This window comes from Phyllobates terribilis, unplaced genomic scaffold (assembly GCF_046119375.1).
Source record: "Phyllobates terribilis strain yellow unplaced genomic scaffold, ASM4611937v1 Scaffold_1__5_contigs__length_1240528914, whole genome shotgun sequence".
NCBI lineage: Eukaryota > Metazoa > Chordata > Amphibia > Anura > Dendrobatidae > Phyllobates > Phyllobates terribilis.
The window spans coordinates 1,029,412,781-1,029,484,869 of record NW_027362761.1 but is presented as its reverse complement, the minus strand read 5'-3'; positions in this window follow the sequence as shown (position 1 = coordinate 1,029,484,869).

The window sequence follows — 72,089 nt, the reverse complement described above, 5'->3', positions numbered from 1 at the left end:
AGAGCGGGTTTTTAGTGCCGCTGGTGGAATTATAACTGATAAGCGCATCCGCCTGTCAACTGAAAATGCTGACAGGCTGACTCTTATAAAAATGAGCAAGGGTTGGATTGGGCCAGACTTCTTAACACCACTGAATGATAGCAGCATAACATAAACTCAAATCTAGTGTCTTTTCTTGGGTGGTGTATTCCCATGCACCTTTTCATACCCAGACATGGGTATACGCTTCCTGATTTTGGCTATTTGCTCTTGTCCTCCTCCTTCTCCTCATCCTCCACCACCATATCACCAGGGTGACCGTGGTCTGTGATGCAACACCCGCATAATTTTTTTATTTCATATGTGTTTATGATGCCCGTAATTTTTTTTTTTTATACAGTATGTTCATGTATACCCCCCAGGGGTAAATGTTTGTCAGCCCATACATTTAGTGCTTGGGCATTTCAAGTATAGGAGGCCCGCTCCTTTCTAATGGGAACATTTTTTATGAGGCCCTCCTCCATGTGTCTTCCAAGGGGCATTGGAGTGCCTCCAAATTTTTGGCAACCCTTGCATTCACTGCATAGGCTAGCACTATGGGAGACCCACTTCCTAATAATGGGAACATTATTTTTAGGAGGCCCTCTGACCTCCATGTCTCCTCCAAGGGGCATTGGAGTGTCTCCAAATTTTTGGCAACCCTTGCATTCACTGCATAGGCTAGCACTATGGGAGACCCACTTCCTAATAATGGGAACATTGTTTTGAGGAGGCCCTCTGACCTCCATGTCTCTTCGAAGGGGCATTTTAGTGCCTCCAAATTTTTGGCAACCCTTGCATTCACTACATAGGTCAACACAATGGGAGGCCCACTTCCTAATAATGGGAACATTGTTTTTAGGAGGCCCTCTGACCTCCATGTCTCCTCCAAGGGGCATTGAAGTGCCTCCAAATTTTTGGCAACCCCTGTATTCACTGCATAGGCCAGCACTATGGGAGACCCACTTCCTAATAATGGGAACATTGTTTTGAGGAGGCCCTCTGACCGCCATATCTCTTCCAAGGGGCATTGAAGTGCCTCCAAATTTTTGGCAACCCTTGCATTCACTGCATAGGCAAACACAATGGGAGACCTACTTCCTAATAATGGGAACATTGTTTTGAGGATGCCCTCCTCTAAGTCTCTTCAAAGGGGTATTGGGGTGCATCCAAATTTTCAAAGTGGTATTGGGGTGCGTCCAAATTTTGGGCAGCCCTGGCACTCACTGCATACGCAATAACAGTATAGGACACCCACTCTTTAGTAATGGGGACAATAAAACATAGCCGGCTGATGGCTCTCTAAGAATAGTGAGGGCCGACTTCTGTCCTTTAAGAATAGTAAAGGCCGCCTGATGGCCCTATTAAAATAGGCTTTGTGACTTTCAGAGTCCCTCCTTCATAAATGAAACACGATGTGTCCGATGATATCTCACACACCACATGGCCAGATAAGGTTGTAAAATGTTAAAATGACATTTCCTGGTGAATGCATTTGTCACGGTTGAAAGCAATGCAAAAAGTGAAACAACGTATTAAAAACGTTACGTGTTGAACATAGCCCAAGGTGTGGAGGAGCATTTTTGTTTTTGGTTATTTATTTTGCTTTATATACAAGTCATTACTGTGAAAAGGTTGTTCCTGAACATATTTCCCAGGAAAATCCATTTTTGTTCTGTTTTGGTATGTTTTATTGTGAGTCTGTAAAGTGGCGTAATACCTCTGACAGCGTTGTTGACAGAAGTGACCTGGGAGTCAGAAATGCTTCCAGGGGTCTTCCCCATGCTGTCCCCATGTCATTTGGGCACTGTTCCCATCGATTTTAATTTTTAGGCCCTCCGTAGACCACCGGGGGGAGCCACCTGAAAAATGCTTGAGTTTCCCATAGACTTACATTGGACTCATTGCTCTGGTCGAGCACCCGAGTATTCCAATGTGCTCGACCCGAGCATCGAGCACCCGAGCATTTTAGTGCTTGCTCATCACTACTTTTGTGTCTTCATTGGCTGTAAGCCATAATCATCAACATTAACAGAAATAAACACTTGAAATAGATCACTCTGTTTGTAATGACTCTATATAATATATGAGTTTCACTTTTTGTATTGAAGAACTGAAATAAATTAATTTTTTGATGATATTCTAATTTAGTGAGAAACAAGTGTATTTGTCTGGTTGCTACACTTATGCCTCCACACTATACCAGTCACTGCACTGGTTGTCTATCGATTACAGAATAGAACATAAACTTATCACATTCACTAATAATCTTCACAGTGCTGCACTGCCCTGTATCTTTTCCCTGATGCCTACTACTATACCCATGCTATTCATTATGATCTGAGACTAACATCCTCCATAATCAGAATCTTCCAGTCCCATTTTCCAGACTTAAGCTGCACCAGTTATGAAGAAAGCTTCCACACACTCAGTAGCAGCTTGTACCAGTGTAGACAGATACTTGATGATGGCTGGACCATACAACACAAGCATGTTTTACTTTTTTATCATCCTTACTTCCTTATAGCTCTTACTCCTCTTGTTTGAATTGAACTACTGTATGTATTACTATGTATTGTGTGCAAATATTTGTACACACAGCCTTTTTTAAAGTAGAATATGTTGATGCTATAGAAATAAAATTATTATTATTATAGGGGTTATCCAGGGCTATTTTATTTTTTGTACTATGGGTCTAAAAACTAACAGGTAGGTAGTTGCTAACAGAGGCAACTACCCACCTGTTCTACTTGGTGCTGGCTCAGAGTGGTCACTGACCACGCCTGCTGGTGACTCAGTTGTTCCAAGTCAATAGGGCAACTCTTCTTCCGGGCTGCACTGTCGACAAGACATGACTGCTGATTGACAGCTGGCTCCCCGCAGTTAGGCAGTGGGGAGCCGGCTGTCAATCAGTATGATGTCAGCAGTCATGCCCTGTCAATAGAGTAGAGCAGATGAGAAGCTGCTGCTCTGTTGATGTGATGTCAGCAAAATCCACAGAATCGCTGGCAGGAGCGGTCTGTGACCCTTCTCTGCTGGCAGAGATTGGTGACGGGTACAACAGTCAAGTAGTTAGCAAATACCAGCCTGTTAGCTCTTAGCCCTATAGTAAAAGTTAAATAGTTCTCGATAACCCCTTTAAGACATCACATGGAAATTGAGGAACACACCAATTGTACTCAACTATGCTAGATTATCTCTGGCCTAATTAACTGCTGCTTGCTTTCATGACAGTGTTGCAGAATTTTTCTAAAACTAATGCACACAGTACAACTTAAAGGGAATCTGTCAGTAGGTTTTTGCTACCTCATCTGAAAACAGCATGATGTAGGCAAAGAGATCCTGAATCCAAGGATATATCACTTAGTTTACTGGGTGTGGTTTTGACACAGAGTTTTTAGATGTAGCTGACTCGCCCCCAGAGCCGTGGGGTACTCGGCAGCCGCGCCTGTGGATGCTGGTGGGGGATATCACGGTGGCTGGCCCGGTCCGTGGCCCAGGGCGGTCAACAAAAAGGGGAATTATTTATATGGGGTTTTGGAATAGTTCGTGATGCCACCTGTGGAATGCGGCCAAAGGGAGCCGCCGCTGTGGAGCAGTCCTCTGGAGCTGATGTTACTGCAGCAGGGATGGTGTGCCTTTCCACAGGAAGAGCTAGCTCCAGGGCAGTGTAGGTGTTGGTTGCGCTGGGCGTTGTAGTGCAGGGGGAAGATGGTGCAGCTAAAATAATGGACGGAGGCAGTGCAGTGCAGTCATCCGAGTCTTTACTCACAGTTGTTAAGATCCTCAGGTTGTACTGTCCAGCTTACAGCCTCCCACGTCACGCTGCATTCACCAGACTGAGGGTTCAGCTCTTCCTCAGGTAATTTAGGCGCACCTGACGGAACCCCGCTTTCTTGTGTTCCTCTCTCTAGACCGTCTTCACGCTGGGTCTTCTCCCTCCTGCCCTTCGCTTCCCCACTCTCAGTCCCGCTCGGGTGCTCCTCCTGTCTAACTGGAGTTCCTGGACTTGCTTGACCCTCACGGTGATTAGAATGAGGCTTTGGCAACTGGACTATGTAAGCCAGAAGCCTCCGGTTTTTCCAGCTGAGACCTGGAGTAACACGGCTGGTCCAGGGGCCGGTCCCCTTCTTGCGGCCTACGATCCCCCTGGTAAAACACAGCACGTCCGCGGGCTGCAACTGAGCAAGACACGGTAAATTTTTAAGAATGCATTCGCATATAACATAATAAAACTTTCTTCCCTTTATGGGAGGCACATTACTTTAACGTTACAGGTTATATTTATCAAACATTATAAAACACTTTTCATAACGTTCTTGTAACAGGGTGTCCTTTTTACTGGTAAACGAGTGCGAATGTAGCAGCATGAGGGACCCGTCCGCAAACCATCAAAGGAGGCCCTGGGCGTGGCTGCAGGGCATAGGTGATCCTGGTGCTGGACCACGTCTTCCGCCACGCCAAACGGGTTTTTCTTCTGAGGTCATTTGGTTGCACTTATAAAACCAATAGGAAGCACTTTAAGAAGTGCAGAACTATGTACACAATCAGTTTTTGGCTGTTCACAGTCCCCAGCATGGAGTCTGTATACCCTGATGGGTAATTATGCAAACACTAAAACAAACATTATTTCGAACTTCAAGTTACTTTACCCTTACGGGTGACTATATACATTTTAGTCCCATCTACTATACTAGTAGTGGGGTCCCCGCCTGGGGTATTTCTGACTTTTGCTGGACCCAGCCGGGTCATCAGCTATGTCCTGCGGGGGTGTGTCCTCGATCACACGGTACACTTGGAGGGCGTACCACCCGAGTTCCTCGTGGTGCCGAGTGTAAGTGACACGGTCACTGGGGTACAGATTCCGGTCGGGATGGCCCTGTTTCAGCTCGGGCTCCACATCCCGCTGGTTCACAAAAATGTCCCTTGCGAAGTTGGGATCTCGAATGAAGCCCCACCCAGCCTTCAGGTCAAACTTCACCACGAGTCCTACTTCACGGGGGCTAGGGTGGGCAGACTCCGCCTGACGGGCTTGAGCCTTTGCGGCCTTGTTCCAGGCCTCCAGTCACTCACAACGCACCCGCCGAGCACGCCGCTCCTTTTCCAGCTGCCGGAGCTCCCGCCTGCAGAACTCCTTCCTCTGCAGGGCTTCGGCCTGGGTCTCCTGCGGGAACCCCATCAGGTCCCCCCCGGTTGTCCCAACTAAATTCTTCTCTGCTGGGGCAAGCAACCGGGGGCGCAGGTGTCGGGAGTAGCGGGCATGGCTGGTGGTCCTCGAACCGGGCGGACCAATCGAAGTCCGGCACGCCATACACCCACTCGGGTGCCGGAGGTGGAGGCTCCAGAAGGGAACCGAGCAGAAGATTCCTGGCTTCAGTGCCCGGGAGTGGAGGTTCCGGGAGGGCACCAAGAAGAAGGTCCTCAGGATCAGCGCCCGGGGATAGAGGTTCCGGTCTGAGCAGCTGCTCCAGGGAGGGCATGGCGGGGTACAGGGAGTGCTGGTGTAGGAGGCCCAGGAGCAGGTCAGCGCTTGCAGCGCCCGGGACAGGGGATTTCTTCCTATGTGCTCCTGTGCTGCACACGGCCTCCTGGTATTCAGCGGGCTCCGCCGGGGCTGGGGTGCCGCTGCTGGCATCCGGTGCTGTTCTCCGCCGTGCTGCCAATTTCTCTAGCAGCTTGCTCCTCCACTTGGTGACCGCTGCTTGCTGGGCCCGTTCTACTTGCTGGCTCAGCTCAAGAATCTCACTCTGGAGGAATTCCGCATCCTCCTGGGACAATTTACTGGATTCCCCCTCCAGGGTGAGGGGGGGTCGCTTGATGCTGCAGGCCAGAGGTGGAGGCTGGATCCTTGCTTCCATCCATGCTGGCTGCCGGGTGCGGTCTGTCTAGACTGGTTAAGACCACACCCTGTCTCTATTCTTTCCCTCCCCCCCCCCTTTTCGGGGGCGGTCCCATGGCAGCTTGCTGTCGATCACTCCTTGTGACGTCCTCCCTGCGTCCACATCTACGCGGACAGTCACTGTTGCACGGGGCAGGGTGTGCTTTTGGCGCCATTCTGGCACCCGGCCCACGATGGGGGGTTCCATATCGTTGTCCTTGATCACACACATAATGGCGCCCGTTCTTCTGGGGCGGGCGCCACATTCAATGCAGAAAAACAGTTACTTAGGCACACAATACCCGCCGATAATGGGTTGGTCACGTATCCTGTTTGTGACGCCAAAGATTGACTCGCCCCCCAGAGCCGTGGGGTACTTGGCAGCCGGGCCTGTGGATGCTGGTGGGGGACGCTTTCTTGTGTTCCTCTCTCTAGACCGTCTTCACGCTGGGTCTTCTCCCTCCTGCCCTGCGCTTACCCACTCTCAGTCCCGCTCGGGTGCTCTGAAGTCTCTCCTGTCTAACTGGAGTTCCCGGACCTGCTTGACCCTCACGGAGATTAGAATGAGGCTTTGGCAACAGGACTATGTAAGCCAGAAGCCTCCGGTTTTTCCAGCCAAGACCTGGAGTTACACGGCTGGTCCAGGGGCCGGTCCTCTTCTTGCGACCTACGATCCCTCTGTCTTCTGACAGATTCGGGGCGTACGGGTGCTGTCCTGCACTCGTCGTACCCCCTTGGATCCCTTTAATAGAATGGAGCCTACTCCTCTGCTCCGCTCCTGGGCCTCTAGGACTGTGCCCTACTTGTGGAGCAGAGCTCCTAAAGAGACTCTGCTCCCAGACTGTCTTCACTCTCTCCTCTCACTGACTGATCTGCCACCCTAAGATGGCCTCCCTTTAAATACCTCCTTCAATGGTGCTCCCTTATTCTGCTTCCTCCACCCACACCCACTACTGGTTCCCCCTACCTTTGGGTTCCCCCCACTCCAGCCAGGGACAGGGCTCAGCACTGCGCATACATCTTGCCCTTCCAGCCGGCCTGGAGCAGTGTAGTGTTGAATGTGGGTGTTGGGGTTCCGGGCAGCACTCCCTCCTTACCCAAGAGAAGGAGATACCACACCTCTGGGTGAGGTGCAGTACCTCTGTGGCAACTGAACCCTCAGGGGCGCCACATAGCAAAGCATCAGAGCTGAGAAAGCTATCCACCTACACCACAGCTGACCCCACTCACACCAGACTCTCTGTATTCATAGTCTATAGACAGTAGCTGCTTATCAGAGGAGAGAGCCGAGTTGAGAGCCCTTGCACCAGCTAGTCACAGCAATGATAATCACCAGGTGATAAAACCTTCAGTGTAAGCAAACAACAGCACACAGCCTGACATGTGACACATTATTGAATTCTGCTTTTTAAACCCTACCTCGTGCTGTCCTCAAATTACGTGGCAAAAAGCTGCTGACAGATTCCTTTTAAAGGGAACCTGACAGCTGATACATTCTGCCTGATCCATAGAAGGCAAGTAACAGGCACTGGCTGCATGATCTCAGTCACATACTGTATGTTTGACTCTGAAACAAGGCTGCCTTTCAGAGAAAAACAGTTTAATAGCTTGGGCCAAAGCCTCACGGTTGACTAGTTGGACAGGCAGGTCACCGGCGGCTTCTCCCCACCAGGATTGACAAGTCTCTCTCTGAGTATGGGTATAAGAAAGACCTATCACTGAAGGGGAGCAGGCAGGGAGAAGTTGCCGGTTACCTACCTGTCCGACTAATATCTCATGCGTTATTCTCTGAAGCACTGCAGAATTTCAGAGTAAGGCTATGTCCCCACGATGCAGAAATGCTCCTGATGTTTCCTGAGCGTTTCTGCATCTCCCTGGCAGAAAAAACGCAGGCAGATTGTACCTGCATTTTTCCTGCCAGGGACATGCGGATGTGAATTCCCCCAGAAGTAACCCCATTTTTGGAAACTTACTTTAAAGGCATTTATTAATGGTTGCAGTGACTCCAAGAATGTCTTCAAGAAAATGATGTGCTGAAGCTGGCAAAATTGGAACATTAAGGCTAAGTGCCCACGATGCAGAAATGCTGCAGATTTTTTCCGCATCTCCCTGGCAGGAAAAACGCATGCGGATTTTACATGCGTTTTTCCTGCCAGGTAGAAGCGTTTGTCAAGCGTTTTTGCATGCATTTCCGCATGCAGGTTGACAAGCGCTTTCCAAGCGATTTTAGCATCACTTGGAAAGTTCTTCTCAACTTGGTCACACTATATAAATCCATGCAAACAGCATGGATTTATATAGTGTGACCCCAAAGATTGGTTAAAAATAAAAAAATAAATCTGTACTTACCTTCCGATGGCCCCCGGAGTCTTGCTTCGCTCCGTCCTCCCTTGCCGGCAGATCACGGTACACTACACTGAAGGACCTGCCGTCACATAACTATGACGTCAGCGCAGGTCCTTCAGTCCACCGTGATCTGCCGGCATGGGAGGACGAGCGCAGCGGGGGCCATCAGAAGGTAAACATTTATTTTTTATTTTATTCTTTTTTTCACAGGTTCTATGGTACCCGAGTCCGGAGGAGAGTCTCCTGTCATCCACACCCGGGTACCATCCGCACATTGAAACGCATGGAATGCGCATCTACATATGCAGTGATGAATAATCCGTGCGTTCCAATGCAAGTCAATGGCGGCAAAAACGCAGTGCTTCCGCAAAATAATTGGTAGTGCTGCATTTTTTTCTGCAATGATAATCCGCAGCGGAAATTTCCGTAGCATGTGCACAGCACATGTGGATTATCATTGGTGAACATGGCAGGCCTTCTACCATGCATTTTTTAAGTGTTTCTGCAGCGTTTTTGCAGTTGCGGAAACGCTTAAAAAGCACATCGTGGGCACACAGCCTTAAATATATGGCTGAAATCATGCAGCCAGCGTCTGATACATGATCAGAAAGCATGTATCGGTTGTCAGGTTCCCTTTAATTTTGATGCCCTATTTTTCCAATGAATACAACATATTATAAGCTTTCAGCTGTGTAAATGTAGTAAGCTGCAGTAAAAATAAACATTTTCTAATCAACATACTTTATAAGAATGCATCTATGACAGATATGTATGCCTATACTAACTTCTTACAACGACCTGCTATGCACATTCATTCTTCACATGACCTAAAAAATAGCAAATAAATATTTCATTATACTTTGCTGCTGCTTTTTAACTATCCTTCACCAGCAAAACATTGTCAAAGACTTCATAAATGACCTCTTTATCTGCTCATGCCTCCCATCCATAATACCAATCTGCTCATGATACTGCCACAGAAACAGCTTAAAAAATATTATAGCAAGCAAAAAGGAATTATTCATATGCTGCTTGGCAGCAGCAGTATTAATGATCTTTTAGCACTAAAATGAGCAGTTGTGGAACAGAAAAGGAGCCGAAATTAAAATAATTCATATTTCCTAAAGGCTTCACGCATTTCTCATATTTCTGATCACTGGTAAATAACAACATTTTGTTTTTTTTTCCTGTGAGAATAGTAAGTCATTGCAACTTTAATGATAAAATATTAAAATCAGGAAAAAAGTATGCAGTAATACTTAACAGATAAGAACATCAAAAGGAGTGTAGCTCTAGGGTCTCTAGAGGTAGCGGTTACACCCAAACTTTGGAGCCCAATGGGTACAAAAGCACCTCTGCACCTGGTAGATAAGTGTCTGTTACAGATTTTGCATTGGGACCAAGAGACTTCATGTCAGTTCTCTGATTTAAAGGTAGTTCATCATCAGTAATGACTGCAGCATCTCAGTGGTTAGAAGGAATGGGACTCCTCTGTCACAGCACAAAATAGAAGTATTGCAGTATATTGTTCCTCAAGTAATCACAGGTTCAAGTCTCTGAGGGAAAAAGTAAGAAACTAAAATAAAAAAACCTGTTGAAAAATGTTTAAAAGTATGTAAACAAAAACGCTAAAACTTTTGAGACTTTTGAAGTTTTCACACTAGCATCATATAGTTCTGCAAAAAATGGATGAAGTTGTGAAGGAGCAAGAGTGGCCTTACAAATTCATAAAAAGTAGTGGCATTACTTGCACCAAAAATGTTACTCTGGTCTCTGGCATTTCTGGCAAAGTGCTGGGAGGCACACACCACTGATAAGATGAGCCTAATTCATTAAGTGGCATGTGCCTCTTAATGAATTAGGCATTTCTTATTCCTTCATGCCTCTCGCTAAGACTGTAATATGAAATGCCAGTCTTAATGAATCGAGGCCTCAATGTGAGCTGGAAGTTTCGCGTTCTGGTGCTCCATAGCCTTAAATTATAAAAGCGACTTCTAGGTCACACATAGACCCCAGTGTGATCCAGAAAGTCGGAATAGAAATCATGTGAGTGAGAAGAGAACCAGAGTGGAGCTGTAAATCGGGGAAGATGGTGGCTGGTGAGTTAACTACCGTACTTACACTACATTAAATTTACATTTAGACAAGTTTAGGCAGTAAAAAGTTTGGTGAGTGTGCTTCTATGCATCTTTTCTATTACTTTCTTGTGCCTGTGGGGAGCTGACCTGTTACAATCACTTACTGAAGAATATAATAATCTATAACATTTCTCATTTGACTCCAAATCTAAATCTTTCTGCTACTAAAAAGGAAATGCCCTGCTATCCTGTATACAAACAATACAGGAAGAAAGTGGTTGTCTCCAATAAGGAAGCCTCTTATAAAGTTTTAGGAAAACTTTTATAAAAAAGAAGTAAACATTTAAGAAAAAATATTTTTCTTTACACCCAGCGAATTAATCATATTAAAGTGAAATACATTCCCATTCCCCATGAGAAACTCCCTGTAACAAATTTTGTCAATTAAAAGTAATCTACATACAATTTTTGGCAATATTTTTATAATCCCCCTTTAGGGAGTTTCTTTGTGATGACTTTAATGGAGACATAAAGAATTTATAACTCTATATATTAGAAAAAAAAGGCAACAGAGGGAAACTACAATTACCAAAACACAATTTTTCTTAATCTGCAGAAGACTGAAATGGTGTTTCACAGAAAAATTAAATGTTTTGAAGCCTATGCCAAATTCTGCAGCTGTTGGCAACTCAGAATGGAGCCTAGGTTTAATTCAATAAAAACACACCTTTAGAAATCCAAGTCTCTGTTTTTTTCATCAGTGAGGGTTACAAAATAAACTTCAGTGCATTTACCAGAACCATCTATTCTAATCAAACAAAAAGCAATAGAAAAGAAAGTATGAGCATATCGTGCTGCAAACTGAAGATAATAATTAGCTTCATTTGTTCCTTTTTGAATGTATGAAAAATCCACCAGTAATAGGTTCCGAGCTATCTAAACTGAAAAACCCACCCTAATGATTAGTTATTGCATTAGTACTTTCCTTTGAGAAAGTATAAAAGCATATGAGGCAGTTGCAAATAAGTAAATTAAAACTTCTGCCACAAAGTGCAGGTAATTTTGTATGCCCTCAGCTTTGAGTTATTAAATAGAAATGTTGTTTGTACTTTATTATGCATTATTTTTGGAGTGGTAAAACTTTTATTTTCAATAATATTATTTCAGTGTAATTCTGTTTTGCAGGAGAAAGTAAAGATATTTTATTACTAGCTTAATAATACAGTCATGGCCGGAAGTGTTGACACCCAGAAAATGAAGTATTTCTGCCAGAGAATTATTGCAATTCTACATTTTTTGCTATACACATCTTTATTTCCTTTGTGTATATTGGAACAACACAAATAAACTTATTTCTAATTTCTCAGAAAACTCCAAAAATGGGCTGGACAAAATTGTTGGCACTTTTCCAAAATTGTGGGTAAACAACTTTGTTTCAAGCACGTGATTCTCGTTCAAAGTCACCTGTGGCAAGTAACAAGTGTGGACAATATGAAAATCCAACCTGAAACCAGATAAAAAGGGGAGAAGTTGACTCAATCTTTGCATTATGTGTCTGTGTGTGCCACACTAAGCATTGAGAACAGAAAGAGAAGAGAACTGTCTGAGGACTTGAGAACCAAAATTGTTGATAAATATCAACAATCTTAAAGTTAGAAGTCCATCTCCAGAGATCTTGATGTTCCTTTGTCTTTTTTGCTCTGTTTTTTTGTGTTGGTCCCAATACACAAAAAGGAAATAAATATATGTATAACAAAACATGTGTAATTGCAATAATTTTCTGGGAGAAATACTTCATTTTCTTGAACAATTTCAATGGTGCCAACACTATCAGCCATGACTGTAAGTGTCTAATAATGCATATTTGTGGCTGGTTGACTCCAGACCTTATGTTTTCAACCACCTGATGACCACACATCGTAAATGTTCATTACATTAATTTTAATTGTGCGGTATGGGCTTAAATAATACAAGTAAATTATTAAACTAACCCGTCCGACTCCATAACTAGGCTGCAAGTGTAGGGCTTTTGATACATCATTCTATGGATATCTGTATTGAACCCATGCTTTTAAAGTATGTTTTTTTCTGAAACGTCACATCATTTCATAGTCAAACATACCTGTTTGAGATAATACGGCCAGTGTCTGATAATACTGCTTGTGGATTGGGCAGCATGTATCAGATGTAAAGTTCCCTTTAACCTCTTTATTGTACTCAGCACTGATAATCATATAAAGACAGAGGTTTGCCTTTTTTTATTGTCTCTGGTCTTGTTTGTCAGAATGTGGGTGTCCCCAATGTGCCCCTAAATAAAGTTTCCTGCTTAAGGATAATTCAGTTATGATCACAGCAGGGTCAACCTGGATTTGGATTATTCAGAATGATACAAGCAGATTTAGCAAGTACTGATTCTTAGCAGTTACACTATAGTAGGAACAGTCATTTAGCTTGGCAGTAAGAATTCAAGATTGAGGCACAGAGTTTATTGATTGTAAGATTTATAGGCACAGTCTCTTTAACCCCCTTAAAGCCTGGGGCGTAATAGTACGCACCAGGTTATCACCCCCGATTCAGTGAGGGCTCCGGCGCTGACATGTGCCCGCAACAGTCGCGGGTGGAATCGCCATCCACCCGCGGCTGTTAACCAGTTAAATGCCGCTGTCAATCTCTGACAGCAGCATTTAACAGCGCCGCGCCGGAAGCAAATCACTTACCCCGCCCATCGGTGACCCTGTCACGTGAACGCGATTCACTGATGGGTGGGCTTGACAACCCTGGGTCTGCAGCAGACCCCAGTGGTTGTCATGTACTGATCGCTATGAGCGCCACCTAGTGGTCAGCGCTCATAGCACAAGAGCATTCTGCTACATAGAGGTGATCTGTTCATCACCTCTATGTAGCAGAGACGATCAGACAGTTGCTGCTTCTAGTCTCCTATGGAGACTATAGGAGCAAGCAAAAAGTGTAAATAAAATGTTTTTAAAAATATTAAAAAAATAAAAAAGTTTAAATCACCCCCCTTTCGCCTCATTCAAAATAAAATAATAATAAAAAAAACCCACATACACATATTTGGTATCGCCGCGTTCAGAATCGCCCGATCTATCAATATAAAAAAAGAATTAATCTGAACGGTGAACGACGTAACGAGAAAGAAAATTTTAAACGCCAGAATTACATTTTTTGGTCACCACAACATTGCAATAAAATGCAATAGCGGGCTATTAAAACATCGGATCTACCCCAAAATGGTATCAATAATAACAATAAAAAGCTCTCACCCGGCCCCAGATCCCGAAAAATGGAGACGCTACGGGTCTTGGAAAATGGCGCCATTTTTTTTTTTAGCAAACTTTTAATTTTTTTTTCACCACTTAAATAAAAAACAACCTATACATGTTTGGTATCTATGAACTCGTAATGACCTAGAGAATAAGAATAGCAGGTTAGTTTTAGCATTCAGTGAATGTGGTAAAAAAAATAGAAAAAAAAACATCTGTGGTATTGCACTTTTTTTGCAATTTCACAACACACTTGGAATTTTTTTCCCATTTTTACGTACATGATATGGTAAAACCAGTAATGTCGATCAAAAGTACAACTCGTCCCACAAAAAATAAACCCTTACACTGCCATATTGACCAAAAAATAAAAACACTATGGCTCTGGGAAAAAAGGGGAGCAAAAAACCGGAAAATCCCAGGGTCCTTAAGGGGTTGAAATAACCATTCGATTATCTTCATCAATAAAAATACTATCCAGCAGTTTTGGGTTCAGGGCGATTATCCTGCCACACCTTCACCTTACACTTGAAGAATTCTGCAATAGTTCTCACAGGAACAGTCCATAATGTCTACTTACAGAAGCAGAGCACAACAGGTTTAAGAGACATACATACTCTCAACAGGCCACAGCTGCTCTCTGTCTAAGGCGACAGCACCATTTCACATACAGATCTGTCGTTGTCTCAGAACAATGCAATCTCGCCACCGGCAGTCTCTCAGCAGGCAGGGTGGTGCGAGTCACTTAGAGAATTTTTCACAGAACTTGCGAAGGAATAATAATTTATTTTGAAGTCACCAACTGGTAGTCATCACAGAATAGTCTGTAACCATTCTCTATTTTTAGAGTCACTTTACAGTCCCCATCTCTCTCTCTCACATCACTATTCAGTGCCTGCATCAAACTAAATTTAAATACGATATTCTGTAATAAAGAGGTTTTGCATCACGTAAACCATACATATTCGTTTGCCTGACTTTGTATAGCAATAAGATCCATAGTTAAGTATTTCACACAAAGTGCCAGGTCAAGTAAAGGTAGTAATGTGCTGAACTGGACTTTGTTAAAGAGAAATGGCAATTTCTACACTTATCATGGACTCAGACCCTTATATGTGACTATTACAATGTCTATAACTTTTCTGAAATTCTGCACTAACATAAAATCTTGTCACCTATTAGACATGCAAGTTCTCTCTCTTACAGAGAAAAAGAGACTATATTGCAAAGTACCACCCAGGAGAGGTAGCCACCCTATATGTCAATGTCCAACGCTTGGTAACGCTCTACAGATAGCTTGTTTATCATAGAGGAAGATTAAAATCCATAAGATATCTCAAGGGTGGTGTCTCCCAGCTCCCCTCCTCACATTGAAAATGGGGATGTGGGAAAATTACTTATAACTGGGAAAGAGCAGACACATCAACTTTTTGACTTTTTGGCCAATCATGAACATTCTATTTGCATATAAATTCGCATTTAGACTGCAAAAAAGACAGAGAAAAAATTAACAATTTGTGGATAACTAGAATGTATGCAATATACATATTACAAATATAAATAAATTAATAAATCAATAAACAATAGGGGAAAAACTAATAAATATAAAAGATTATTTTTAAAGTTCATACCATTAGGGCATTTGGTATTGACGGTGTCCAACTAGTCCAACTAGTCCAACTAGTCTCCAGCGCAGCTCAGCTTCTCTCCACCTGTTGCCGTGGACTCCCTGGTCTCTGCCTACAGTACAGACCAAAAGTTTGGACACACCTTCTCATTTAAAGATTTTTCTGTATTTTCATGACTATGAAAATTATACATTCACACTGAAGGCATCAAAACGATGAATTAACACATGTGGAATTATATACTTAACAAAAAAGTGTGAAACAACTGAAAATATGTCTTATATTCTAGGTTCTTCAAAGTAGCCACCTTTTGCTTTGATGACTGCTTTGCACACTCTTGGCATTCTCTTCATGAGCTTCAAGAGGTAGTCACCGGAAATGGTCTTCCAACAATGTTGAAGGTGTTCCCAGAGATGCTTAGCACTTGTTGGCCCTTTTGCCTTCACTCTGCGGTTCAGCTCACCCCAAACATCTCAATTAGGTTCAGGTCTGGTGACTGTGGAGGCCAGGTCATATGGCGTAGCACCCCATCACTCTCGTTCTTGGTCAAATAGCCCTTACACAGCCTGGAGGTGTGTTTGGGGTCATTGTCCTGTTGAAAAATAAATGATGGTCCAACTAAACGCAAACTGGATGGAATAGCATGCCGCTTCAAGATGCTGTGGTAGCCATGCTGGTTCAGTATGCCTTCAATTTTGAATAAATCCCCAACAGTGTCACCAGCAAAGCACCCCCACACCATCACACCTCCTCCTCCATGCTTTACGGTGGGAACCAGGCATGTAGAGTCCATCCGTTCACCTTTTCTGTGTCGCATAAAAGCACGGTGGTTGGAACCAAAGATCTCAAATTTGGACTCATCAGACCAAAGCACGGATTTCCACTGGTCTAATGTCCCTTCCTTGTGTTGTTTAGCCCAAACAAGTCTCTTCTGCTTGTTGCCTGTCCTTAGCTGTGGTTTCCTAGCAGCTATTTTACCATGAAGGCCTGCTGCACAAAGTCTCCTCTTAACAGTTGTTGAAGAGATGTGTCTGCTGCTAGAACTCTGTGTGGCATTGACCTGGTCCCTAATCTGAGCTGCTGTTAACCTGCGATTTCTGAGGCTGGTGACTCGGATAAACTTATCCTCAGAAGCAGTGGTGACTCTTGGTCTTCCTTTCCTCGGGCGGTCCTCATGTGAGCCAGTTTCTTTGTAGCGCTTGATGGTTTTTGCAACTGCACTTGGGGACACTTTTCAAAGTTTTCCCAATTTTTTGCACTGACTGACCTTCATTTCTTAAAGTAATGATGGCCACTCATTTTTCTTTACTTAGCTGCTTTTTACTTGCCATAATACAAATTCTAACAGTCTACTCAGTAGGACTATCAGCTGTGTATCCACCACACTTCTGTACAACACAACTGATGGTCCCAACCCCATTTATAAGACAAGAAATCCCACTTATTAAACCTGACAGGGCACACCTGTGAAGTCAAAACCATTTCCGGTGACTACCTCTTGAAGCTCATCAAGAGAATGTCAAGAGTGTGCAAAGCAGTCATCAAAGCAAAAGGTGGCTACTTTGAAGAACCTAGAATATAAGACATATTTTCAGTTGTTTCACACTTTTTTGTTAAGTATATAATTCCACATGTGTTAATTCATAGTTTTGATGCCTTCAGTGTGAATGTACAATTTTCATAGTCAGGAAAATACAGAAAAATCTTTAAATGAGAAGGTGTGTCCAAACTTTTGGTCTGTACTGTATATGCCCATGTAAACAGAGATCTGTCAATCAAGGGCAGAGGGCAGGGAAAAACCTCCAGGGATCCATGATCATGTATCTTAAATATTTTTTAAGTAATCATATAGTGGTAAATTTGGGCTTTTTGTTATACCAGGATCCACTGAGGTTTTTTAATTTTCTTGGAGTCTTTTTATCTTAGATTTTGCCTTTTACCCAACTAACTTGTCTTTCACTTACTTTTCAGCAGATACCGCCATTTGTCTTCTTTCTTAATTCTCACTCTTGCACCTGTTCCTCTTTGTTAGATGCATGTGATTTTTGCTTTGGCTCCGTCTTTCTGATTACCCTGCGGTTGGCTTTGGGAAAATAGCCGAGATCTTGTCTCCCGAGATCTTAATCAGCCATTTTCCCAAAGCCCAACACAGAGTAATCAATGGGAAGTGCGGGACTCCGCTCAGCGCCAACATCTTAGGAGAGCCCAGAGCCCACAGAGCCAGGATACCCCCTCCTCCCAGCCCTGAGCTCAAAGCATCACCCTACTCCTGCCGCCGCCGGCCTCCAAAGCAGAGACCCTGCCTCCTGTGACACCGCTCCACCACCACCGACAGCCCTGGTAAGCTACCTTCGGATTATAAAATGCACCCCCATTTTCCTCCCAAATTTTGGGGAAAAAGATGAGTATTATAATCCGAAAAATACGGTTATTAACATATGTAACATGCTGAAGTACTTAAAAAGAAAAATACAGAATTATGTATATTCAGAGATTGGCTATGCAAAAGATACTCATTACTTGGAGGATGAATTTTGTGAAAATATATCATACTCACTGTAACGGGTCTGGGAGGCGGAACCTCTGAGCTAATATACAAGGGGGCGGTCCTTGTAAGGGAGCGGGTGGCGACCAGGGAAGACGGGCAGGCAGTCACAGCAGGTGACCGGGACAGTCTCTGGATGAACGGGCAGGAGGTCACGGCAAGTGACCGGGGCAGTCTCTGGATGAACGGGCAGGAGGTCACGGCAAGTGACCGGGGCAGTCTCTGGATGAACGGGCAGGAGGTCACGGCAAGTGACCGGGGCAGTCTCTAGATGAACGGGCAGGAGGTCACGGCAAGTGATCGGGGCAGTCTCCGGGTAAAGGGTAGGTACAACCTGTGATGGCAGAGCCTCCAGGTAGGCTAGCAGGCAGATGGTTGATGTGTGCTCCCAGGTGAGCAAGCGAGAGTCTCTGGAATGGCAGGTGGTCACAGCACGTGACGGCGGAGCCTCCAGGTAGGCTAGCAGGCAGGTAACAGGTGTGCGCTTCCAGGTGAGCGGGCAGGAGTCTCTGGAATGGCAGGTGGTCACAGCACGTGACGGCGGAGCCTCCAGGTAGGCTAGCAGGCAGGTAACAGGTGTGCGCCCCAGGTGAGCGGGCAGGAGTCTCTGGAATGGCAGGTGGTCACAGCACGTGACGGCGGAGCCTCCAGGTAGGCTAGCAGGCAGGTAGCAGATGTGCGCTCCCAGGTGAGCGAGCAAGCTGGTCCATAGACAGACTGACAGGAGTTGGAGGGCAGACCGTCGGACCTCAGGCTAGCAGGCAGGTAGCAGAGGAGCGCTCCCAGGTGAGCGGGCAAGCTGGGCCTTAGACAGACTGACAGGAGTCGGTAGGCAGACCGTCGGACCTCAGGCTAGCAGGCAGGTAAGCAGAATATCAGGCAGGAATCAGACAGCAAACTGGCAGGAATCTGGCAGGTAACTGGCAACGGGACCTGAGGGCTGAAGCAGAGTAGTGAACAGTGCAACAACATTGCTCGGGCACCTCCATTTTGGAGGAGGTGCCTTATATATGGTGAAGTCCTCCGGCCATTGGCCGGGGACTCCTTAGGACGGCACGCGCGGCCCCTTTAAGAGGGAGGGAGCGCGCGCGCGCCCTAAGCACAGTGGCCGGGAAGGAGCGCGCGCTGCCAGCGGAGCGGGAGGAGGACGCCGGGCTCGGAGCAGAGGGGTGAGGGGAACAGCGTCCCTGCCTAGCAGAGGGCAGGGACGCCGGCGCTACACTCACTTGACTGCTGCAACTAGTGATAGGCTGCAGCAATGAGGTGGCTTGAACAATGCATCATTGAATGTCTTTAAGATGAGCGCTACTGCCGATCACAAGTTGCAGAGCTCCTGTGGCAGGCTGAACAGAACATTCTTCACTTCCAGTGGCTGTGTAGCCCATGAAGCAGCTTGAAGTAGGTACAGAAGAGTTATAGCAGGTGAGTATGATTTAGATAACCATCATCTGTTTCCCAGACAACCCCTTTAACTAAAGATGTAAAAACCTCTGATTATGACAATTAAGGTTGTAAAAAGACAAGACATGTCAATACTAAACTTCACTAATTTGTCTAAATTTAAAAAGGTAGAAAATTTGGAAATAGACCAAATACTAAAATAATATACATTGATTTTGCTGATTATCTATAGCCATGAGTTTTAATTAAAATAAAAAAAGACAATTTTCCATTGAAGTCATGCGTAGAAAGTAGTCATGAGAGAGCACTAAAATGCTCAGGTACTCGTTGTTCGGGTCGAGCAAATTGGAATGCATGAGAGCTCGGTCCGAGTAACGAGCCCAATGTAAGTCTATGGGAAGCTCGAGCATTTTTCAGGTGGCTCCCCCCGGCGGTCTGCAGAGGGCCTAAAAATTGCCCAAATCGATGGGAACAGTGCTCAAATGACATGGGAAGAGCATGAGGAAGACCCCTGGAAGCATTTCTGACTCCCAGGTCACTGCTGTCAACAATGTTGTCAGAGGTATTACGCCACTTTTACGGACTCACAATAAAACATGTAAAAACGAGACCAAAATGGATTTTCCTGGGAAATATGTTAAAGAACATCCTTTCCAGGGTAATGACTTGTATATAAGGCAAAATAAATAAAAATAATGCTTCTCCACACCTTGGGCTATGTTCACACGTAGCGTTTTTGATGCGTTTTTGCACTTTTACATTGCTTTCAACCAAGACAAATGCATTCACTGGGAAATGTAATTTTAACATTTTACAACCTTATCTGGCCATGTGGTATGTGACACATAATCAAACACATCCTGTTTCATTTATGACGGAGGGACTCAAAGTCACAAAGCCTATTTTTATAGGGCAATCAGGCGGCCCTAACTATTCTTAAAGGGCCAGCAGTCGGCTATGCTTTGTTGTTCCCATTATTAACGAGTTGGTCTCCTATACAGTTATTGTGTATGCAAGGGCTGCCAAAAATTTGGAGGCACTCCAATGTCCCTTGCAAGAGACGTAGAGGTCTTGAGCCTCCTAAAAACAATGTTCCCATTATTAGGAAGTGGGTCTCCCATAGTGTTTGCCTATGCAGTGCAGCAACGGCTGCCAAAAATTTGGAGGAATGCCCATTTGAAGTAATGCCCATTTGGAGTAATATACAAATTACTTTTATTTATGTTATTTAAAATCTTGTATTTCTAAAATATCAATTCTCAATATCTCAATTTTGGACTGCAATCCACAGTATTTTGTTTATGTTATTCACACTGCATTATTGTATCATCCTCCCACAGTGCGATTTGGGTTAATTTAAATTAGTGCTCATTAAGCCTCAGCCATTAGGTATCATCGGTGTCTGCGGCTATTAGTGAAATCTCTACTTTGTATTAGTTGAGATAAATCACAGATAAATCAGTGTTAGATCCGTAGATAATGAATGTCGCTTCCTATACCTGTTATGTTAGCGTAAATTCTGGTGATAGGTAACTATGCTGCCGACTTTCACAGGTGCACTAATTTTGGCCTCTGTTTTTAGGGTTTCATCCCCCTTGGATGGCCATTCAGTCCATTGATATATCTATTAGCCCTACGTGTTTCATCATTAATCTGTCAGACTGTTATTATCATCAGGGGCTCACAGTCTATAATGTTTTAGTACGATGTTTCTGATAAACTTATCGGCAGGGTTGCCGGCCGCCTCTGGCGGCCAAACAAGCGTATCTTTATAGGGGAGAAAGTCCTGGCCTTGACATGCCCTCTCCATTCATCGTCAAATCAGTGAGCCAGAGCGTGTGTGATGAAGATGCCCACTGCTGGAATCATTCTGTCGTGAAGGGGCTTGTCTCTTATCCAATTGCTACATTTTCACTGGGCAAAGATGCTCTAATTGGTTTTCTGCCGCCGTTTGCAATTCTTTTGTTCATAAAGATTACCGATCTATGAGATATCACCTCTTATCATTTAGCCTAAGTAGATTCATTCCAATAGCGGCTGGTCATTGTAGATATCATATCTTATTGCTGGCAATGATTTATATAATTTCCGGCCAGTTCTTCCTGTTTCATATATTTATTATGTGTTTCAAAACAGGTTAAACAGGAGTGTAATTGATTTACATGGGGTAGTCTATACATGAATCTTGTTTTTATCCAAGTGATCGAGTATGCTGGTATATACTGTCTCCAAACAGATCTTCCTGTTTCATATAATTCTACCTGCTACTTCTGTTGAAAAAATATTCGAGTCATTTTAGCATTATGGTCAATGTTTAGGTTTAAATATCAACATTGGTTATTGACCATATTTTTTCAGAATATGCGATTATAAAATCATTCGATTATGGTGGGAGCCAAAGAAAAAAATTCTCAAGTAATACAGAACTGTTGATCTGGTGATCATCCAGTTACGTTGTAATAAAAATTAGAGGTGGGTATGATCGGAATGTAATGTCATTGTTAATGCTCTAAGGCATTTAATAATCTTCATCATGTAGTACACTGATTTGATAAATTTCGGATCAATCTCCTCTTATGAAGGACAAACGCTGGATTCTATATAAAAACTTCATGCGCTCACAGAGGTTCAAGGGGTAACACGAATAAGAGAAGTGTGTTATTAGGTGTCAATAACACAGGAGAAAGACATCATCTCATTGATGCCATATCTGTTGTAAGATTTCATTCTATGAATCCATCTACACTCCTTCTGGAGCAGTAGTTGGTCTCAGTTACATCCTCTTCGAGGGGGATGCACTACTTCTATGGCTTGGAATTGTAGAGTAAATGGGTCTGAAGTATGTTTTTCAAACATATGCCTAGAAAGTGTTGTATCTTCTTTCCGTCTAATGTATCCAATATGGTCCAGTATTCATCTCCTAAACTCTCAGTTGGTTTTGCTAGTGTAGTTCATCGGGCATTGACAAGTGGCCATATAGATCACTCCCTGTGTTTTGCAGTTCGCGAATTCACGGTTTGAATATTCTTGTTTGGTTGTAGCACTTATGAATTTTTTGCTCTTATTGATGTAATTACAGGCTTTACAGCCTCCGCATTTATGTGTGCCTGTGATGTCTCTATTCAGCCACGTTTTTCTATTGGTCATTGTTTCCTCCACAAAGTGGCTACGTACGAGGTGGTCCCTAAGATTCCTACCCCTCTTATATGTAATCCTGGTATTTGCGGGGACAACACTTTGCAGATCCTTATCAGATCTTAGGATTGCCCAAAGATCCTGAAGTATGTTCTTCACTTCTTGATTTTGATCATTATAAGTCCCTATTAGATGAATTTCATCATGTTGTTGTTCTTGCACTTTTGGGATTAATAGGGAACTTCTGTCTATTGTGAGAGCATATCGATAGGCATCGCCTACTACTTTTTTTGGGTATCCTTTTTGTAAGAAGCGTTGCTGTAATTCTTTTGATTTGACCACATATTCGCTTATTGTTGAGCAGTTCCTCCTTAGTCGTATATATTGGCTTTTGGGTATTCCTCGCCGTAGTGGCTCTGCCAAGATAGTAGTCCATTCGTAGCGGTAGGTGTCCGATATAATGTCGTGGTCAGTTGGCCCTGATTGGAATTGATTATCATGATGTCAAGGAAATTGAGGCTATGCTTTTGAATGTCACTTGTGAAGAATACGCCTAGTTGATTCCGATTAAGATGGTCAACAAACTCCCCGAATTTCTTTTCTGTATCTGTCCATAAGATGAAGATGTCATCAATATACCTAGCCCATAATAGTATGGGCGCGGTATATTGCTCCATCTGGTCAGAGAAAACCATTTGATTCTCCCACCATCCCAGGTAAAGATTAGCGAAACTTGACGCACAGGGTCTGCCCATGGCACTCCCAAGTTGCTGATGGTAGAACTGTCCCCCAAAGGTAAAAATATTCCTGGTTAAGATGAATCTTAATAATTCGACTATGAAGGTGTTGTGTTCTCGATACTGAACTCCTCTCGTGTCTAGGAAGGATTTGACTGCTTCACATCCTAGATCATGAGGAATAGAACTATAGAGTTGTTCCACGTCGAGGCCTGCTAGAAAGGTGTCTGGTGGAACTTCCTTGCCCTCTAGTTTTTTTTAGTATATCCATTGTATCCCTCACATGGGAGGGCAAACTAGTAACAAAGTTTCTTAGAATTTTTTCTACATAAATGCTGATGTTTTGCGTTATGCTTCTAATTCCGGAAACTAGGAAGTCCTTTTAGGTTTTGTAGTCCTTTGTGGACTTTAGGGACACCGTAAAATGTTAGTATTTGTGGATGTTCTATTAGAAGAAATTTGTGTTCTCTTTTATCTATAAGGCCCATTGTTGTTGCCTCTGTGAGGATGTTCTACAATTCTTCCTGGAATTTTATGATCAATTTTACAACAGAATTTGTTATCTTTGAGGATATTGAGGCACATCATTTTATATGTCTCATTGTCCATGAGGACCAGGTTACCTCCCTTGTCTGCTTGTTTTATCGTAATTTTCTTTTGAGATGTCAGTGATTGTATCGCTTTAGCGACCTCTGGGTTCAGATTTCTTTCAAATCCATGTTCGAATCTTTGTTGGTTTAGGTCTTCCAGTCTCTGTGTGGCTAACTCTAAGAAAAAAAAAATAAAAAAAAAAATATATATATAAATATATATACAAGGTGGTCCAAAAGTAGGTGGCAGAAAGTGTAATAAGGTTATGAAGGGGGGAGATTTATCAAACATGGTGTAAAGTGAAACTAGCTCAGTTGCCCTTAGCAACCAATCAGATTCCACTTTTCATTCCTCACAGACTCTTTGGAAAATGAAAGGAAAAACTGAGCCAGTTTCACAGATCTAGTTTTCACAGATAGATCTCCCTCAAATCTGTTTTCTCTTCAGATAATTCAGATAACACATAATGGCAAATAATTTAAATACAGATCAAAGAAAATGGATTTTAACATAGTATTGGAAATCTCAAAATGCTGAAACCATTAGAGCAAATTGGGTTGAAACATTTGGTACTCAAGCCCCAAAGAGACAAACCATTTACAGCATTCGTGACAAATTCAATGCCACTGGCTCAATCCTCAATGCTCAAAAAAACTGGTCGACCCAAAACAGTCTGTACAGAAGATAATAAACAACTTGTTGCTGAAACATTTGTTCAGAGTCCAAAAAAGTCCACAGAAGAGCCTCTCTGGAACTGGGAATTTCACGAGCTTCTATCATGCGAATCCTGAAATCTATTGGGTGGAAAGCTTATCGTCCACGTCTAATACATGGTTTATTGGAGGATGATCCAGACAGGCGGCTGCAATTTAGTGTTTGATAAATCTTCCACTTCAAAACCTTATTACACTTTCTGTCCACCTACTTTTGGACCACCCTGTATATATATATATATATATATATATATATATATATATATATATATATATATATATAATATATATATAGCCGACTGGTTTTCCCTGTTCTGATTATAATTGAAGTTATATGCAGTTTTGTCTCTGAATTCTGCTAGGTCGCGCATAAATTGACTGTGCTTTCTTTTTATGGAGCAATGTAGCTTTTCTATTGTTTGTTGTAATGTGGCTTCTAGTTTGTCAAATTCTATGTCATTCCTAAATTTCTTTATGGCTTCGATTTGCTCCTTGAGAGTTTGAGCAGAAGTTTCAAGTGTTTTCTTTTCCTGTTCAAGAAGCAACCTCATGAATCTAGCCCCTGCACGACGGAACATTTCCTCACTGATTTGACGATGAATGGAGAAGGCATGTCAGGGCCAGGACTTTCTCCCCTATAAAACTACGCTGGTTTGGCCGCCAGACGTGGCCGGCAACCCTGCCAATATGTTTCTGATAAACTTATCGCGACATCGTACTACAACATTATAGACTGTGAGCCCCTGATGATCATAATAGTCTGACAGATTAATGATGAAACGCGTAGGGATAATAGATATATCAGTGGACTGAATGCCTAAGAAAGCCTGGCCATCCAAGGGGGATGAAACACTAAAAACAGAGGCCAAAATTAGTGCACCTGTGAAAGTCGGCAGCATAGCTTCCTTTCACCAGAATTTACGCTAACATAACTGGTATAGTTAGCGACATTCATTATCTACGGATCTAACACTATTAGATCCTGATTTATCTCAACTAATACAAAGTAGAGATTTCACTAATAGCCACAGACACCGATGATACCTAATGGCTGAGGCTTAATGAGCACTAATTTAAATTAACCAAAATCGCACGGTGGGAGGATGATACAATAACGCAGTGTGAATAACAAACAAAATACTGTGGATTGCAGTCCAAAATTGAGATATTGAGAATTGATATTTTAGAAATACAAGATTTTAAATAATATAAATAAAAGTTAATTTTTATATTACTCCAATTGGATTAGTCTGTGAAATTATTCTGGAGTACAATTACAGATCAATATAAGGCAGTGAAGTGGAACTCCAATGCCACTTTCAAGAGACGTAGAGGTCAGAGAGCCTCCTAAAAACAATGTTCCCATTATTAAGAAGTGGATCTCCCATAGTGTTTGCCTATGCAGAGTAGCAACGGCTGCCAAAAATTTGGAGGCACTCCAATGCCCCTTGCAAATGACGTAGATATGTTGATATGGTACATATGGTGGTGATATTGTGGTGGAGGATGAGGATGCAGAGAAGGAGGAGGACAAGAGCAAATAGACAAAATCAGGAAGTGTATACCCATGTCTCTGTGTGAAGACAGAGGAGCATGGGAATAGAGTTAGACCTCCCAAAAAAAGACACTGTATTTGAGTTTATGTTACGCTGCTATCATTCGGTGGTGTTGAGAAGTCTGGCCCAATCCAACCCTTGTTCACTTTTATAAGAGTAAGCCTGTCAGCATTTTCAGTTGACAGGCGAATGCGCCTATCGGTTCTAATTCCACCGGCGGCATTAAAAACCCGCTTTGACCAAACGCTAGCGGCAGGGCAGGCTTGGACCTCCAAGGTGCAGAGAGCCAGTTCGTGTCCAGCTTGGATACCCAATAATTATAAGGCACAGAGGAATCATGGAGGAAGTTGGTACAGTCGGCAAGGTACTCCCTCACCATCTTCCGAAACTTTACACTCCTTGTTAGAGTGCCCCCTGCCTCAGGGCCTGTGCGAAGGGAGGGTCTGAGAAAACTGTCCCAGAACTTTGACAGTGTTCCCCTGCCTCTGTTGGATTGCATTTGTGGCTCTCTCGCCTGTACTCCTTGGTTGTCCAACAAATTGTGACCTCTGCCGCCAGCATTTTCAGATAGGAATTTTTTCAATAATTCCGCAAGAGCCTTCTCGTACTGCCCCATTTTATTAGGCCTGTCCTGCAAAGGAATAAGAGACATAAAGTTATCCCTGTATCATGGGTCAAGAAGCATCACCAACCAGTAATGACTGTCACAAAAAATGTGGATAAAGCGAGGGTCATGGGAAAGGCAGAGTAACAAACTTAGCCATGTGTGCCAGACTGCAAAGAGGCAAGACTTCTGTGTCCTCACCAATAGGATGACTGACCATGCTCTCCTCCTCAACCTCCTCCTCCTCCTCCCTGTCCTCAGGCCATCCATGCTGTACAGATGGTATGGCAGTTGTGCAGTTAGTACCGTCTATAGCGCAGAAAACTAGCTCCTGTTCTTCCTCCTCCTCTTCCTCATTGTCACCCAATCCACATTAGGATGAGATGAGGCTGGGCTGTGTGGAATCACCCTGTATGGTGCCTTGCTCCATCTCATCATGCTCCGCCAGCAATGTATCCTCTTTAATTGAGAGCAGAGAGCGTTTCAGAAGACAGAGAAGCAGGATGGTGACGCTAATTATAGCGTCATCGCCGCTCACCATCTTGGTGGAGTCCTCAAAGTTTTGGAGGATGGTACAGATGTCTGACATTCATGTCCACTCCTGAGGTTTTATGTGTGGAGTCTGACCTGAATACCGACGGCCTTGTTGATGAAGGTAGTCAACAACTGCCCTTTTCTGCTCACAAATCCTTCCCAACATCTGCAATGTAGAGTTCCAATGCGTGGGGACATCACACACCAGTCGGTGAGCCGGAATCTGCAAGCGCTGTTGAAGCACGACAAGAGCGGCGGAATCTGTAGCTGACTTTCTAAAATGGGCACACAGGTGGCGTACTTTGACAAGCAAATCCGACAGATCCTGGTAGGTTTTGAGAATTCGCTGAACCACGAGGTTAAGTACATGGGCCAGGCATGGTACGTGGGTGAGCTCGCTTCGCCTCAGAGCCGCCACCAGGTTCCGGCCATTGTCACACACGACGATGCCTGGCTGTAGGTTCAGCGGTGTCAGCCACAGATATTTCTGCTCTTTCAGAGCTGTCCACAACCCTTCAGCGTTGTGTGGTTTGTCACCTAAGCTTATTAGCTTCAGCACAGCCTGTTGTTGCTTGGCCGAGGCAGTGCTGCAGTGCTTCCAGTTTGCAACTGATGTGGTCATTTCGGAGATGGATGCTGAAGAGGAGAAGGTGCAGGAGCTGTAGAATGTGGGGGCAGCCCTGATTGACCCAGGGCCCGCAATCCTCGGCGTCGGGAGGACATGTTCCGTCCAAAGGTCCGACTGGGCCCCGGCTTCCACTATGTTAACCCAGTGTGCTGTCAGCGAGATGTACCATCCCTGCCCACAAGCACTTGTCCATGTGTCTGTGGTTAGATGGACTTTTCTAGTAACTGCGTTGTTGAGGGCACAGCTAATGTTGTGGGACACGTGCTTGTGTAATGCGGGGACAGCACGCCAGGAGAAATAGTGGCGGCTGGGGGCCAAGTACCGAGGGACGGCCGCCACCATCAGGTTGTGGAAAGCTTCCGTCTATACGAGCCTAAAAGGCAAGATTTTGAGTGCAAGCATTCGCGAAATGAGTCAATTTAGTAGTGTGGCCTGTGCGGCGTTAGCTGCATATTTGCGCTTGCGTTCCAAGGACTGGGGAAGGGACAACTGAACGCTGTGCTGGGACAAGGAGGTGGACGCACTTGCTGATGGTGCTAGTTGAGAGTGTTCAATGACAGGTGCAGGGCGGGAGGCATCTTGGCATGCGCTATGAACAGGGGATTGGCGTGCACGCAGGCATTGTTTCTGGACCCCGGGGTTCACCCCACTTAGTCGGGTGCTTTGCTGCCATGTGCCTGATCATGCTGGTGGTGGTCAGGCTGGTAGTTTTGCCACCCCTGCTGATGCTGGCCTGGCAGGTGGTGCAAATGACCTTTTTGGGGTTATCGGCAGAGTCTTTAAAAAACAACCAGACTCAGGAAAATCTAACAGTTGTACTGGCAACTTCCATCATGTTGATGTTACGGGGAACAGTTGCCCGCCTTCTGTCTGCGGCCACCACACTGCTTGTTCTTGCCTGTTGTGGTGCTATGCCTCCCTCCCCCTGTGTGCTGCTGTCCTCGCTCTGCATGTCACTTTGCTAGGTTGGGTCAGTGACTTCATCGTCCACCATCTCATCTTCCACTTCCGCATCCTGGTCCTCCTCCTGACCTTCTGGCAATTGTGTCTCATCATCATCCACCTCTTGTGACAGTTTCCCACCGTTGCCTTCATGTGACCGTAGCTGCTCAAATATTTGGGCATCGCTACATGCGATCTCCTCTCGCCCAGCTTCAAGTGGACTGGGCAAGAGGCCCAAATCTATAAATGGAAAAGTGAACAGCTCTTCGGAGAGTCCAAGTGTGGGATCAGTTGTCTCCGGGCACTCGGCATCGTGGAAGGATTGAGGATCAGGGTGAGGAATATGCCGTCCAGACTCACGGCTACTGAGAATTGACCGTGTGGAAGACAGGGTGGTGGTGGTGGTGGCTAAGTGACTGGAAGCATTATCTGCTATCCAGCCAATAACCTTTTTACACTGCTCTGTGTTTAATAGTGGCCTTCTGAGGTCCCCTATCAATTGGGACAGGAAGATCAAGCGAGAAGATGTGGGTGTTTGTTGTGGCACAATTTCAGCTTGCCCACAGCCTCGGCCTCGTCCTCTGCATGCACCATCTTCTTCATCACGTCCATTTCCCCGTCCTTTGCCACCCAATTTTAAATGAAGGACATTATTTTCCACGTTCACTACAAATGGCTGGATTTGAACTGCAGTGATATGTGATACGTGTGACGGAAAACCACAATTTTAAATTGCTGGCCTCTAGGTTACTATTTTTCACAGTTACCTGGTGTCAATAACTTCACTGACACACTGCAACAAAATTTAAATGGAGGCCAGAAATGGCTGAATTTGGAGCGAACTTATATGTGATACGTGTGACGGAAAACAACAATTTTAAATAGCTCGCCTGTAGGTTACTATTTTTCACAGCGACCTGGTGTCAGTAACTTCAGTGACACGCTGCAACAAAATTTAAATGGAGGCCAATATTTTCCACATTCACTACAAATTTCTGGATTTTTATCGCTGCAATATGGAAAGAATGTGGCTGTATTCTGCTGTGACAACAAGAAAATGAAGTAGAAAAACGGTGTTCTCTGGATTGCTTTTTAACCAAATAATCAGGACTAAGGTCAAAAAAATAATTATCCCTGGCCCCTGATACATGGGGCTATTTGTAGAAACATCTGTAACAGCAACAGCAGACAGAACTGAAATGGAGCCTCATGTGCTGTATTATACACTGCAGTCTGCCATATACACTGCCTGTCTGCCTAGCTCTGATATAGCTATCATATATATACAGTATATTATATACATATACAGTACAGACCAAAAGTTTGGACACACCTTCTCATTTAAAGATTTTTCTGTATTTTCATGACTTTGAAAATTGTACATTCACACTGAAGGCATCAAAACTATGAATTAACACATGTGGAATTATATACTTAACAAAAAAGTGTGAAACAACTGAAAATATGTCTTACATTCTAGGTTCTTCAAAGTAGCCACCTTTTGCTTTGATGATCTTGGCATTCTCTTGATGACCTTCAAGAGGTAGTCACCAGAAATAGTCTTCCAACAATCTTGAAGGAGTTCCCAGAGATGCTTAGCACTTGTTGGCCCTTTTGCCTTCACTCTGCGGTCCAGCTCACCCCAAACCATCTTGATTAGGTTCTGGTCTGGTGACTGTGGAGGCCAGGTCATCTAGCGTAGCACCCCATCACTCTCCTTCAGTGTGAATGTACAATTTTCAAAGTCACGAAAATACAGAAATATCTTTAAATGAGAAGGTGTGTCCAAACTTTTGGTCTGTACTGTATACATAATGTTGTGTAATACCTAGACTAACAGGACCTTCAATGGACCCTCTTGCTATATGCACTGCAGTCTGCCACATACACTGCCTGCCTGCCTAATTCCTACTATCACCACTGATTATATGCAGCTGGATTAGTCCTCAGAAGGACTGTTAGTTCAGATGGATATTATAGATATATGTTGTGGAATACTTATACTAACTCTAAACAAGCAAATCTCTCCCTAACGCAGCAGCAGCTCTCCCTACACTGCCTGATTCCGGGGTAGACTGTGACGAGCATGGCTGCGCCTGGTCTTATATAGACCTGATGATGCTGTGCGGCCAGCCACTCACTGTAATGCCACAACCAACATGGCTACGGCACTACAGTGTATGGCAGGCAATCCCTGCATGTTCATTGGCTCTCTAAATAGCGTCAAGCATGCAGGGAGGGAACCCGAGCTCCCGCCGGAGCAACCAGGAGATACTCGCAGAGCACGGAGCATCTCGAGCAGTGAGATACTCAGGCGAGTACCGAGCAGTGGTGAGCATGTTCACTCATCACTAGTAGAAAGGCATTTTTTTAACAAAGTTTTATATTTTCACCAGTCAATATCAATCAGTTCAAAACCTTGAAGGGTGTGTCAGACTTTGTATTACGGCTTGCTATCCGATGTTTTATTGGACAGCACTTGGGCCAATGTTATTCAATGGGACAGTGCTGATGACTGATTTTTTTCACTGACAGAATCTGTCAGTAAAAAAAATTGCAACATGCTGTGATTTTACTTTGAAATCAGATGCCACTCACCCATTCAAGTTTAGGGAAACATTGGACCACACTTCGATTACATCTGAGTGCAGTCCAATGTCCGCAGACTCACAGAATGGAGAAGATAGAGAAATTTTGTTTTCCATCTTCTCCTCACTGTGTGCTATGCTTCTCTCATCCAAGAGAATCGGATCACACTATGCTTACATTTGGATCAAACTCTGATGAGCGTTTTGTATCAGAGTGTCATTAGCATAATCAACCCGATTCTCTTGGATGAGAGAATCTAAGGTCGTGTGAGCCCTGAAAATTAATAATCTTTTAAAATCTCTATTATTATCATTGGGTAAAAAAAAATGCATTTTCTATGCTTGGGGAAATAAAAGATAAACACTACTACACTCAGCACTCCAAGTTTCTTATAAGTCTGACTTAAAAGCCTCTATATGAAATGAGCATAGAGATACAGTAATGCCTTATTGACTGCTATGGGTGACATTTTGCAGCACCATACAATTTGAAACTTGTACCGAGCTGTAGTACAACTGTCAACCTGAGATTTTAGGCTGTAGGAAAAACGTTACTTGTAAACCGGAGGCTAATATAGCGATTATTTTTAGCAAAACACAGACCAAAAGCCATTCACCAGGCCATAATACAGCACTTTGCCTTAGCCATATATTTATGATCAAGGACTGATTCTAATCTTACTCTGTGGCTTCAGGAATGCCTTTCTGAAAGCTTTGCTGGATATTTTTAAGAAAGAACAATATACAAAATTCACATAAAAATCCAGAAGGAAGAAAGATGGCCATTCTTGAAAAATAGCAAACCTACAAAGAATATTTTTTGCTACTCTTCTATAGTACAAGAACTACTGCATTGATATTATTATTTATCAGGAATATTGTTGATCTTCTGTGAATCATATTTTTGTGTTTGAGCAAGATTACTTGAATCTGAAAGTAAGTACACTAATGTAACACTGCTAGAATCATATAATAAACTTCACTATTTATGTTCACTTGCTTATTTATTAAAAATTGTTAATTTAATGCTGTACATACTGCAAACCATTTTAACATATTTCCCTTGACTCAACAAATACGTGAACATCATACTGATGTTCTTTATTCATTACGAAGTGTACACCTTAATAAATCTGGCACATCTGACAACTGGCATGCACTTCCATGTATGATTAAAAAGCACCTGGTAGCAGAATTGTGCTTAGTAAACCACGTACACTGTCAGGTGGACGCTGTTACACTGAGTGAAATGATACCTTTGTTGATAAAATCCATCCAGTGATTCTTTTATAATCTTTATTTTCATTTCTGACATAATGAGATGCTCGTGCTTCGGGGCGGCCTTTAGGGAGAGGCTTTAACTGGTGCTCTGCTTAGGTATTCCTATGTCTGCCTTCTGACAGGTCACTGTATTTTCAGTAACCAGCCTACTATTTTAAATACTGCCTGTGCAATTTATGTGCCATACATGAAATTTACATGCCCAAAAATGGCCCCCGCCACCCGCGCATGCGCAGTAGTATCTCTCGGTTTCCGAGAGACGCTACTGCGCACGTGCGAGCGCCATTTTGCTGGAGGAAAAAGAATTTGCCTGCAGAAATATGGCGCTGCGTGCCTTGCATGCGCAGTAGCATCTCTCAGCAACCGAGAAATGGTACTGCACAAGCGTGGGTGGCGGGGGCCATGTTGCTGCAGGCAACCGAGAGATACTACTACATACGCGTGGGCGGCGGGGGCCATTTTTGGGCATGTAAATTTCATGTGTGGCACACAAATTACACAGGCAGTATTTAAAATAGTAGGCAAGTCACTGAAGGCACAGTCACCTGTCAGTAGGTAGAAATATGAATACATAAGCAGAGCACCAGTTACAGCCCCTCCCCAAAGGCCGCCCCGAAGCACAAGCATCTTATTATGTCAGAAATGAAAATAAAGATTACAAAAGAACCACTGGACGGATTTAATCAACAAAGGTGTCATTTTACTCAGTGTAACGGCGCCCACCTGACAGTGTATGTGGTTTACTAAGCATAATCTTGCTGACAGGTACGCTTTAACCACAAATCTTACTTTAATATGGGAGGGGAGTAAGATTTGTGGTGTAAGAAATTGCGCCGCTCATCATGAATTTTATAGGATTGCCATACCTCTGTCCTAGCCCAGCTCTGCCTACCTTGTTAGAGATGGGGGAAACTGGCACGAGAAAGCCATAAGTCACAAGATTTTAGTGCAGCCTCACATCTTAGAGACTTTTTAAAGCATTATACTCGTAGTAGTATGTACTAGTACACGTAGCATGTAGTACACGTGTACATACAGTAGTATGTAGTACACATAATACTTGTAACATACACACATTTTGTATAAATTATATAATTTAAAAAATATAATTAAAAAAATTCCTGCAAAATGCAAGGAACCATAATACTGCATAAAATCCTATAATACATATGTTGGATTACAAAGTAGAATGTCACATTTTAATTTTTTCCTTGCTCAGAATCACGACAATCTCTCGGGCTCTCAGTACATCAACATAAAAAGTCTCAAAAAACACAATTGCAAGACACCAAAAGACTGGATTCAAACATAGGCCCCAATTTATCATTTGCAATTTTTTAATACATTTTCTTTATTTTTCTCTTTAACATTTTACAACATTTTAGCGTCAATAGTTGCACATTTGTAAAATGGTGAAAAAATTGTGCCAAAATATCTGGTATACATAAATTCACTCCAAAGTGAATTTGGAAAAATTATGCAACTTTTAATAAAGTTGCAAATGATGAATCAGGGGAAAACATCAGGGAAACTTGATTCTCTGCCCAAGGTAGAAAATGATTAATAGGTAAACTCACATAGGGACTCCTTCTCATGTCCGCTTAAAAAAACATACACGTGAGATGGTCCTTTACTATCTGTGTGGCTTTCTGTTGGCCGTCCATGTGTATGTGTGTACGATCTGTGTGTCATCCGTGTGTCATCCATGTGTACCATCCGTGTGCCGTCTGTGTAACACGCACTGGAATAGAACGCAGAATAGAAATGACAGATTTTAATGTTTAAAGATGTGCAAAGATAGAGATAGATACATAAATATGGAGTAAATAGATAGATAATAGGCAGATAAGCTAAAGAAGACAGCTGAGAGCTGATATTATCAGGCAGGGAAGGTCCCTGGTTATTGGGCAATTCCCAGCCTTAAAATACCAGCCCACAGCCACTCCGTAAGTGGAGCATCACATGTCACTCTTCCCAATGCCCTGGTGTATTGGCAATCAGGGTAATGGGGCTTGGGGATGAGGTCAGCTGTGAAGTGTCCAAAAGCATTGCTGACCTCAAGCCCTGGTGTTAGTAATAGAGAAGTGTCTATCAGACACCCCCATTAATATAAAGGAAAAACACACAAAAAAAAATACTTTACTTAAATAAACACTCCCGACACTTTCCCTGGTTCAATACTGTGATGACACAGCACTTAATCTTAATTGTCCAGACATAAATTCAGTAGGCCAGGAGACATATGCTATTATTTTTATGTTGACTTTTGAATTTATGTGCTTCTCTGGTTGGTCAAGAAACACAGACTATTGTTTGAATAAGCCTGGATGTTGACACTTGAGTTGATATTTACTGCAACGTATTGTCTGCTTAAGTTGTGAGACAGGGGCGCAAGGACATTGAACAATGATATTTGCTAATATGTTGATTATCACTGTATAAGTCCTTGTGGCTTGTTGACCTGCAGAGCAGTGGTGGACAAAGAATGCAGATTAATTAAATGCTCAAACAATGAGAGATGAGCCCCTACAATCTTACCCCTGACCTGTTGATGATGACATGAACCAAAGCTGTGGATATAAAAAGGAACCCTATCCTTCTGAGAGGAATTTTACAAAATCACAGCCAAGAGAGACTCTTAAGAACAGCAACCAGGACACATGGCTCCATCAAGAGGGACACAGATTTAACTCTACAGGATGCCAGGTTAGGGGACCACAGCTCCAGCTGGAAGAAAACAGATCTGCTCTATTGACCATCACTGGAACCCATGGATATGTTTGGGGAAGTTAGTATTGTGACCCTCCAGTCACCAGGCCCCATGGATATGTTCAGAGAAGCCAAATTGGGACCATCCGGTCACTTGGCCCCATGGAGACATTTTGGGAAGCCAAAATTATGACCCTCTGGTCACCTAGCCCCATGGATACATTCGGAGAAGCCAGGTTAGGGCCATCCAGTCGCCTGATCCCATGGAGACATTCGGAGAAGCCAGGTTGGGACCATCCGGTCACCTTGCCCTATAAAGATGTTTAGAGAAGCCAGGTTGGGAAAATCTGGTCACATGGCCACGTGCCCCAATGGACTATCAGCTTCCTAAGCTTGTCATTACCTCCTCTGTGGGTGCCTGCCAAAAGCGGAGTACCACTGGTGGTGGTAGTAGGCCCTGGAAGCCCCGGAGTCGCAGCTGCTCTATTCTCAATGAGTAAGCGGAAGGGTGAGACTCCGTAATTTTGCAACATATTGGGTATATGCGGTGACTGTTCTTTATGTTATTGTCTGTTTGGTGGTTCAATAAAGTATTTTACCTGCACCCTGTGTTGTCTGAGTAGTATTCTGCCCACGTGAAACCCCCCGTGTCTCCACAAACAATTTATTTAAAAAAAAAGTCACACACAGGTCCGACGTAGTCTACCAATAGTTCAAGCGAATCCAGTGAAGTTCATCGAATCCTCCATAAAAAGTCTACGGAGCCTTGTCCTGAGGCTCCATAGGCTTTGCCAGCAGCCAACTCCAAGTCACACTACACAAGAGCCAGCAATTCTGAAAAGCGGGGACATCAGTAACGTTACCACTCTTCACAGTCACTGTGTCATGCTGCCCTCTGTGTGATCCGGAAAATCTGATGAGCGATAATGTTACAGACATCACCGTTCTTCAAATCCATCAGGTTTCGTGCAGCACAGTGTGACCCACCAGTAACTGTTTGCAAAGACAGTGGAGCCTCAAAACAAGGCTCTATAGACTTTGTATTGAGGATTCCATTCGCTGGCACCAGGGCCTTATGCCAGCTGTGTTTCTAGACAATTCACAGCTGACATCAACACCAAACTCCATTACCCTGATTGCCAAAACACCAGGGCATTGGGAAGAGCCAAGGTGAAGAGCCAGAATTGAAGCATTTCATGTGATGCTCCACTTCTGGAGTGGCTGCGGGCTGGTATTTTAAGGCTGGGAAGGGCCCAATAACCATGGACCTTACCAGCCTGATAATATCAGCTCTCAGCTGTCTGCTTTACCTTTGCTAGTTACCAAAAATGGGGGGATCCCACATAATTTTTTTATTTTTTTATTAATACATGTACAGTAAGCTATACACACAAAGCACAAATTATATATGTGATATTTATTTATCTATCTATCTATTATTTATCTAGAGTATCTATTAACTTTGCACATTTTTAACACATAAAAATCTTTCATTTCTATTCTGCATTCTAATCCAAGATCCACCTGCGATTGTTAATCAGTTAAATGCCGCTGTCAATCACTGACAGCGGCATTTAACATGTGCCGGGCGGAAGTGCCTCACAAGTATCCCCAATTGGTGCCCCTGTCACGTGTTCGGGGGACGCCGATGGGTGGTCATAACAACCGGGGGTCTGTAGAAGACTCCTGTGCCTGTCATTGTAAATCTCCCATTCATAGGAAATTGGGATTTTTGCTACACATAGCAGGCCTGAAGCTGTATGGTATGCTATATGGTAAAATCAATGGTGTCATTCAAAAGTACAACTTGTCCTGCAAAAAACAAGCCCTCATACAGCCATATTGACAGAAAAATAAAAAAGTTATGGCTCTGGGATGAAAGGGAGCAAAGAATTAAACTACAAAAATGAAAAATTTCAAGGTCATGAAGGGGTTTAGGGCTAATGCAGACGACCATATTTTCGGTCCTAGTGCGATCCAAAAAAACATTGGATCATCCTCGGACCGATGTTATTCTATGGGAACATTCACATGTCCGATTTTTTCCTTCAATATTCAGTTCGCACTTGCCATGTAAGTCAATGAGTCCATGGAAAACATTGGACTGCATTAGGATGACATCTGAGTGCAGTCCAGAATGGAGAAGGTGGAAAACATTTTTACTTCCATTTTCTCATATGAGAAAATTGGATCACAATTTGATCAGAGTGTGATAAGCATTATCGGTCAAAGCCCAGTTTTTACTCTTACTTTATTAAAGCTGCATTTTGTTATTGTTTTCTTTTCTTTTTTTTAATATGCCATACAGTTCCAGATATATGTGCCATTTTTATTTGGTGTGCATTTTTTTACCAAAAGATGTCGCTTCACAAATGCATAGCAGCCTAAAGAAACGCCCCTCAGAAAATTGAGCAACACCCCCTTAACGAAAAAAAACAAAACATAAAAATGATCATTAAATAAAAAGGCCCATATATTTGAAACTGTATGGTGAATTTTAAGAAAGCAAAAAAATGAAAAATTCATTGGAGCATCTGGAATAAAATAAGGACAAAAATGGTCACTTGTTGACATTTTCTCTTTAAGGGTTGAGCATACATAAACAATCACATAAATGTTCTGGATATTTGACATACACTTAATATACATAGAAATAATTATTGTACATTTACTCAATTTTGCTGATTTGAATGCAAATAATAAAGTTTAATAGATCATCCAAAGAGAATGAAAATGGGAAAGGTAAGCGTTAGAGCACAGTCCAGCAGTTAACGTAGGTTTAAATATATCCTTAATTATTAGAACACTAAAATCTGGAAAGCATGATAAAGTGAGTTAGCTTTCAGAGCAGGAGGTCAGCAAAAGACGACTGTTGCTCATTGTAAATTTGTAGAGGAGGCAGAAATGAAGCTTTTGGATAAATAATACACCACAGCCCCACAGTCAACAGGATAAATTTGGATGCTCAGCATGCTTCTTATAGAAGAGTGTGAGCATAAATAATTTACATTGATTTAGAATTCTTTCAGACAGGTGTTGTTCTTTGCACTTAGACAGTTGTTAACACAGGAAACATGCTGCCTCTGCAAATGACAGAAATTATGCTAGGAAAAAAAGCGTATGCAGTAAGGCTACAGAATGTGAAGTCGGCGTTGGGTATCAGGTTAAATGCATAAAATCATTTGGTTACATACATATACATTAGTTGAAAAATGGATGGGCGTCATCAGACTGTCTGCCAGGCAAGATGTGAGTTGTCTTAGCTCTCATATTTTACTTTACTAAAGCAACTATCTAGTCAACAGTAACTGGAAATAATGAATTTTCTGAATAGTTACATTAAAGGGAACCTGTCTGTACTCTAATACCACCAGCATGTGGTTATGCTGCTGGGAATAACATCCAAACATGTTCCTGTCAAAGGCTTCTTAAGGGCTCGTGCAGATGAGTATGTTCGGACCAAGTGCGATCCGACAGAATATCGGATTGTGTTCCGACCAATGGTAGTCTATAAGGCCATGCACATGTATGATTTTTTCTGCCGACAGAGTCTGTCCTGTGAAAAAAGTCTAGGCATGCACTATTTGCATCCGATATTCGGATCACACTCAACTATGTAAGTCATTGAGTCTGTGGAAACCATCAGACCACACTCATATCACATCCGAGTGTGGTCCGATTTTCACGAACTGACAGAATGGAGAAGATGGAGACATTTTTTGTCCATTTTCAAAACATCCAAGAAAATCAGATCACACTGTTCTCAAATTCGGGTCAGAGTGTGATTAGCATAGTTGGCCAGATTCTCTCGGATGAGAGAAAATACGGTCGTGTGACCCTAGCCATGACCGTGCATCATGGTGTGTAAATGGACCATTTTACACCAACATCTGAGTGAGACTGTTATTTTATCCTATTATATACACTTCTGTTTAAGTTGGAAAACTCATTAATTTTCCTTTGTCTATTGGCATGGTCACTTATTTAACCCCTTAATTACTGCCAATACATCTTTTAACTGCAGTCATTAAAGAAAGCATTTATGTTTTTTTTTCGCGACATCTGTGTATATGTATATGTAGTGTAGTGTGTGGTAATATACTCACCTACTACCGTCTTCTCCGGATTCAGCACTGTTCCACTCCTCTTCTGACTATTCAGCTCACTCTGTGCTCTGTGTATGAGCTGGAGGTCTCTTTTACAATGTAAGTCTATGGAGCCTTGTTCTGATGTTCCATAGACTTACATTGTAAAAGTCACTTCCGGGTAACGTAGTGTGACCCGGAGAGTCTGAAGAGTAGTGATGACATTCAGAAGAGGAGCGGAATGGTGCTGGATACCAAAAAAGGCCACGATAGGTGATTATTATATTAACACACGCTGTGCACTATATACACATATGCTCAGATTTAGGGAAAAAAATCATGAGATTTCTTTTTCAACTGGCCATATTTCTCAGCACTGCTTTTTTACGGCGCTGAGAAAAAAAAAGTGAATAGCACCCCCCATTGGGCAAAAATGCAGCATGTGTCAGCTGTATGTGACAGCTGACACCCTGTGGCATTGATCACAACTGGTTTGAGAACTGATCGCGGTCGATTAATCCCTTAAATTCCACTGTCAATCATAACAGAGCAATCTAAATGGTTAAAAGAGGGATAGGGCTCCCTATTTAACCTTAGCGGAATCGCGATCATATGTTCTGATAGTTGCTATTTCAACCCAAAGTCATGTAATGACCATATTGATTTGTGGACTGTTAGACCCTATCATCACATCTTTGTGACACTGGCAGATCAACGAACAAAGTGAAAAATATTAATGTCCCATAACGGGACTAAGTAAAAAAAAGCTCAATAAAATTTGTAAAATTGTAAAAAAAAAAAAAAAAACATGAAAAGATCACGGAACAACCAGAATGATTAAAACTGTCATGTTATTTAATTAAATAAAGCCAATTATGTAGCTTTTTCACAGAACTAAATATGGAATAAAACGATCAGTAAGTCGTATATAAAAAACATGGTATCTATGAAAGCATCAACTGTTTCCACAAAATACAAGCCCTGATACTGTTCTGTCAGTGAAAAAAATAAGAAGTTACAGTTTTCAGAATATTGTGATGCAAAAAACAAATTATATTTCGAGAAATATTGTTTTTAAGGAGCAAAAGTAGCAAAGCATAAAAAAAATAAATATGGCACAATCATACTGACCCCAAAAATAAATCAGTCTTATCACTTTCAGGACTTGTGAACATGACTTATTTTAGGGCTCATGCATGTGACCATTTTCATGGATAGCACTCGTACCTATGATATTCTACCAAGCTGTAGACATGTCTGATTTTTTTCCTCAGACTGAGTGGAGACATGTCCGATTTTTATTCAAATGTTGGATCAAAATCGGCAATGAAAGTCTATGCTAATTTTCATGGACTGACAAATTGGAGAAGGTTGAGAACCTTTTTTTTCCTCTCCACATCTGAGTAAAACTGATGCCACTCTGATCGACGTGTGATCAGAATAATCAGACCATTTTTCTCAGATGTAGAAAAAATGGTTGTGTGACCTGACCCTTAAAACGACATAAAAAAATTCATAAAATAAGCAATAACTGAATTACTATTTTTTGTTCATTCTAAGCCGAAACATCTGGATAAAAAGGGATCGTTCGTAAAAAGTAAACCCTTATCTAGCTCTGCTGGCCAAAAATTATAAATTTATGGCACTCAAAATATGACGATGAAAAAACTATTTATGAAATAGCATTTCTAGTGTGCAAAAGTAGCAAAACATAAAAAAAATATATACAGTATACTGGTATGCCTTTAAACGCACTGACATGAAGAATAAAGCTGTCTTTTCACTTATACCATATGGTGAATGATATGTACACACGTGGTCAAAATTTTTGGTACCCCTCGTTTAATGAAAGAAAAACCCACAATGGTCACAGAAATAACTTGAATCTGACATAAGTAATAATAAATTTAAAATCTTTGAAAATTAACAAATGAAAGTCAGACATTGCTTTTCAGCCCTTCTTCCACAGAATTAAAAAAAAAATTAAACTCATGAAATAGACCTGGACAGAAATGATGGTACTGTTATTTAATATTTTGTTGAACAACCTTTTGAGGCAATCACTGCAATGAAACGATTCCTGTAACTGTCAATGAGACTTCTGCATCTCTCGACAGGTATTTTGGCCCACTCCTCATGAGCAAACTGCTCCAGTTGTCTCGTGTTTGAAGGTTGCCTTTTCCAGACGGCATGTTTCAGCTCTTTCCAAAGATGCTCAATAGGATATAGGTCAGGGCTCATAGAAGGCCACTTCAGAATAGTCCAATGTTTTCCTCTTAGCCATTCTTAGGTGTTTTTAGCTGTGTGTGTTTGTGTCATTATCCTATTGCACACCCATGACCTGTGACTGAGACCAAGCTCTCTGACACTGGGTAGCACATTTCTCTCTAGAATCCCTTGATAGTCTTTAGATTTCATTGTACCCTGCACAGATTCAAGCCACCCTGTGCCAGATGTAGCAAAGCAGCCCCCGAACATAACAGAGCCTCCTCCATGTTTCACAGTAGGGAAAGTGTTCTTTTCTTGACGTGCTTCATTTTTCCAGCAGTGAACATAGAGCTGATGTGCCTTGCCAAAAACTTCCATTTTTGTCTCATCTGTCCATTGGACATTCTCCCAGAAGCTTTGTGGCTTGTCAACATGTAGTTTGGCAAATTCCAGTCTGGCTTTTTTATGTTTTTTTTTTCCAACAATGGTGTTATCTTTGGTCGTCTCCCATGAAGTCCACTTTGGATCAAACAACGACAGATTGTGCAATCTGACACTGATGTTCCTTGAGCTTGAAGTTCACCTTTAATCTCTTTAGAAGTTAACCTGGGCTCTTTTGTTACCATTTGTATTATCCGTCTCTTTGATTTGTCATCAATTTTCCTCCTGCAGCCACGTCCAGGGAGGTTGGCTACAGTCCCATGGATCTTAAATTTCTGAATAATATGTGCAACTGTAGTCACAGGAACATCAAGCTGCTTGGAGATGGTCTTATAACCTTTACCTTTAACATGCTTGTCAATAAAACAAACAGCACAGTGAGTATCTGTAGCCCTATATACAGGCCCACTGACTGATTACAAGATTGTAGACACCTTTGTCACATTATTTTCAGGGGTACCATCATTTCTGTCCAGGCCTATTTCATGAGTTTAATTTTTTTTTAAATTCTGTGGAAGCAGGGTTAAAAAGCAATGTCTGACTTTCATTTGTTAATTTTCATAGATTTTAAATTTATTATTACTTTTGTCAGATTCAAGTTATTTCTGTGACCATTGTGGGTTTTTCTTACATTAAATGACTTCCAAAAATCAGAATAAGACTGGGTTCTCATTAATCCTGTGCTCTACGCTGATTACTTTCGCAAGAGTTTCCATGTAAATCCCATGAGCTGGCTGTCAGTGACTGAGCAGTGATTGAAACTGTACCAGCCTACCCCTAAGACAGAAAACCCAAGGCTGCTGGAAAAATTAAAGTTAATTTCCTCCTGGCAATGGGGCTTTCAGTGCGGGTGCAGAGAAGCTTCAGATCACTCTTAAACTGCAGATTATCCCCATATTCTTCAGGTTAATAGCATTTTACATGACATGTTCCCTTTAAAAGCAATAAAAAATGTTATGTAAAACAAAATGCTACTAATAAAACCATCAGCTTATCTTGCAAAAATCAAGTCCCACTCAAATCCTATCTGCCAGTGGAAATATAGAGGTTTTCCATGTTACTAGTATTACAAATGTTTTGGAAAAGCAGCATAGCTCCCACTCCCTAATAAAATCCTGTGAAATCGGTTCTCCCAAATCCAAATTACCCACTCCATTCAAAGCTCCACAGAGTGCCTAAATATCAGTTATTATCCATAATGTATTGTATTATCCATTATGTATTGCATTGCTGTAGTGGGAAAGACTCACTTATAAATCTGGGGAACATGTCTCCAAAAGAATAAGCTGTGCACAATTTATGGTCACTAAGCTGGTATATTTGCAATTTTCCAGAAAAAAAGCATGGAATGGATGTTGCAGACCAAAAACATCTATAGCGTCAAAATAGTTAATGCAGTCATGTATGAATTCATTGAGAAGAGTCATAGCTAAAATGGGGTCACTTTTGGGTATTTTCTGCTGTTCCAGAACCTTAGGGGCTCTTCAAATGTCATCTGCAAACTATGCTAGCAAAATCTGTGCTAAAATAGTCAGATAGCGCTCCTACTTCTAAAGCCCTGCTGTGCGGCTGAACCTCGGTATCTAACAAAATATACAGTACATATCACCTCAAACAGAAGAAATTGAGCATCCAATTATGTGGTCCATTATTATTTTTGTGTAAATGAAAAATGTACAGCTGATAAAAAAAATAACAATTTTACCATTAAAATGTTATATTTTCACAGCCAAATGTAATAAAATCATGTGAGGCACCAGTGGGTTTAAAATACTCACTACACCCGTAAATAAATTCCAAATACCTTGAGCAGTGAAGGTTCCAAAACACGGTCACTTGTGTGTGTGCTCTGGTACCACGGGGGATCTGCAAATGGCTTCCACAATATATTCAAACAAAATCTGCACTCCAAAAGCCAGATAACTTTCCTTCCCTTCCAATCCCTGCCACGTGCTCAAATAGTAGTGTACAACCACATTGGGTGCATTGCCACATTTGATAAAAATTGCGGAGTCCATTTTTTCACATTACCCTTTGTGTGAATTAAAACTTGATGGCTAAAATAGCATTTAGCAGAAAAAAATTATTTTTTTTATTTTTTTGGCCCTATCTTATAAAATTCTATGATGTAGTTTAAATGTCGACTAAAAATGCTCATATATCCCTTGATAATTTCCTTGAGGGGTTTATTTTCCCTAGTGGGATCACGTGCGTGTTTCTGCTCTACAAATACAAGATAATGTTACCAGTCTATTCCAGCCAAAGTTGCACTTCAAAAATCAAATAATGCTCTTTCTTTTCCAAGCCCTGTCATAAGCTCAAACATTAGTTTTAACCACATATGTATATGATATCACATTTGACAGAAATCACAAAACAAATTATGGGATCCATTTTCCCTATACCACTTGTAAAAATTACAAACTTGAGGCTAAAACTACATTTTACTAGAAAAAAAAAAATAATTTTCAGATCCAAATTTTATAAAGTTCTTTAAAGCACCTGTGGGTTAAAAATATACATCACTCCACTATATGAATTTCATTAGGGATCTATTTTACAAAAATGTCCTGGGACCTCAGGGGCTCACAGATGTGACGTTGTGTCCTCAATTTGTTACATCCAATTTTGCACCCTAAAAATTAAATACCATTCTTTTTCTTTGAGCCTTGCCAAATGCCCAAACATTCTTTATTTTTTTTATACCACATATGGAGTTCACTGCATTTGAGAGTAATTGTGCAAAAAACTATGCAGTCCATTTTTTCCTGTGACCCCTCGTTAAAATTGCAAATTTTGGGCTAAAATGGCATTCCACTGGAAAAAAGCATAATTTTTCAATTTCACGTCTGAAGGTTATGAAGTTCTATGAAATACCAATGTGAACAAAATAGTCATCACAAGCCTAGATTAATTCCTTCAGGGGTCTAGTTTCCGAAATTTAGTCACTGCAATCTATTCCAGCCAAATTCACAATCCAAAAACCATATAGCACCTCTAACCTTCTGAGTCTTGCCATATGTCCAGCTAGCAGTTTTTGATCACATATGGGATATTGCCACATTTGAGTGAAATTGCGTAATAAATTGTGGGGTCCATTTGCTCCTATTAACCCTCGAGAACATGAAAAATTTTCAGCTAAAGCAATATTTTAGTGGAAATAATGTAACCTTTCACTTTTTCATTCCACTTTGCCTTAATTACTCTCTGTGGGATCATACTGATACTGTATGTGGGGGATAATGCTGTGTGTTGGGGATCATGCTGTCTATGGGGCATCATGCTGAGTGTGGGGGATAATACTGTTCACTCCAAAAACCATATAGCGCCTCTAACTTTTCGAGCCTTGTCATATGTGCAGCTAGCAGTTTTTGACCACATATGGGATATTGCCACATTTGAATAAAATTGCGTAATAAATTGTGGGGTCCATTTGATCCTATTAACTCTTGAGAACATGAAAAATTTGCAGCTAAAGCAATATTTTAGTGGAAAAAAATTAATATTTTACTTTTTTATTCCACTTTGCCTTAATTATTGTCTGTGGGATCCTACTGTATGTGGGGATAATTCTGTGTGGTGGGGATCATGCTGTGCATGGGGTATCGTACTGCGTGTGGGGGATAATACTGTTTGTGGGAGAACATACTATATAGTCTGTAGAAGATCATTTTGCATCTGTGGGGATCATACTGTCTGTGTATCATGCTGTTTGTGGGACATCTTACAGTACTTGTAGCAATAGGGACAAATATGGCAGCAGAAGACTCAACATTGGGTTGTCAGCTGAATGAGGCTTTTGTGCAGGTTGAGGATGGTGCTGGAAAAGCATCACTGATGACGCTTTGTTTCATGGAGGGGACTAGTTTTGCCTCAGTAACTGCAGCCTTTGCCCCCTGATGACGCTTGTTTAAATATCCCAGCATGCATTGGGATTCTTTGATGGAGCATCATCAAAAAGTAAGTGAAAAAAAAGAAAAGCAATTAGATAGTCTAGTTAGGAAAGCATAGGGAATTTTTAATTCAAATATATTAGAAAATAGTTTTGATTATGGCACGAAATAGGGATTTAGGGTGAAAATTACTTTGGACTTCGGACTACCCCTTTAAGGTCAAAATTGGATCCGTCACTAAGAGGTAAAAAAATGCCACTAGACACTTCAGAATAGATATATACCTTTCCAGTATTTAGGTTTCAGCACACTGGTAAATTTCCCTTGTTTTGTTACGCATTACTAATTGCCATTTTCTTTATTGATTTTGTGTCATTTATCCTCTATCTCTGATAGTTATCTAGACTGCTGATAAATGCCAATTTTGTTTACTTGCTCTCTTAACCTTTTCTCCAGGAACCAAGCAGCTAAAAGATGTATAAACTAGAACTTTTATTTTAAACATTATAAAAGTACTATTACTGTACTCCTTGCTAAATATTTAATCTGCAGTACACGAACTAACAACTCAGAAGAACGACTCTTACTGTGCCATAAAATCTATACAGCACATTTTTACTATTGCTATTTTTAAAACTCATCATAAACTATTGTCTTCTCCATATGATAATATTCGCAGAGCATTAGGTGAGAAGTTATTCTATGTTTTCTCTCAGCTGTTTATTATTTTACAAAATAAAATGTGGATTTTCAGAAAATAAACTCTTTAAATGCAGCTATTCAATTAAGGAATATGTTGTTTGTACTTTATAACTTTCGCTTTATAGCTTTTTATTTGTTAGTTATTAAAATAGCAGTATTACAGCAAACTTCATTAATATAAATATAGATGCAATTGTTTTTTTTTTCTCATACTCAGTTTCATTTTATCACATTTATGAGCAAAATTGAAGTTGAGGACTAAAAACTTGTTTTCAAGCCATTATCTCATGGGTGAGGCTTAGCTGCTGTAGCATCGGCGTCTCTGCCCCCTGCTAGGCAGAGACGCCGTCACTCTCACCTTCCTGTTCAGCGCCCGGCATCCTCCAGCGCTCCTTTCCTCGCTGCTGCCGGCGCGCGCTCCTTTCCAGGCACTGTGCTTAGGGCGCGCGCTCCCCATCTCTTAAAGGGACCGCGCGCGCCGTTCTAAGGAGTCCCCGGCCAATAGCCGGAGGACTTCCCTTATATAAGGCACCTCCTCCAAAATGGAGGTGCCCGAGCAAAGTTGTTGCAAAGCATACTCACCTCTGCTTCAGCCTTCAGGTCCCGTTGCCAGCCTGACTACCAGTCCTTTCTGCCTGCTTGTCTTCTCTTCAGCCCGACAGTCTGTCTCCTGCATCCGCCAGTCTGTCTATGGGCAAGTCCACCTGCGGACCAGGAGGCACCTGCCAGTTACCTGCCTGCTACCTGCCGTACCTGCTAGCCCGCTCTCCTGGGAGCGCTCAGCTGCTACCCGCCTGCTAGCCTACCTGGAGGCTCCGCCGTCACTTGCCGTGACCACCTGCCTGCTAGCCAAGAGACTCTTACCTGCTCTGCCGTCACTTCCCGTGACCACCTGCCTGCCTGCCAAGAGACTCTTACCCGTTCTGCCGTCACTTCCCGTGACCATCTGCCTGCCAGCCAAGAGACTCTTACCCGCTCAGCCGTCACTTGCCGTGACCACCTGCCTGCCAGCCAAGAGACTCTTACCTGCTCTTCCGTCACTTCCCGTGACCACCCGCCTACTCACCCAGAGACTGCTACCTACCTGTTGTGTCCACCCGCTACTCCGGTCAGTCCCAGCTATCTGACCCGTGGGAGCCACCTGCTCTATTACAAGGTAGTCCCCAGAATAACACCTGCCCCTCGGGGTCCCTCCTTGTTCCAAGGCACAGAGGTTCCACCACCCAGCCCCGTTATAGCTGCTATACAGCGGCTTAATTCCAATGGTAATACTGTAGATCACGTGTCTGCTATGTGATCTATGTTCTAGGGGGGAGCCTTAGAGAATGGAAGAAGTTTTTGTCTTATGTTCAATTCAAGGCAATTTATTGTCAAGACACAGTGCGTTTAACTGGAAGGGTCATGTAATACACCATCCTAGTTTGCACTGTACAGAATAACTATTTGGCGTTAGTTGTAAAGTAAGGCTGATTTCTTCTCCATCAATAAGTCATTAAGTTCCTTTAGAGCAGAGGTCCCCAACCTATTTTGCACCAGGGACCGGCTATAAGGAAGACCAGTTTTCCATGGCCCGGTGGGGGTGGGGGCGGGGCTTTGGTCATATGGGGGTGGGGTTATGGAGGGGTGGAGCTGTATGGGGAGGATGCTGGCGGGACCTCGGTGTACAGCGCTGCTAAGTAGCAGCATTGTACATTGAGCGTCAGTGTATACAGCGCTGCTGCTTAGCAGCGCTACACACTGAACACCGGTACCGGGAGCCGCGTCACTGAAGCCAGTCTGCTGCCCCAGCACGCCCCACATAACATGTTCTGCCGGGGGCGTGTCAGTGAGGAGAGCCTGCCGCCCCACCCCGTCAGGAACACACCATGCTGTGCTGTGGAGGGCCGCGTCACTAAGACCCGCCCGACGCCCCACCCCGTCCTGCATAATGTTCTCTGCCAGGAGCTGCGAGCTGTCACGGCTATGGCAGAAAACATTATAAATCCACACAGAGCGAGCTCTGACCAGGCGCAGGGCCGCGGAGCTAGCTGTCAGCGGCGCCGCGGACCGGCTGAAAAACCCCAACGGCCCGGTCCTGGTCCGCGGACCGGCGGTTGGGGACCTCTGCTTTAGAGCATCAAAAATGATGAAGCACTGATAAACTCCATTACTGAACGGTGCAACCAACTGTTTTTGTACTATACGGGTGAAAAAAGCTTTTTATGGTTACAGATGCATTGAGCTGCTACAGACTTGTATCTAACCTGCTGTTCCTAGGGAAAGTCATAGATAAGGCCATTGCTAGATATCAGACTGTCAGATGATTGCATCTATGACCCTTTCCAGTCTGGCATCCAGAAAAAACATAGCACTGAATTGGCACTCACACAAGTACAAAATGATCTACTAATGGCAAGAATCGGTTGAGTGCGCCAGCCTGATACTCTTATCTCTTTCTTTGATAGAGTTGACCATGATATCATAATAGTCCCATATGACTGGAACCATATAGCAGATAAAAAAAAACCAAGGGCAAAAAAAGGATAAAAAAACACAGCATACTCATATAAATAAATAAAATAAGAGAGAAAACTGGCCATTTTTAACCAGATGACAGGTGCACTTTAACAGTAAATCATCATCGGGGGGCAGCGCTGCTGTCACTCACCCTGCCTCTATCATTTGCTCCCGATGACAATTCATTTAGGTCGGTGGCAGAAGCCGTGGGGAGGCGCTGCTACTATTCACTCTGCTTCTATTACCACCCTCTTACCATGTCTCATTTCAGTAAACAAGATGATGAGGACAGAAGCAGCAAGTACTGAAGATATGGGCGTCGTGAAAGAAGCTGCAGTCATTTCTCCTTCACCAGTACTGAAACATGACATCATCAAGTGATGTCAGTGACAAAAGTTGTGGTAAGTGACTGCAGCGCCGGCCCTCTGATGATGCTTCATTTCAGGGCATAAAAGAGAAGTCTCAGTGCATGCTGGGAAACTCAACTGAATTGTCATCGGAAGTAAGAAAAAAAAACACAGACAAAAAGTTAGGGTACAGAGGTAATGGTAGGTAATTTTTTTTCTTTATCGCAAAAAAAGAAGCAAAAATTATTTCATTATCCAGCTGAGAACATTTTTATAGCCATTACAAGCAAATGTATGATAGAGACTGAAAATGTATTTACACAAAAAAAGGAAAAAGGAAAAATAGGGCCTGCACACCTTTAGTATTAAATTAATGCATAGGTGCCCATATATGTTATGTGGCCAATATACTAACATATACAGCACACTGTTACTAATGAATACATGAACTCCAATATTGCTGCAGAACGTTAAAAAATGTAAAGACACTTATTAGCGCTTTTTGATAAAACAGCGCAAAAGCCATCCAACCACGTCAAGGTGACCTTTTAATATGGATGGTCCCAAGCCACTACATGTCTTACCTCTCTATGGGCCAAAACAGCTACATATGCATAGGGAGTGAAAATGAAACCAGGCATAGCTCGCAATTAAAACCTTATGTGGGAAAGATGGATGGACAAGGGTGCTGAGCCCTGGAGGGGGCCACACCCCCCGATATATATTTACACAAAAAAAAGGAAAATAGGCCCTATTAAATTAATGTACAGGTGCACAAATACGCTAGGTGGCCAATATACAAACATATATATACTCGATACGTCAGCTCACTAATGAATACATGAATAAAAATGTGTCAGTGGACTTGCATACCTCTCAACTTTTAAAGAAGGGAAAGAGGAATAAAGTTTGCGGTGCACTATGTGTGTGGCGACAATTTTTACATCACACCCCTAACCACACCCGTATCCACGCCCCCAACCACACCTATTCAGCATGATCACATTGTTTTATAAATAGTGTTGAGCGAGTATGTTCTATTAACCCATTCGCCGAGTATGCTCGGGCCGAGCTCCGAGTATTTATAGCTGCTCGGTGATATGATTGAATCGCTCCCGTGTGCATGATTTGAGACTGTTTGACAGCTTTATTACATGTGAGGAATGTCTATTTCTTACACATTCCTCACATGTAATAAAGCTGCCAAACAGTTGAAAATCATGCACACGGGAGCGATTCAAACATATCACCGAGCAGCTGTAAATACTCGGAGCTCGGCCGAGCGTCATCGGACAGAACATACTCGCTCAACACTATTTATAAACAAACACAAAAAAAATAAATATCTCCAACAAGCAATGAATTACAATATAAATGAAAACTTGTAGTGTTACTTTTTAATAAGTATATTTTAAACAACAACATTTTATTTTAAAGCAAATCTGTCACCTAAATCTGCACTATGTTAAAGCTGCACATTACATGACAGCACATAATTATTATTTGTGCGATTTTGGTCTTAAAGGAGCGTGGACCTGTCTTATTAACGTTATGTTCATATTGTATTTTTGCCACACATCAATTGCTCCATCAGGGCTTCTGTCTGAAGCCCTGAAAAATAGGATAATAGCACAACCTGTGATGGGCTGTTGATCTTAACAAGGCAGATGGCAGATGGAGTCACTTTGTGCTTTATCTGACATCACTTTTAGACATGCAGAAAAGTATGGTCGATTGCACTTGTGCCCACCTTAGAAACATGTACACTGCCAAAGCTGAGGCCAGACAAAGCACACAATGTCTAAGCTTGCAAAAAACACACAAGCCTTTTTATAATTATAAAGGTACGCTCATACTAGCGTATAACACGACTGAGTGCTTTTCAATGTTTTATCAAATAGCAGTCGGTCCAATGTTATACTATAGGGCGGCGCAAATCTGCAATTTTTTTCTCATGCGGATTCGGGGCATGCTGTGAGTGATTCCGATTTTCGGATCATGCGCACCCACACATGTCTATGAATGTGAGTGAAACATCAGACTACACTTGGATGTCATCCGAGTGCAGTACGATTACCGCGGACGACTGCAATGGAGAAGATGGAGAAATTATTTTTTCCGTCTTCTCCGCACCTGCTATTCTTGCATGTGAAAGAATCAGATCACAGTAATAGCTATTTTATAGAAAGCTCGCTGCGATTGCCTGCCATGCACGAGCGATCCCTGTATGTTTTTTTTTGGGTGTCTAATAACCGTGAAACATGCAGGGCGGGGACTCGAGCATGTCACTTGAGCACCCGCTATACATGTTGCATACCCGAGTACCCAATGCAAACTCAAGTAGTGAGCACTTGCGCTCAAGACTAACGACAACTTATTCAATATGATGACCTAATGTTATCAAATTCTGTGTCGTACCTCTGGGTTCAAAATGTTCACTATACCCCTTGATAAAATCCTTGAGGGGTCTAGTTTCCAAAATGGGGTCACTTGTGGGGGGTTTCCACTATTTAGGCGCAGCAGGGGCTCTCCAAACGCGACATGGCGTCTGCTCTCAATTCCAGCCAGTTTTGCGTTCAAAAAGTCACACCATGCTCCTTTCCTTCTGAACCCTGCCGTGCGCCCAGTGTATTTTCCCCACATATGGGGTATCGGCATACTCAGGAGAAATTACACAAAAGTTTTTGGGGTCCATTTTCTCCTCTTACCCTTGTGAAAATAAAACATTTGGAGCTAAAACATAATTTTTGTGGAAAAAGTTTGATTTTTTTTATTTTCACGGCTCCATGTTATAAACTTCTGTGAAGCACCTGGGGGTTCAGGGTGCTCACCACACATCCCTGAGTGGTTCAGTTTCCAAAATGGTGTCCATTGTGGGGGTTTCCATTGTTTAGGCACATCCGGGGCACTCCAAACGCAACATGGCGTCCGCTAATTATTCAAGCAAATTTTACATTCAAAAAGTCAAATGATGCTCCTTCCCTTCTGAACCCTGCCATGCACCCAAACAGTGGTTTTCTCCCACATATGGGGTATCGGCTTACTCAGGAGAAATTGCACAACAAATGGTTTGGTGCAATTGCTCCTGTTACCCTTATGAAAATGCAAAATTTGAGGCTGAAAAACATTTTTGTTGGAAAAATGTGAAAATTTTATTTTTACGGCTCAATGTTATAAACTTATGTGAAGCACCTGGGGGTTAAGGGTGTCACTGCTCACCACACATCTATATAAGTTCCCTGAGGGGTCTAGTTTCCAAAATGGAGTCAATTGTGGGGGGTTTCCACTGTTTAGGCACATCAGGGGCTCTCCAAATGCAACATGGAGTTCGCTAATTATTCAAGCAAATTTTACACTCAAAAAGTTCAAATGGCGCTCCTTCCCTTCCGAACCTTGCTGTGCGCCCAAACAGTGATTTTCCCCACATATGGGGTATCTGCTTACTCATGAGAAATTGCACAACAAATTTGGGGGTCCATTTTTTAATAATACCCTTGCAAAAATATAAAAATTGGAGTCTAAATAACATTTTTGTGAAAAAAAAATAAATGTTCATTTTTTTCTTCCACATTCCAAAAATTCCTGTGAAGCACCTGAAGGGTTAATAAACTTCTTGAATGTGGTTTTGAGCACTTTGAGGGGTGTAGTTTTTAGAATGGTGTAACTTTTGGGTATTTTCTGTCATAAAGGTCCCTCAAAGTCTCTTCAAATGTGATGTGGTCCTTAAAAAAATGGTTTTGTAAATTTTGTTGTAAAAATGAGAAATCGCTGGTCAATTTTTAATCCTTCTAGCTCCCTAAGAAAAAAAAATGTTGATTCCAAAATTGTGCTGATGTAAATTAGACATGTGAGAAATGTTATTTATTAACTATTTTGTGTGACATATCTCTCTAATTTAAGGGCATGGAAAGTTTAAAAATTGCAAAATGTTTGCCAAATTTCCGTTTTCTTCACAAATAAACGCAAGTGATATTGAATAAATTTTACCAATATCATGAAGTACAATATGTCACGAAAAAACAATCTCAGAATCAGGGGGATCCGTTGAAGCGTTCCAGAGTAATTACCTCATAAAGTGACAGTGGTCAGAATTGTAAAAATTGGGGTTAAAGCGATCATCCAGGCTTGAGGTTAATGTCAGACTTTTGAATCCTCACAGCGCCTGCACTGTGAGGATTCTCCAGTGTCGGGAGTTGATGGTCATGTGACCACAAATTTGTGATTTGCATACAAGCAGTTGTTTGCTGTATAAATGGGCACAGCCTCACTTATTGCAAGTGTATTGAGCAAGGCCAGACACATCTAGTTGGAATGTGGCCAGGAGTTTGCAAACCGCTCCCAACACTGGAGAATCAACTTCAAGCCTGGACAATTCCTTTGAAAACATGTCTTAAATGTAAGGAAAATAAAACATAAATATATATATATATATGGATTTTTCACAGGATTTGTCACCAAAAAGGTCATAAATAAAAAAGATCTTTGGTTGTTTTGCACATTTTCCACTGCATCCTGTACCTGAGTCTCCCTAAGAGCCCACGATGCAGAAATGCTCCGGATTTTTTCCTGAGCGTTTCTGCATCTCCCTGGCAGAAAAAACGCATGCGGATTGTACATACGTTTTTCCTGCCAGGGACAAGCGGTAGTGAAGCATTCTTCACATGCGGGTTGTCAAGTTCCTTCCAAGCGATTTTAGCATCACTTGGAAAGTGCTTGACAACTTGGTCACACTATATAAATCCATGCAAGCGGCATGGATTTATATAGTGTGACTGAAAGAGCGAGCTGCCGGCAAGCCAGGACGCATCAGATAAAGACACCGGGAGCCATCAGAAGGTTAGTATAATGTATATTTTTTTATTTTTTTACAGGTTCTATGGTACCCGGGTCCGGAGGAGAGTCTCCTCTTCTCCAAACTCTGGTACCATCCGCACATTGAAACGTATGGAATCCGCATCTGCAGATGCAGTGATGCAGATTCCATGCGATCCAAAGCAAGTCAATGGCGGCGAAAACGCCGCGCTTCCGCAAAATAGTTGGTAGTGCTGCGTATTTTTCCGCAATGATAATCTGCAGCGGAAATTTCCACAGCATGTGCACAGCACATGTGGATTATCATTGGGGAACATGGCAGACCTTCTACCAAGCGTTTTTTAAGCGTTTCTGCAGCGGAATTGACGCTGCGGAAATGCTTAAAAAATGCATAGTGGGCACACAGCCTTACAGGGAGAAGTTACTAGCAGAGCTGAACTGGGTGTGCTAGGACCCAACAGCTCTGCTATGATAGGCAGGCAACCATGACATCCCCTAATATCTCCATATCACTGGCCACTTAAAAACAATCATTCCCAGCAGCAGTCCCTGTGAGCTGTGTCCTGGCTGCTTCCTTTAAGTTCCCTGTGCAGCAGACAAAGCAGTGAAGAAACAGACACACAGGGACCCTGAGGAGAAGACACAAGTGCTGTATCACCACTTGTCTCCTCTTTTTCAGGGGCACAGCACTCTGGCTGCAGATTTTAATTACCTCACTCACAGGAAGACATAAGCGCTGGATGTGGCTCGCTCTCTGCATGATAACTGCTTACATGAGAGGTTCATAGGTAGGAAAGGGAGACAGGGGGCATGGCCTGAAACTAGAGGGGCATGGTCTGAAGCTAGAGGGGCATGGTCTGAAGCTAGCGGGGCATGGTCTGAAGCTAGAGGGGCATGGTTGTTCTCATTGCAGTGCGGGACAAATAGTTCATGGCCGGGGCGGCGGGGCAGAGTCTCAAAATTGGTACTGTCCAGCTCTATCCGGGATGGTTGGGAGCTATGGCTGTGAACAGCAGTAGCAAGGGAATAATGAGCAGTTGGAAAGAGATTGAATAAGAGAACATAATTATTTGGCCACCTCTAGAGATGAGCAGATCTGGAAAGATTCAAATTTGTCAAATCCACTGAATTTTATTGGGAAATTTGATTCACAGTGAAATTATTCTCAGAGAATAGAATATTGCTCATTTTGCTTGGTAGCCGAGAGGTTATTGGTGAGCTAAATGTAATTTTTTTTACATTATTTTTAACCTTTTGTCGGTCTTCTATGGTTCAGAAAAATGGAAGCTGCCATCTTGCAGAATTCACAAGGAGCAAATTGCAAAATATACGCATTCTGCAGAATACAGATTTTGTAAAATTCGAGTTATATTCCACTCAACTAAAATCTTTTGCCACCACGTGAGCACCAATACAATAATAGAATGAGACAAAACAGCTTATTGCAGCCCCTTATAAACACTCCCATCCTCTTAATATATTGCAGTCATCATATTATATAGCACTGAGTACTTACAATTGCTCATTTTGCCTTTCTACCCAGATAATTCTTCTCTTTTCCATTAGGTCTATGAGATCACGTGATTAAAAACTGATCAGCTGAATCCTTCTAAGCTCTATGTAGAAAAAGGAGGACAGTTTTTCCTGTATGACTCATAGGTCACTGCAAAAGTCAATGGCAGGGGGAGAGACACTGGTAGCAGGGTCAGAAGTTGAAGAGGGAAATGATTTTTGCAGGGACAAGATGCTTCCTATTTTTGCATAGAGCAGAGAAAATAGAAGAATTTGCTGGTTAGAAAGGCAAAATGAGCAATTGTAAGTACACAGTGCTATATAATATTATGATTGAAATACAGGTGCATCTCACAAAATTGGAATATTATCAAAAAGTTTATTTATTTCAGTTCTACAATACAAAAAATGAAACTCATATATTCTATAGAGTCATTACAAACAGAGTGATCTATTTCAAGTGTTTATTTCTGTTAATGTTGATGATTATGGCTGTTGATGATTACTCTGTAATAACTCTATATAATATATGAGTTTCACTTTTTGTATTGAAGATCTGAAATAAATTAACTTTTTGATGATATTCTAATTTTGTTAGATGCACCTGTACCTCTTTCAGAGACAAGTCCAGCAATATCTTTACATGGCCAGTCCATTGTTCCATTAGTGAGAAATCAGCTTGGGAGTTAAGATGCAAATGAGGATGAAGGACTATGGTAGATCTGCACTTTATCACTCCATCGCTATTCTCCAGTCAGCGTTACATCCTCCTGTTTGACTGACAGCTTCTATACTGTGTGACTTCAGGCAGAGGTGTTGCTAGTCAAGCATGAGTAGGTGGCGCTGGGCTGGAATAGAGCTGGAGTGACAGAGATTTAAAGGGAGCCTGTCACCTGAAAAAATGCTGTTAACCTGCAGATATGGAGTTAATCTGCATGTTAATGGCGTTGTGAAGCTGCCCGGCGTCGGCACTTAGACCCACACTACTGGGAACAAATTAACTTTACTCCCCTTCAGCAGCGTTCTGGTCTCAGTCACGGGGGTGACGTTGACGTGGGTTCAGTCACCGCTCTGTGTATGGAGAGCGACAGATGTAACCGTGCCCCCTGCACTGATTTACAGCAGCTCAGCATTAGAACCTGCTTTCAGTCAGTGCTAGGGGTTCTGTAATATATAGCTAAGTAAGTAATAGCTGGCGTGTAATGCCTTATTTCATTGACAGTTGCTGCTTTTCAAGTCTTTTGTATTTGAAAACAAGTATGATCTGTGACTTCTACTTAGCTATGTCAGGTTGCAGCTTTTCGCACTTTCATCCTTTCACACTGCTGCTTTTTATGCTCTTACTGTCAGTTCTATACAAAAATAAGCCCATTATAAGCTCAACCAAAAGTCAGCGAATATTCAATGAACAATTTCTTTTTACCAAGCCTAATGGTTACATCAGCCTGTTCATCAATTTTTTTGTTGTTGCAAAGAATAGAAGTATACCTTGCATCATTGCTTTACTGTAAAGGTGATATGATGTAGTTGCAAAAAAGAATTATAACCTTTCTGGTCAATTATTAATAATATCCTGTGTAATTTCCTATTTACACAGAACCCCTGCTATTACATTTCTTCTGCTATGCATGACAGAATGCAAAGACTGTTAGAGATTGCTTCATTTTCTCTAACACATTTTTTTCTGCATTGATCCAAATACCTTACCCACCATCAAATAACTGCACAATGCTATATGCTGTAGTTCACATTTGACACTCATAATGTTTTAAAATGTGGAAATACTTTTATTTTAAAAAGGAATCTGTAAGCAGGAACAAGCCTACAGAGTAGTCTAGATGAGCATGTCTGTCATAGGAAGCTGAATAAAAGACACCTTAATATCTGCAATCCAATGTCTTATTACAGAGCAATCCAAGTCTCTCTTACATGTAAATGAGTTGTTCACACTGATAATGGCCCTTTTTATTTAAAATAAACTCTGTAGACAGATTCTCATGCAGATCAGTGTGAGGCTCATAGTCCTAAACAGATTATCTATAAGAAAAACTTGGATTTCTTTGGAATATGACATCAGATCGGAGATATCAAGGTATTTTATTCAGCTTCCTATGACCTACATGCCCACATAGATGACTTTGGAGGGTTGATGCTACTGTTAGATGCCTTTTAAGACTATTTGTAAAGGAGTGGGAAAAAGCCCAGCAATTCCACAATTTTTTTGGGGGGGGATTGTAGGGGGTGGTTTGTTTTTACAATGTTTACAATGTTATCTTCATTCAAAGGTTCAATACAATAATGACAATGACAAATTTAAAATTGTTATATTTTGCAAATTTTCCATAACAAAATTGGGAATTGGATGTTTCTCCCCCAGCAGTTCGCCCCCAGCAATTCGCCCCCGAGTACATTTCGGGGGCGAAATGTACCTGCGGGCGAACTGTTGGGGGCGAACTGCTGGGGGCAAATTGCTGGGGGCGAACCTTCCTTTAACCAACAAAATTAAGCTCTTATGGTCCTCAAGGTTCTCTCTCTCATGTCACCCACGTGTATTTTTCCGAGTAAGTACAAACTCTCAAGTATTAAGATTTGTGCTAATTTATTCACAAATTGAATTTTTGGATTTTTGGGTAAAATTTGGCAAAGTTGGTGACTTTGAATTTCAAAAGACCCAACTACTAAAAGGGTGTGACATGAGGGATGCTAACCCTTGTTAGTCCGATACAAATACTCATCAATTGTGGAGATCCACAATAAACTTGTCAGCCTCAACAAGTGAAAGTTTCAAAGGTAAGAAAGTACTGCTGGATCTTCATAAAATCATTGGAATCCTTTATTAAGCCTCCATTAAAATTCCATATGCATTAAAAGGGAGATAGTGGTATAAAGTTGACGTGTTTCAACTGCTAATCGGTCTTAATCATAACATGAAAAATGCAGCCAGGTAATCCTATTTAAAAATACTGACCACTCCTCTTCTAATTATGTAATAAAAAATTTTCATGTAACATAATAATTATTTACAAAATAATAAGCATCCAGCGCCTTTTTGGACGAATGATCCCAGGAAATCCAAGGTTTCTTAAAACATCCGTTTATGTCATCATATTAAAAACAGGTAACAAGAAGGTCAGGCAGTTTGGATACACTCATGTTTGCAAAAAAGGCATAGAAACCAACATGTTTCGACCCAACCAGGTCTTAATCATGGAGTTGCATCTGTATGTTTGTTTAAAAGTCTTATAAAGTCCAAGTTTCACAATTTCTTTCCAGGGAAAAGGAACCTCCCCTTTCCGGCCCAGTTGGAGTCCTCATCATCTATGTTTCATTAGTCCCTGTTCTCCTTAGTCTGGGCAATCCTCCTATTATTTTACACCAGTTTCATGTTATACATAGATCACCTCTGTATAACATATAAAAGCGAGATGATTAACATTCACACAATAAATGAATGGAAAATATATGTATGCATGTCATCTATTTCTCATGTTTTTCCTATTTTTTAACCCATAAGAAACAAAGACCACATATTAAAGCGTTTATATCTGCCCCCTTTAGAATTTAATATCACTGACACTCTGCAGCTATATGCATATATGCAGCGTTTTAATGGAGTCTGCTGCCGCTTTCATTATATACAATGTCATATGCATTATTTATCCACCTGTCTATCACTGTTATACATATGCAATTTCACACAGAAAAACTGACCCTTTTAATTCATTTAGCTCAGGATGGCAAATGTGAATGTGGTCCTAGCATTTCTATGCATTATTCATCAACCTATCACTTTCAGGCACATACAATTCACATAGAACACCCCACATATTTGATTTTTTTAAATTCAGCATGGCAAATGTGAACATGATCCTAGCGTTTTCTCTGAGAGATTACATTCTCAATCATATTGCAAAACCATATCTCGTCTGATGTTAAGCCCTACGGGCACCTTTGTGTTAGGTTTAAAAATACAAAAACTTTCCCTGTTCAGGATTTTTCTCCTGTCTTCCCCTCCTCTCTGCGGTTTAAAAACTTTTTCTATAGCACAGAATTTCAAGTGTGACGTATCCCCCCCATGAACATTAGCAAAGTGCCTAGATACAGCCTAGCCATTCAGCTTCAGTTGGCCAGTGGAATCGGAAACGTTCCTGCGTATCCTTTTTTTCAAGGGGCCCGAGGTACATCCCACATGTTGGACATTACACACGTCGTATTCCACCAAGTATATTACATTTTTAGTATTACAATTCATAAATGAATTTATTTTATATGTTATACCTGTGGAAAAGGAAGAAAATTCAGTGCTTTTTTTGACATGGCTACAGCACAGACACACTGTATGTCCACATCTATAGAAATCTTTTATTTCCAACCATGTCTGCTTCTGTTCATCCTGATTTTTCACAAACAGACTTGGTGATATCATAGAACCAATTGTGGGTGCTTTTTTGCTGCATATTTGATTGTGTTTGTGTCAATCATTTTTCTCAATTTTTCATCTTGGTTCAACATAGAGACATATTTTTTGATGATTTTTGTAATCTTATTATATTCTGTGCTGTATTCTGTACTGAATATAATATTCTTATCATCTCCCAGTTTTTCTTTGGTCTCATGCAATGAGGTTCTCTCTATTTACCAGTGTCACTTCTTTTTTTACTTTTTCTAGTGACTTTTGTTTATACCTTCTTTCCGACAACTGTTTTTGCACTATATCCATTTCTTTCTCTAATGCAGAGATGTTTGAGCAATTTCTCCTTGTTCTTATAAATTCTCCCTTGGGAATATTGCCCACTACATGAGCAGGATGACATGAACTTGCTCTGAGGATTGTATTACTGTCTATGTCTTTCCTGAAGGGGGTGATAAGAACTTTATTCCTGTCTTTCTCCACTGACAAAGTGACATCTAGGAAGCTGAATTTATACTTGTTGTATGTATATGTGAAATTAAGATTGAAAGTGTTAGTGTTCATATACTGTACAAATCCTTTGGCTTCCTCCTCACTCCCCTTCCACACAAACAGAAAATCATCAATATACCTAAAATTGTAATTTTTCATAGTATGGGTTTGAGGTGGAAAACATATATTTTTCTTCCCATAGGGCCATTGTAAGATTTGCCAGTGAAGGGGAAAATCCCCCCCCCCCCCCCCTCCCATACTGACGCCTCTTTTCTGGATATAGAATTCTTTGTTAAAAGAAAAGTAGTTTTTAGTTAATAAAAACTCCTCCTCTTGGATGGCAAATATCTGGACTTCTTGTTTTAAACCACTGTAATTTTTTAGGAAATATTCTGAAGCTTCCAAGCTTATTTTGTGAGGTATTGAGGGGCATAGAGCTACCACTTCTGCAGTAATCCAACTCATGTCATTTTCCCACTCAAAATTTTCAAAGGTTTGTGTCACTGATTTGGTGTCTTTAATAAACCCAGGAATTTCTTTTACCATTGGCTGCAATATATGATCTATCCACGCTCCTAGCCTTTCTGTCAACGACCCTATGCCTGAAATAATCGGTCGGAACACAGGTGGAAAAACATTCTTATGGATTTTAGGTAAAGTGTGGTAGATTGGTGTCACCGGGAATTGCACATGTAAAAAGTCCACTAATTTTTTATCCAGGACTCCCATTGCTTTTCCCTCTTGTAATAGTTTATACATTTCCTCCTGGAATTCTCTAGTAGGATCTTTTCCTAATTTATCATAAATGTCAGTTATTCAACATATTTTGGTTACATTTATGATGGATATCTGCATCTATAACTACCACTACTTCTCCTTTATCTGCTTTTTTTATGGTAAGACTTTTATTATTCCTCAGCATATTCAGTGTTTCAAATTCCTTTTTAGTTAAATTCCCTTTTTTCTTTTTTTTGAGTGCAGTTGTTTCTTCTAGTTGGACGAGAACTTGCTCTATTACCTCTTGAAAATGGTCAAGGACCTGTGGTCTTGACTTCACCGGATAGTAAAATGGGTTGCTGGTAGTGAAGCCTTTAATTTCTCTACTCTCATACCCTTTTGTTTCTGCTTCTAGTTGTCTTAAATCCACGGTGCTTTTTAACTCTTGGAAATTTGGCACAGGATTGTACAAAACACTGCTACTCTCATTATTTGTTCCTCTTCCTCTGTAATTTCTAAAAAATGGCATTTTAATGTAAGATTTCGGGCAAATTTATTTACATCTAGTAGGGTTCTGAACAAATTAAATTTATTTGTGGGAGCAAAACCCATTCCTTTTGCAAGGACTGAGATTTCCTCCTCTGACAATATATAGGCAGTCAAATTCCAGACTGCTTATATATTATCCAGATAATAATTATTTCAAATGTCTCTGATTCACGTACAGTATATATAGATCAGAAAATTCTTCTATTTCATCTTAAAACGATTCTTCAAGTAAACGCTCCTCGTAAAAAAAAGGGTAGAAAAGGAGATACCCCCTTTTAGAATCGCTATTCAATGAGGATCAAACAACATTAACCAATGAGCACATGGACTGCACTTTGAAACTCATCTTTAGAGATTATCTTTTGAAACTTTAGTTTTCCAGCACCAGATTATATTTTCAAAAAGCCTACATACAGTATCTATAATGCTCCCCAATGTGACTCAAATGTTTAACTTTCCCCTCTTAATTTCTCTGTTCAGCTAGTGCTTGCTCTGCTCCTACAAGCTGACTCACAGCCTTCTCCTATAAACAGGCTGACTAGCTGATGTCAGTGGTGAAGACACATAAACAGCCCAAAGCAAAAGACCATATAGAGCTTTGTGGAAGCAGCATGCATAAGAAGTGCCTAAATTCTAGATGGAGTAGTCAAGTGACACATGCAAGGAAGAGAACATTGGCACAAAATCTACACTGAAGAGTAACTCCATCAGGACAACCCCATTCCAAATGCTTTATTAGTAGTGATGAGCAAATGTGCTCGCCACTGCTCGGTACTCGCCCGAGCATCACTGTGCTTGACAAGCTCGGCAATTTAACGTACACAGTTCAGAATAAAGGCGCACAGTTCCCGGTGGCAATGGGCATAACACTTTGTCGTTGCAGCGGGCACGTGATCCTGTTCGTGACACCAAGTAGGATATGACTCGCCCAGGGGAATGGGGATGACACGGTACCCGGGCCTTTAGCCTGGCCTTGGGGATGTTGCGGTGGTCGGCTCCCGGGCTCGTACCCTGGGGTCGCTCTTTAAAAAGGGATTGTTGGTTAATTTTAGTTTTATGAAAGTCCGTGACGCCACCTGTGGTTTCTGGTGAGAATCACCAGCGCTGCACAGTCCACTGAGGCCGATGATAAGGCAGCTTGATGGTATAGCTCCCCACAGGTGGAGCTAGGCCTCAGGGCAGCGTAGGAAAAGGGGGATGCAGGACAGGCGAGACCCAGCCGGGTCAGAGCAAGAACGGGGACAAACACGAAAGTCACTTCAGTGCCTTTTACTGATGGAAATTCAGGCACGTCCCGGAGCACTGTAGGGTGAAAGGTGCATATCAGGATCCTCCCCAATGAGCGGGTGTAGGGCCTCCTGTCTCTTGCCTCTGCGTAGTAAGTTTCTGACCTGCCTGGAGCTAGGCCTAACTTTGTCTCTGTCCTGCGTTGGCTGACCTTGTGGTAGGGCCTTCTCTTGGAGTACACGCTCCTCAGCTTGTGGGGCCTATGTGTCTCCCGGCTCTGTTACGTATCAGCACTTTAGCGATCCTGGGACTTGTAGTTCTCCAGGGATTCCGGTTATACCTTACTGGGTCATAGAGATCCCGGTAAGCTTCGGACCCAGTGTCCGGTAAATTCTTCGGGGTGAGCCAGTTAAGCTCCTCTGCCCCCTATGTACTAACTCTTCACTCACCTTCGGCCCCGCTCGGGGCCCTCACTAGGCTACACACACTGCAGCCGGGATGCTGCTCTTCTTCGCCGCTCTTAGAGCGTCGGCACACTCCTAGCTCTCTATCCTGAGCTCTGTGAGTTCTAGTCTGGAATCACTCTACACACTGTACTGAACTCTTTCTGCAGGAACTGCTAGGCTCTGGCTCGACTGCACTGAGTCCTTCTGTGTCTCACTCTGCAGGAACTAACTTAGACTCTGACTCCAACTAACTGCTGCCTGGCTCCACCTTCCCTTATATATCCCTAACGGGCTCCCTCTGGTGGTCTGAGGTGGAGGGTGGAGATGTGTGAATGGTTATGGGGGCCTCTTGTGGAGGAATCCATCAATACACCCTTCTGGGATCTGTGATACCAAGCACAGCTGGGCGTCACATTCCCCCCTAGTTAAACTCAGCACTCCCGTGCTGAAGTACATTTTATATAACAATAGGAAACATAAGCAATACATAAACAATCTTCCCTTTATGGGAGGCACGAATCTTAAACGTTACATAACAAAAACAAATGCAGTGTCCTCAGAATTAAAGTCTCCTTTGGTGAGGTTCCCAAGAAGGATGTCCATCTCCTAAGTAGAGTACTTGGTGGTTTTTGAGGGACCTGTCCTAAACCCTCTACGTAGGCCCTGGGGTGGCTGCAGGGCATGAAGATCCCGTGTTGGACCTCCAAGAGAGCCACTCCATACAGGTTTTTCTTCTGAGGTCACCTAAAAGGGGCACTCCAGGGAGTGCAATTATATACAAAAGCAGTTTTTGGGCTGCACATAGTCCTCAGCCTCGCAGTTCTTTAGGTAAATAGCAAAGAAATTAATGAGGTAAAGCACAAATTGATAAAAACATGCATGAAAATACACAATTAATTCAGTACATTTCAATTTAATACCACAAGGGTAACTATCTACATTCTCTGAAATTTGACTACTTTACTCAGTGTACCTAGCAGGGGGTTTACCTCGCGTGCTACGTGCTGATCTGCGTAGTGCGGTTGTTGGTGGGGTGTCAGTGTCTGTATTCTCAGTTACTCTACCAGTTCTATGTGTAACCATGTTGTAAAACTGCCTTAACCTCTCTCTTGGGCTGGCAAGTCTACCATTGGCTGGGCCCTCTTGCTCAGCTCTTGCCGGGGATCCTTCATCCGGGAATACTTCTTGAGCTGGCTCTTCTGCAACACTTACAGGTTCAACTTGCTGTGGAGGGTTTTCTGGCTGTTCATAGAATTGGAGTACTGGGATGATTACTGCTCCTCCTATCAGAGGCCAATCTGCTGGGAAGTCTCCTAGGTCAGTGTGGATCACTGTTTCTTTAGGTTCTTCCTGGCTTGTGAGAGGCGCTTCGTCTTGGGGTTTCAGTAATTCTGGACACAACTTTAGGTGGTCCCTGGACACTGTTGTAGATGTTTTTCCTCCATCTCGACTGATTATGCAGGTCTTTTTGTTGTAAAATCTTGACGGTAACACAGTGTAGGGGTCTTTTTCCCACTGGTCATCAAGTTTGTGATTACTTCTTTTCCTTTTCAATACTGTTTCACCTGGTATGAAAGGTTCTGCGGGTGCGTTTATGTTATATCGACTCTCCTGCTTTTCTCTCACCCGAGTAAGACTATCCTTGACACAAGCTTGTACTCTTCTGTACTGCTCTTGTCTGGTCTTGTCCCAGTCCTCAGTGGTCATATCAGCTTCAGGCTCAACAACACCAAGCTCCAAATCCATGGGCAGCTTTCCTGGCCTTGCCCGCATGAGATATGCCGGAGTGCAATTGGTGGAACTGACTGTTATATGATTATACAGATCCACTAAGTCAGGTAGTAGGTCTGGCCACTGGTTTCTCTCCTCAAGTGGTATGGTCTTTAGCAGGTCGATGATGATGCTGTTCATCTTTTCTCAGAGACCGTTGGTTTGTGGGTGGTAAGGTGTAGTTCTTATCTTTTTACAGCCGTAGAGATTGCAGAACTCCTTGAACAACTCAGCCTCAAAGGCCGGGCCTTGGTCCGTCAGCACCTGCTCAGGATATCCGTGGGGTCTGCAGAAGTACGCTTGGAATGTCTTTGCTGCTGTCTCTGCCATCAGGTCTTTGACAGGGCGACCACCAGGAAACGTGAGTAGTGATCCACCATGGTCAGAGCATAAGAGTATCCTGACTTGCTGGGGGACAACTTGACACGGTCCAGGGCCACGATCTCCAGGGGTCGAGTCGTCTTGATGGGTTGCAGGGGTGCCTTCTGGCTGCTGATGTCTTTTCTTCTTAGGCCACAGGGTCCACAGTCCCGGCACCACCGTTCAATTGAGCTGCGCATTCCTACCCAGTAGAATCGACACTTCAGCAGGGTCACTAGCTTTTTCCAGCCAAAGTGCCCCGCCTGATCGTGGTAAGCTTCTAATACCATCTGGATGTCTGTCTTCGGGACCACTATCTGCCATACCATCTCATGAGTTTTTGGATTGACATACCTCCGGCACAGCTTCTCACGGTAGATAAACAGCCGGCTTCTCTCGTTCCACAGCTGCTTTGCTTGGAGAGACGCATCCTTCTCCAGGGAGGCACCTTCTTGGGTTATCAGCTGTTTGATGCGGCTGACAACTGGGTCACTGTCCTGGGTCTCTTTCCAACTGTGGTGAGGTAGGGGGTTTAACGTCTTTCCACGCTGCTTCCTGGAGGCTCGTTGCTCATGGATCATCCCATTCCGGTGAAAGACAGGTAGCTCTATCTCCTCCAGGTCATCCACTTCTTCTTCCATGTCTGACTGGTGAGGCATCCTAGACAGGACATCGGCGTTGGCGTTCTTGCGGCCTGCCCGATATTTAATTGTAAATTGATAGTTTGACAGCCGAGCTATCCATCGTTGTTCCAGTGCCCCCAACTTAGCTGTTTCAAGATGGGTCAAGGGGTTGTTATCAGTAAAGTCAGTGAACTTACTGGAGGCCAGGTAGTGCTTAAACCTTTCGGTGATGGCCCAGACCAAGGCCAGGAACTCCAACTTGAAGCTGCTATAGTTCTCTGGGTTCCTCTCAGTCGGGTGGAGCTTCCTGCTTGCGTATGCGATCACTTTCTCTTGGCCATTCTGCTTTTGACTTAGGACAGCTCCCAGTCCTTCGTTGTTGGCATCTGTATACAGCAGGAACGGTTGGCTGTAGTCAGGGTAGGCTTGGATCTCATCACCCGTCAGGATCTCCTTCATCTCCTGAAACGACTCGGCTAGCTCCTTAACCCAGTGGAATGGGTTTTTTTTCCCTTTGGGGGACTGCACTACCAGGTGGTCTTGCAGAGGAGCTGCTTTCTTAGTGTAGTCCTTTACGAACCTCCGGTAGTATCCTACTAGTCCCAGGAACTGACGCATCTCCTTGAGGTTCTTCGGCTACGGCCACTTCTGGATGGCAGTGACTTTCTCCGGGTCTGGTGCTACCCCTTCCGGACTGACAATGTGCCCCAGGTACTGTACCTTTCTCTTGAGCGGGTGGCACTTTGAGGGCTTCAACTTCATCCCATACCGGGACAGTGACTCAAATACCTCTGCCAGGTGTTTCAAGTGGTCCTCGTACCTTCTGGAATACACTATTACGTCATCCAGGTAAAGTAACACAGTCTCGAAGTTGTGGTGTCCCAGGCAGCACTCCATCAATCTCTGGAACGGTCCGGGGGCATTGCAGAGTCCAAATGGCATACTGTTGAACTCGCAGAGTCCCATCGGGGTAGTAAAGGCCGTCTTCTCCCAATCCTCCTCAGCCACAGCTACTTGCCAGTACCCACTAGTGAGGTCAAAGGTGGAAAAGTAATTTGCAGACTTTAAGGCAGCTAGGAACTCCTCTATGCGTGGTAAAGGGTATGCATCTTTATGTGTAATGCGATTTACTTGGCGGTAATCTACACACATTCTCATGCTCCCATCCTTTTTCCTAACCAGCACTAGGGGAGCCGCCCAGGGACTACAGCTATCCCTTATCACTCCCGCCTTCCTCATGTCATGCAGCATTTCTTTTGCCTTCTGGTAGTGAGCTGGGGGTATAGGCCTATAACGTTCTTTGATTGGGGAATGGTTGCCTGTGGGGATATGATGTTGAACCCCCTTAACCCTCCCGAAGTCAAGTGGATGTTTACTGAACACCTACGAGTATTCTTGAACCACCCGGTGTACACCCTGTTTTTGATGGGCAGGAGTGATGTCCATCCCAACATGGAGCTGTTGACACCAATCCTCCACCTGGGTTGCATGGTCATTATCCTCTACTTCTGGTGAGGTTAAGGACTCCGCCTCATGGATGCAGTTGTTATTGACAGCATATAATTTGGCAACAGTGGCAAAACGTGGCAGTTTGACTTCATCTTCCCCAAAGTTGAGAAGACGGACGGGCACCCTCCCATTACGTACATCTACCACTCCCCTGGCGGTTAAGAGCGTGAGTCTATGCTCGGAGCAAAGGGGTTCTACTACCGCCTGGTAGCTCTGTCCTCTAAGACCTATGGCAGCTCTACACCAGATGAGCATTTCACTCATTGGAGGGATGACAATGGGTATGGAGTCTGTTACCCGCACGTTACCGATTTCACCATCTGTTAACCTTACTTGCTGTTGATACATCAGGACTCGGATCTCCCTTTGCAGTGCCCTCCTCTATCTTGGCCTGGCGGTGTCGGCTATCTGTTGGAGCAAGAACACAACTTCTCCCAAACAATTACCAACAATGTTAGTGTCAAGTACCATATACGGGTTGGTGTCATCAGGATTTGTCTCTACTACAATTAGTCCCTGGTCCTTCAGCTCCACTCTCCCCACTTTTACAGTCACGTCCTTAACCCCAAGTAGGTTAAGGGGGAGTCCATTTGAGGCATATACTGATAGATTTGGAGCTGGCGGACGTAGGTCATCCATGGACCAGAACCTCTTGTAGAGGACGTCAGGCATGATGGTTACCTGAGATCCTGTGTCCAGCAGGGCATGCGTCGGGATCCCATCCAGTACAATGGACAGGAAAGGTCTTCCTCCGATGAACCTGTTATACCAGTCTGATGGGCCTGGTGAATTTACTCCTGGGTGTCGGCCCTCGGACCCAGGGTTTTGTCGTTTAAAGGACAATTCTGGGCGATGTGTCCGGTCTTGCAGCAGCAGTAACAGGCAGGGTCCCTCTGTGGACGGAGCTGGTCACTGGTCCTTGGCGAGGGCGGTGTTGGCCTCCTCCTCCTTCGCATCCAGGGGACATCCTCAGGGCTATCGGCTAGCAGGATCTTCCCTCCTTCCTTGGGCTCCGTCCGCAGCTGCAAAGCACTCAGCACGGTGGTCAGGGTTTTGCTCAGCTGACGCACTTCAGAGGGCAGACTGTCCAGTTTTTTAGGGGACGTCGCTGGGACTTTAGCTTCAGCAGCCACTGGGGAAAAAGTGGGTGTTGCAGGCTCTGGGGTTGCCCCACCCTGGTAACGTTGGATGGCATTGGTTTCCAGGGGCTGCAGTACTTTTATAGCCATGTCCTTCAGATTATCAAAGGTGGCATCTGGGTGATCCAGGGACCACCAAAGCACAGTCCTGCTCTCCTCTGGAGACCTCAGTCCCCGGACAAACTGTTCCTTCAGCATTTTGTTCTCATTCTCAACGCTGGTTGGACTACCCTGGTTCAGAGCCCGCAGGGCCCCTTGAAGACGCCAAGCGTAGTCCCGAACATTGTCCTCCGGCTGTTGGGAACAGCTGTAAAACCTCATCCGGAGGTCCGCCTCAGTAAGGTCCTCAAATACAGTCTGTAGTTTTTGAAAGATTGCGGACACTGACTCCTGGTCTGCGGCCGACCATGTTTCCACTTCCCGTTCCGCAGCATCGGTCAGTTGTCCTAATACAATGGCTGCTCTTTGTTTGCCGGTCATAGAGTACATGTCCAAGATACCACTTATCTTCCGTTTGAATCCAGACAGGGTATCTGGTTTGCCGTTGTACTGGGGGAGCCACTTTGCTCCAGGAATGTACGGTAAAGTCATAGGAATGACGGGTGTTACAGGCGCTGCTGGTGGAGCGGCGGCTTCAGCCTGCTCATCATCGGGTGCGGGTTGAACTTCAAGGACGTTGACCGGCAGGTCGGCGTTCTGCGGTTCGTCGGACATCTTTGCGCCCCCCTAGTTAACCGTGGCCTACCTTCTAGTTCTTCTTCCGGTAGGCCGCAGCTCCGCAGGTGACGGTCGTCTACAGGACCTTGCGTCGCTTGCGTCCTACGTCAGAGCGTTCAGCGATGCTCCGTACAGGACCTGGCGCTTCTTGGTCTGACGTTGAAGCGTGGGACGTGTCCGGGACTTCGCGCTCTTTTGCAGGTACGCCCCTAATTTTCCCGCGGTTACGCCCTTCTTCTCGCTCAGCGGCCCAACAATGGCGGCAACCTTCACCACAACTTAACGTACACAGTTCAGAATAAAGGCGCTCAGTACCCGGTGGTAACAGGCATAACACTTCGTCATTGCAGCGGGCACGTGATCCTGTTCGTGACGCCAAGTAGGAGATGACTCGCCCAGGGGAAAGGGGATGACACGGTACCCGGGCCTCTAGCCTGGCCTTGGGGATGTCGCGGTGGTCGGCTCCCGGGTCTGTACCCTGGGGTCGCTCTTTAAAAAGGGATTGTTGGTTAATTTTAGTTTTATGAAAGTCCGTGACGCCACCTGTGGTTTCTGGTGAGAATCACCAGCGCTGCACAGTCCACTGAGGCCGATGATAAGGCAGCTTGATGGTATAGCTCCCCACAGGTGGAGCTAGGCCTCAGGGCAGCGTAGGAAAAGGGGGATGCAGGACAGGCAAGACCCAGCCGGGTCAGAGCAAGAACGGGGACAGACACGAAAGTCACTTCAGTACCTTTTACTGATGAAAATTCAGGCACGTCCCGGAGCACTGTAGGGTGAAGGGTGCATATCAGGATCCTCCCCAATGAGCGGGTGTAGGGCCTCCTGTCTCTTGCCTCTGCCTAGTAAGTTTCTGACCTGCCTGGAGCTAGGCCTAACTTTGTCTCTGTCCTGCGTTGGCTGACCTTGTGGTAGGGCCTTCTCTTGGAGTACACGCTCCTCAGCTTGCGGGGCCTATGTGTCTCCCGGCTCTGTTACGTATCAGCACTTTAGCGATCCTGGGACTTGTAGTTCTCCAGGGATTCTGGTTATACCTTACTGGGTCATAGAGATCCCGGTAAGCTTCGGACCCGGTGTCCGGTAAATTCTTCGGGGTGAGCCAGTTAAGCTCCTCTGCCCCCTATGTACTAACTCTCCACTCGCCTTCGGCCCCGCTCGGGGCCCTCACTAGGCTACACACACTGCAGCCGGGACGCTGCTCTTCTTCGCCGCTCTCAGAGCGTTGGCACACTCCTAGCTCTCTATCCTGAGCTCTGTGAGTTTTAGTCTGGAATCACTCTACAGGCTGTACTGAACTCTTTCTGCAGGAACTGCTAGGCTCTGTCTCGACTGCACTGAGTCCTTCTGTGTCTCACTCTGCAGGAACTAACTTAGACTCTGACTCCAACTAACTGCTGCCTGGCTCCACCTTCCCTTATATATCTCTAACGGGCTCCCTCTGGTTGTCTGAGGTGGGAGGTGGAGATGTGTGAATGGTTATGGGGGCCTCATGTGGAGGAATCCATCAATACACCCTTCTAGGATCTGTGATACCAAGCACAGCTGGGCGTCACAAGTATTTTCGGGTTGCTCAGGTGGGAACTCGGGTCTCCTCCCTGCATGTTTAGTGCTCTTTAGAGAGACAATGAACATGCAGGGATTGCCTGCCATGCACTGTAATGCCATAGCCATGTTGGCTGTGGGCATTACAGTGGTTGGCTGGCCTCAGAGCATCATCAGGTCTATATAAGACCTAGCGTTGCCATGCTCGTCACAGTATACCCCGGAATCAGGCACAGTAGGGAGAGCTGCTGCTGCATCAGGGAGAAATTTGCTTGTTTATAGTTGGTATAGGTATTCCACAACATATATGTATATCCATCTGAACCAACAGTCCTTCTGAGGACTAATCCAGCTGCATATATTCAGTGGTGATAGCAGGAGTTAGGCAGGCAGTGTATGTGGCAGACTGCAGTGCATGATAAAGCACAAGAGGGTCCTGTCTCGCCTCTTGTGCTGAGGACTTCTGAGGACTAATCCAGCTGTCCTTCTGAGGACTAATACAGCTGCATATAATCAGTGCTAGGCAGGCAGGCAGTGTATGTGGCAGACTGCAGTGTATGATACAGCACAAGAGGGTCCATTGAAAGTCCTATCTGCTGCTGTAATAATTACAGATATTTCTAGACATAGCCCTAGATATCAGGGGCCAGGGCAAATTTTTTTTATCTTAATCCTGGTTATTTGCTTAAAAAGCCATCCAGAGTACACCATTTTTATGCTCCATTTGCTTGTTCTCACTGCAGAATAAAGCCAGATCTGTTCCATATTTCAGGGATAAAAATCCAGAAATTTGAACTGAACGTGGAAAATATTGGCCTCCTTTTCCATTCTGTTGCAGTGTGTCGGTGAAGCTATTCACTCTAGGTCTCTGTGTAGAATAATATTAGTAAATTGC